The 61538-nt window shown below is 43.2% G+C and overlaps 1 protein-coding gene across 4 annotated transcripts; it reads right to left on the bottom strand.

The window, feature by feature from the left end:
• Positions 1-827: 827 nt before the first annotated feature.
• PCBP2 (poly(rC) binding protein 2) lies at positions 828-23112 on the bottom strand. Of its 4 annotated transcripts, XM_088469170.1 has the most exons (13): positions 22686-23112; positions 16420-16498; positions 14981-15037; positions 14349-14465; positions 13711-13842; positions 13430-13558; positions 12936-13010; positions 10208-10309; positions 8904-8945; positions 8515-8590; positions 6307-6362; positions 4700-4869; positions 828-3511 (listed from the first exon to the last, which is right to left on the bottom strand). In XM_088469170.1, the coding sequence occupies exons 2-13, from the start codon at positions 16486-16488 to the stop codon at positions 3154-3156; spliced, it is 1383 nt and encodes a 460-aa protein (XP_088325296.1). In that variant the 5' UTR covers positions 16489-16498; positions 22686-23112; the 3' UTR covers positions 828-3153. The 4 variants fall into 4 exon arrangements, with proteins under 4 accessions (XP_088325296.1, XP_088325293.1, XP_088325294.1 ...); XM_088469167.1 differs by lacking the exons at positions 8904-8945; positions 16420-16498; positions 22686-23112 and having other exon boundaries at positions 14981-15067; XM_088469168.1 differs by lacking the exons at positions 10208-10309; positions 16420-16498; positions 22686-23112 and having other exon boundaries at positions 14981-15067.
• Positions 23113-61538: the final 38426 nt, after the last annotated feature.

Genomic DNA, 61538 nt, shown 5'->3' with positions numbered 1-61538 from the left:
GGTTCTAGTATTCCAGTACCTTCAACTCTACATCACAGACCAGAGTGACCAGCACAGGCGTTTAATTGACAGGAAGCGCTCAGAATGTCCTTAAGCTACAGGACACTGTTCTGCCCTCCAGGGCAAAGGGACTGGATGCCTCCGTGACCACTATCATTTAGTAATAAGGGGGACAGGTCTGAGGCGACAAGTCCTTTTCATAGAGGAGGCCCACAGAAGGTTACTCTAATGGTAGAATTAGACCTTTTTATAAGGAATTTAATCACAAAAAAACAGTTCAAGCTTGTAGCAATAAAATTAGTGTAGTTCTACAAATGAAAGGCTGGTTTCTAGTGCCAATTTCATCAAGTCGTCGAAAAGAAAATCAAAACAACCTGGAAGTTTAAGTTAAAACAAATTCCCACACAAAATTTCAGTCCATCTTTAATTGTTTTCTGAAAAATTCCTGACATTACAGAACTAAATTGAAATGCCAATAATACCCCACTCTTTACATTGTGACTTAAATTATAAAAAAAAAAAAAAAAAGTAACAGGACAAACTTTTATAAAACTAAAATCTTTATCAGCAGGTTTTAACAGCAGGAGGGAAAAAAAAAAAAAAAAAAAAGTTAAAATGCTGACAATAAGGAAAAAAAAAGTTGACGAGTGCATGAGGCAAAGCACAATGTAACTGAAAATTTTGCAAACTAGTTAAAACCTGAAGAAAAAAAAAAAAAAAAAAAAATTCTGTTGCAGGGCTAAGTTGACTGACATGAGCTAAATAGGAAGATGCTGGATGATGTTTAGCTGCTTCCCATGCCACCAGCTTCTGAAGAAAGCCTAAATAAAAACAAAACACAGATTTAATGTAAAATAAAGCCACACTTTATTTCCAAACAGGTTTCATCCTCCATAATAACATCATAAAGTTCTACTACTTATAGCACATCAACAACTATGCTAGGATACAATGTTGGAGTAATGGTCACAAGCAAACGTTCCTAGACTGCATGGCAACTAGCAATTTGATCAGCCTAGCTTACGTTAGACTAATGAAAGCAAATACTTGTTTATAGGAGAGTGGCAGAGAGTGCGATTAAGAGGCCATTTAGTGTTTTAAGTCAGAGGCTAAAGCTGAGACTAGTTGACTAGCTATTGTGCAGAATGAATTAGGTTAAGCAAATAGAGATTAGTGTAGCAACAGAACATAGGCGAGCACAAAATGGCCACCCCTGCTGTGCCAAACAATGATGTATGTAAATAAACATACCTATTAGGTTATAGTTTCTCATGCATGAATGCCGAAAGCCAAAATAAATCAGCAACCACAAGAAACATATCCAGCGTGCATAGTAAACACGTCCTATAACTGCCTGAGTGTCCATGCATTACAGAGCACTTAAACGCATAGGTGGGTATGTACCTAAATAGGAGAACTTCCACGCCACACTCACAAAAGCCCTGTTCTACATATTTGATAAGTAAATATCCCCACCTCCTTTGCCAGGCACCTTCCTTCTGTGACCAATGCCCGTTTGCCTGCTGCCATTAACTTTACCCATGTTACCTCTGACACCCTTTGGCTGAAGTTCACCTTTAAACTACCAGTTCCTTCTATGTCGGTATGCAGAATACACAGCCTACAAAGTTCCTAAACTTTTTTAAATAAGTTTGTAGTCCAGTGATCTCAGTCAGGAGCTCTTTATAAAGTATTGAGTACTAATAAAAAAAAAAAAAAAAAAACCTAAACTAGGAGGTTCCCCAACAGTCCTGAAGGCTCCCCAACAGTTCAGGTTTTAGATAGATCCATTGAGCACAGGTGACTTAATTAGTGCCTCATTCAATTTGATTTAACCACCTGTGCTCAACTATAGATCTCAATAACCTGAACTGTTGGGGTGCCTTGAGGACAGAGTTTGGGTACCTCTGCCCTAAACAAAAGCAGCCTACACCTATGACTTATTTGGTATTAAACCTGGCTGCTCCTGCAGTAGGTTTATATTCTCATCATACTTAGCCAGTTTTGTCATGACCTAGCAGCAAAAAGACAAGACATTTCCTACCATGTCAGCTGCATGATCAGATGTTTTAGGCTGACAAGTTGTTCATTCGCTAAAGGGAACCGGTTCTAAATGAAACAATCGGAGCACACTAATATACAAGATGGAGAAGGTACTGCACCTACCCTAAAATACAAAGTGCCTATAGGTTCAAACATTTCTAAATGGAGGAGTTTCATATCACAACATAACTTCAAAATGTTCAGAAGTATAGTTACACTTCCTATACGTGTGTATAATCCATCAGGGCAGATGTAGTCAGTATACCGGTGTGCGAGATGCACTGTCAAAATACCAGCGCCGGAATCCCGACAGCATCGGGATCCCAGCTCCAGTATCCCGTCCGCCGGCATCCCAAAAAGTAATCGGGGGCTAGGCACTAGGGCAAAGGTTCCCAAAGTCCGCCATTACTGTCCACGTTTTAGGGATATCCATGCTTGAGCACAGGTGACTTAATTAGTACCTCAATCCATTTGATTTAACCATCTGGACTCAAGCTTGGATATCCCCAAAACGTGGGCTGTAATGGCATAAGTGTTGGCGTACTTATCTGGTAGCGTCGGGATTCCAACTGTTGGGATGCTGCTGTCGGTATGTTGACCGGCAGCATCCCAACCATCGTGATCCCATACCCAACCCATCACGGCTTTTAGCCATGTTCTGCAGCGAGAAGGATTGGAATGTTTTCCGTTGGAACCCCTAACTAGAAATGTGCAACCACAACTAGCTTAAATGTTTTATTTGTATCAGCCAATTAAACATTTTACACATTAACATTCAACATTACCTTATTTAAAAAGGAAAATTTGGAATTACTGTACCTCAAAACAATTTAAAAAGGAGTTTTAGAGCGCATACATATGTCAATAGATTTAAATAAGTTTTCAAACAATGTTTATAATGTACTTTCCACTCATAGAAAGAATCCAAAACTAGGAGGTTTTTTTTAGTTTTCAACAAATCAATGGCTGTTTTATTGAAACAATACTCACAGTGAACGCTGATCAAAGCGATAACTAACACTACTGGTAAATTTACAGATGCACAATAAAAAGGCAAATAAAATTATGCGTAGCTGTCCAATATCTAGGACAACTCAAACCACAGGCTACTCAGTAGGGAGAGAAGCGCTGCTTGTCCGATTTCACTTTAGAATATTGCTGGGCGGCAGATGCAGCAGTGGATGAGGTAGAGGATGCGGTGGACACATTTAGAGCCAGGAGCGGGACGGGTTTCATGTCAAGCAGATTGGAGACACAAGGGGCAGTCGAGGGATTAGGGAGGCTGGAAGGTGTTTCCGAGGAAGAGGAAGAGGAGGTGGAGGCTGAGGAAGGTTCGCAACACTCGACCGTGGAAGCGATCACCAGAGAGGGGGCAGCGTTGGAGGAGGAAGGGGTGGAGGGTTGAGAGATGCTGAGTAGGTCAGGGGTCGTGACGCTCTGGGAGGAGGAGGGTTTGGCAGTTTCTAGACTGTAACAGAGGAAAAGAAAGAAAAGGGAACAAAACAAAAAAAGGGTGGGTGGGAGGGCAGGAACAAAAACGGAGGAGTACAGGAGGATAACAATGGAGGCTGAGAGCAAGCAAAACTACACTGAGCACCCAAGTAATATTTAATTAGTGTGATGTACAATGTGGAGTACAACACACAATTAGCCAATAAATTGACAGCCAAATAGTGTCACTTCTAAGCTATAGCAGACTACAGATTAGAGAGTCTCTAAATCACCATCTACAGAATTGATAGCAGCTTAGGCTGTGTACACAAAAGGACGATGCGTCAGCAGACAAACGCAAACCGAACAGCCGAATGGCGAGCTACACACTTGCCAATCGGAAGTTTGAGGAGGCTGGGCTGACATCACAGCGTCGGCAGGTTGTCGCACTTTACACACAGCTGAATGCACAGATATATGTGCAAGATATCGGCTGTGCTGCAGGGCCGACCCGATGTCTGAATGACAGCTCACAGACACAGCCCTGCCGATGCATTCACTATATATCACTCAATTGAACAAGCGTTATATCGCCAATTGTGTACCCAGCATGAGCCTTAAATCGGATATGTAGAATCAAGTCAGATTAGTCAACTTTGTTTAAAGTAAAGCACTACATAGTGAAAGTATTTAATGTGATCCATTTACCTTTGTACTGCTAACTGGGCATCCCGCTGCTGTGTATTGTTAAAAGGCGCTAAGATCGCTAATCTAAGGATTCCCACATTGTTATACAATAGCTTCTAATTTACTAAATGGATAGGGAAAATATATATATATATACACACACACACACACACACACACAAGTACAGCTTCCTCAATTCAGTTCTCATAAGCACCAATTTGCCTTTATAGTCATTATATTAACTAGAAGGGCTAATAAGACTAACAGCTTTGCCTGCCTGACACAGGAGTCACATGTATTCTGCAAACCAAGCAGAGCAGCCAATACACTTGTGCTGGACACCATGGGTGTAAGTATAGACCCTCCCCCAACTACAGAGCATGTTTTACAGATATCACATGAACAGTTTTAAAATGTACAGCAGGGTAATTAACAATGAATTACTAATTAAAAACTGGAAACCATGCTGTCAGAACAAGCAAGCAATATTGAGACTTATTTCAGAAAATAAAAACATTTTTTGCACTCAAGATCTTACCTGACATTGATAAGATATTGGGCCAAACTAATGCTGGCTGTTGATCCAGTGATTGTAACCTGGCGATCAGTGGAACCTTCCACAGGGTTAGCAATCTTAATCTGTGCGCCAGACATCTGGCGAATCTCATTTATTTTAGCTCCCTGACGTCCAATGATGCAACCGATCAGCTGTGGAAAGTAAATAAAATTCCATTGGCACAGCTATAGTATTAATACAAGTCATGTTTTACCATTGACATTCAAGTTATACATTCAAAGGGTTGAAAAGTGGCCAAAGAAACTACGTGGCAATGACAAGTATTAAAGACTTCGTACACAGCAACACTAAGGCCTATTTATCATTAAATATTTCCGTCATTTTTCCCTACACCACCTGGTTTATGAAGGAGGGACCTCAGCAGATATCCCCAATATCTGCTGCTGCCCCTCTATTTCTAACAACAGCAGCAACTTCTATAGGTTTCTATGGCGGATGAGATACTGTTGACTTACCAAGCTCTGGAATGGTTTGGCCACTGCAGCCAACTTCATCTGAAGATGGCATTGTGCTGCTGTAGCTATGGGCAATCGCTGCTACGCATGAGTGGTTTTTGTAAACTACGCATGCACAGAAGTCCTGGCAGGTGCTTATCTATAATGGGTGCAGGGAACACGGGCCCCTGGGTCCAGGGGGCCCCGCACACCCTGCACCCATTAATATTACTTACCTCTCTGAAGTCCCACGTCGGCGCTGTAAAACTACTGGAAAATGGCCGCGGCGGCCATTTTCCCGTCGCATGCGCAGTACAGGAAAAATGTACGTTGCGGCCATATTCCCGGGGATTTGTGCATACACTATAGGCTCTGGGCACACTAGTGCCCTGAGTCTAACTCCGGCGCTGGCCACGCACAGCTCAGTGCACTGCCGGGCGGAGAGGAGGGGGCCTGTGTCGGAGATTGCACACGGGCCCCCTCCTCTCTATCCCTGGCACAGGTGTGGAAATGGGTGCCCTAACCAGGACTTTAGATGGTTTAGCCATTTTACACAGGCGCTCAATCAACACCCACACAACAATTGAAGAATCTCTAATGACTCAGTACAGGTAGTATAGGTTTCTGTTTTTCTCTTTACAGCACTAAGGTTCCTAAATATATCCATTTCATATAGCAATCACTCACACCATGGATATTTTGGATTTTGGAATAATTGCATACCATAATGAAGTATCTTGGGAATGGGACCAAATCTAAATACAGAATGCATTTATGTTTTACATACACCTTATGCACACAGTCTGCAGGTAATTGTATGCAATAATTTAAATCCATTATGTGGCTCAATGTTTGTGTACATAAATTAAATTTTTAGGTTTCATATACACCTTCTACACAAAAGCATGAAGGTAATCGTATACAATATTTTTAATAATGTTGTGCCTTAAACAATGTTTGTGTACAGTGAACCATCAGAAAGCAAAGGTTTTACTATCTATCATGTGAAAAAATCATATTTTGGAATATATGAATATGGGAGGATTTTATTTTAGTAACGTTGCTACAGATTACAGGAAAGGGCTGTATTAAGTATATATGGTCTACTGTAACATTTTATAACCCAATACGTACATCATTTGGAATGGTAAGTTCATGGGAGGTTGTCTGAGATGAAGCATCAATACCTCCTGTAAATACAAAACCACCATTAGCAAGAAGCCCCTTATTGATACACAAAAGGAACAAAATTAACATTTAATTTCTTATCAGGCAATACACCATTTAAAATGTAAACTTTAAAATTGAGTAAAAATCTAATAACTTAGGTGTCCATCTAATGCTGGGCATACACTATACATTTATCTGTCAGATCTCTATCCAATCTGACTAGTAGGAATGAAAATCTGGTAAAGTATGGGAGCAAATGACAATCAGCCATATGATCTTAAACACTGGAAAATGGACAAAAAAAAGTTTTGTTCAAATTAGCTTGATTTAACCAATTTTTCTGAGAACCACCATTTTTGTCTGCTTTCCCATGTTTGTCAGCAAATGGTAGATTACAGTTTGCTCCAGATTGGACAAATTGTATAGTGTATGCCCAACATTAGACATTCCTATTAAAAATCTATAGTGGGGATTCAATAAGCCATGGCAATTCACAGTAGGCTAGTTGATCTCCTAGGGCTATTCAATTAGCCCCAAAGGTAGCCCACAGGCTGCACTTAAGAGGACTTTTTTTTTTTTCCCCCTGGGTCTGATCAGACCAGAAAAAATTCCCCGATAACTAGCGTGTTAATGGGAGCTGCAGCCCTGTTAACGCTTCGGTCAGTGAACTCATCATGGATTCCATGTTAATTTAACGAGCGTTAAAAAGCCAATGCTACCACCCATCATCCCTGCTAAAGTAAATGGGCTAATTGACTTCCGCCCTGTGTTTTAAACAAATCAAATATTCCATGTGGCAGAGCAGGATCTATAGTCAGCTTACTTTAAACCCTACAAGATTCCTCTACAAGAGATCAACAGTAACTTTAGTCAGAATACTGCTATTAGTATATTTGTACTGAGAATTACAAAGCGTAGATATTGATGCAATAAGTCTATTGAACAATATCTTTAAGAATCAGAAGGTATGAACACTAAGGGGTCAATTCAATACATTGTGCCATAAAGCATCGCTGCAAAGCTCAGCTGCACACAGCCAATTACAGTAAGCTGTACATCACAGGTTTTCATGTACCCTTTTATGGGGTGCGAAGTAAAAACTTACAATGTTAATGGCCACCATGCTGTTCCAAGAAGGCACAGTGCAGCCATTAAGTGGAGTGGTCACCCACTAATAGGCATAATTGTAGAGAAGTATGGAATGAGTGGCAAACAAATGAATATTTCAAGATAATTTGGGGAGTAATACACTAAAAATGTAGTCGTGGAAACGTTTTTCTCTTTTAGGATTTTGCTATTCAAGGGATGTAATCCAGCACACTACCCAATGAGAGCCATTTGTGAAGTGCAAATTCAGTTGACAGTGCATATCTTCCCAAAGTAAGCTTGCAGCATTTGCACAGGGGAGAAATGTACCTTGCCAAGTATGGGATTTGGTGTATTGGTACCATTGTGCTACATGTTACAATCTAGTGGAGGAGCGCATTATGAGGCACTCTCCGATCTATGCTATACAGAAAGCTTGCATTGGCAGCAGCAGCTATACAATTCCCTGACCGGTTTTGTAAAGGGAAAAGACTAAGCTGGAAGCATGTCTGTTTCTGCAATCTCATCCAGAGGAAGGGTCACATTAAATGAAACATTTTAAGGGACTGTATCTTTAATTGAAAACCAGACACTAAACCAAACTATATTCTTGGAGAAAAATAAAGTACAAAGTAAGGAGTGATAGGAGATTGGACTTTGAGGTGACACTTGTATGATAAATCTCAATTCCTCCCTCTTCCCACCTCTAGGTGGCAATAGAGCCAGAGGGAAGAGCGGGGAATTCAGTTTTCCCATGTAAAAGGCTCGATTGCCACCCAGAAGTGGTAAGAGGGGGAGAATTGAGAATGACCATGTATGTCACAGCCAAAGTCTAATCTCTTAACTCCTTACCTTAAGCTTTGTCTGTGTAATATTGATCTTCCCTTCCTCTGCAAATGGAGCTTGTAGTACACGAGGGAAGGCTTTTGAAGAGACTAATTTTTGAACAGTTTCCAGTAGCACTACTTCATCAGCTTTAGTCATACTGTCTGCTGGCAAAAGTTGACAGATTGGTAGGAAACTGCAAAGCTAGCAAGTGAGCAGTGTGGCTTTGTACACAGAAAAATGCAAGCATAGATTCCTTACCACTGAATCCGGTATTGCCGCTATGGGACATGGGGAAGTGGGATTGCTGCATTGCCAGTTGGTGTAACTTGGTCAGCTAAGGGAAAAAAACAATGCAGTTCTACACGGATGCAAGGCATTTGAATTATTAAAAGGCTGGAAGAGTGAACAAGGTGCACAACATTGTGTCCAGACCATAGGCTGGAGAAACATTAGCATTATGGAAAATCGGACAGCACCGAGGAATTAGTGCAGATCTGTCCTGGCCAGAAGCAGTGTGCTTGGAAACACAATCTCAGTACATGAGCAAAGCAGGGAGAGGTGAAAAGTGCACCATTTACAGAGCTTCGAGTTAGGAATAAGATACAAAAGAGGCAAAGCACAAGATAAAAAGGCAAAAGCACACTTACATCAGGCTGGGGAATGGCATACTGTCCTTGAATGGTGTAGGCCTATAAAAGGAAGCAAAAGTAGTCCTATTAAAACTGCTGTGACAGCCAGCTAAACCAAAAGGTGTGAATGCAAGTGATAGCCAAGCAGGACAGTTGTAGACCCAACATAACCTGGGCCATGCCACACACAAGCCAGACAGACGTAAGATATTTGATTAGCATTGGTGAAATAATTTTCAGGAAACTGGTTTTAGAGTTGGGGGCTGGAGGACAGCAGATCTGTTATTTGATAGTGTACCTAAATCATATTTGACTATGGTTAACATTATAGATTCACATTTATGCCAATACAAGTGTATGTTAATTGTACAGAGTCCTATTTGTCCTCTGGATACGTGTGGTCGTCTAGTCAAAAGGAAGACGCCAACTATTTCCTGCCACCATCTCCAGTGTTATAGACAAGGCATCCAGCGTTTCATCATTATGGCCAAATGCAGTGTTACAGGAGTCTAGAGGACTCAAAACAATTTAAGAAGCGCATGGGATTTCTCTAGGATCCCCCTAGAGCACACGTTCTCAAACTCAGTCCTCAGGACGCCAAACACTGCATGTTTTCCATGTCTCCTCACAGAATCACAAGTGAAATAATTAGGTTCACTTGTGGATTTTTTTTTAAATGTGGCAGTGAGTAATGAATACACCTGTGCACCTGCTGTGTGACCTGGAAAACATGAACTCTGGAGTCCTAAGGACAGAGTTTGAGAACCACTGATCATTGGTAATGATATCACAAGTAGTGAATGCGCTGCTTCTGGTGTCTATGCAAGAGCAGGGGTGACAGGAGGATAACATGTGAAGCCAAAGGGGTGTGAAAGGTACCCAAACAATGCAGGTGGGGAGGGGGGGGGTGTTTACATCCTTAACAGTAACCATATCTGCCATTTCATTTTAAACACACCAAGTGGTGTTTACAATTGGAGGATTGCTGCAGCCACATGAAGCCAGAGGAGTAATCATAACACACAATCACCTCTAACCTTAAAAACTTGACCCAAGAGTGTCTACAAGACATTGTTCCCCAAAAAACTGGGTGAGGGCTCATTTAGCATGGTTACTAAAGAGCCCAGTGTGAATGCATTATATACTTCTGTACACTGGATATTGCACATGATCTGTGATAAATTAAGTCAGAAGTGGTTTAATGACCAGTTGGAGCAAAAAAGGAAAAAAAAAAAAAATATATATGTTTGATCAGAGAGGTGGGACAGAAACCACATACCAGGGAAGGATATTATATAGAGGATAAAAATATCAAAACCTACCCCATGGAGATCCACAGCATCTAGGGAGACTCCCCCTGTGTGGGACCTCCGCCCCTCCCACAGGTCAGTCTCACATGCGTGCCCTCCGGCCTGGCGCGACACCTGTTGAACAAAGCGAAAATTGGATTGTTATCTCTGATAAAAGTCACAGCCTCAGTCCTCAGACTTCACCCAACCACTACATCCACATTAACATGGGAAAGGAGAAAGTCTGCTCATGGATCCAAAATGAGGCCATAATTTAATGCTAATCCTTCCCAACAACTTCACTCATACACAACCTCCTCAGAGTTATAGTCTAAAATGCATTTCATGAGGGGGCTGTACAGTGAGATTTAGGCATTTAGTTGAGGATTGACTGCACTACAAGTAGGCTCCAGGCATTAGTGCTACAGCAATTATGCCAAACCTGTTTAGACTAGGATCTCTGTAAAATAAAAGCAAGTTATTCCACTAACAGAATAAAGCACCATATATGTTTTGAAAATTACTTGTCTTAATTTATTGAAAATGTTTAGTTTAAGGGGCCATAAATCTTCAATAATCCCAGTGTGCCAAGTGACAGTTACGAAATTGAAGTATAGGGATGCAAAAGCATGACCTTAAATCAGTTTGCTTGCACAATACTAGATTTGCAGGCGTGAAATGCCCCAGCACAAAGCTATTAATTTGCCCTCATGCCAAAGTGCATAATATTACCCATTAATAGAAAAAGTTTGACAGATTTATTTACAAGAGAGCAGCGCAAGAGTCTCTAGGTAATTTACAGCAAATATAATTCACTGAGTTGTGGCATGGAGAGATTACAAAGACAGCCATATACCGGACTATGTTTTAGGACAATCCTAACTGAAATCTGAAATCAGCTTCTGAAGAACACCCAGAAAGCACACAAGTCACCAAGTCATTTTGGATCCATGATTACAACCCATCATTGACAAAATATATATATCTAAAGACTGAAATAAAAAAATTGAAGACTTTTATAAGGCAGGCACTTCCATCAGAGAGACTTACACTTTGTTCAAATAGGTGACGCATCAGCTTGGTTCAATAGGAAGGAATTGTACAGGTACACTGCCTATCTCCTGAACTTTAATATAAGACTTCATCTTGTGTAATAAATGCATAGATCCAGATATTGGCAAAAAAAAATGTTTTCTTCTTTAAAAGCTACGCAAGACAATATGGAACTGTAGCCAGGAAAATTGAAGGCTGCATATGGAAACTATAATAGTTATACAAGCAACTACCTAAATGAAACAATTTCCAGAATAAACCCATTAATACGATTTTGTGCAAATACATTCCACCCAAATAGCACCTCACAATTCAAAGAGCTCACTCACCCACTGTTCAGGAGAAATGCCCTGTTCTCCATGCCTTGTATTAAAGCAGAGGTTTATAAACTACATCAGTTCAGTCCAGAATTTAAGGATATCCATGCTTGGGCACAGGTCACAATTAGTACCTAAAGCTATTGGATTTAGCCATATGGGCTCAAAATTTGGACTGTAATGGCGGAGTTTGGAACCTCTGGATTAAACCAGTTCAGATTTGGGTTACTGATATAGTTAAGTGGACAAGTATCTATATGATGCTTCTGCAGGTCACTGCCAAACTCCAAGTAGTGAATACTGGAGTGTCAGGCATTGGGAGCTTTGGTTAAATGCAAAATATAAGATTTCCAGTTTGTACAGACCCCAGGAAAGTAAAAACTTTTATTTTGTCACTAATTACAGTAATTTTCCCTTCGAGAGGTCATTTATAAAGCTACATTTCTGCAAATCGCCATAGGTATGTGCAACTTTGTTTTACTTTCAATTTGTGATTACATGACAAGTGTAGTTTTGTTTAGAAGAAATAAGGTCCTAGGCAGATCTTTCTCTATCCAAAGAGCTATAAACTAGATTAGGGGGTGATCAACAAGCAGCCCTTCAGGTGTTTGGAGCTACACATCCCAGCATGCCCTAGGACAGTTGCCATTAGGGAATGCTAAAATGGTGGCAGGGCATGCTGGGATGTGTAGTTCCACAACAGCTGGAGCGCCGCATGTTGCACACCCCTGAACCTGCTTGCACATTACCCCCTCACATCCCTCCAACCAAATCCGCACTTTGTAATGTTGAGTTGTCCAGTTTGCAAGTCATATGAGCACTGCAGAGAAAAGGTTAGTAAGCAAACAGGAGAACTGACATCCTAAAGAGCCAGGGGCTAGGTGGTAATATAATAGACATGCCCAGCAATATGAAGATTTGTCAGATCCAGTTTATAAATAAAACCCTACACCTTAATATTAAGAGATCAATGAACATCCAATGTGAACTACACACCTAGGGGTATATTTACTAAAGTGGGAGTTTTTAGAAGTGGAGATGTTGCCCATAGCAACCGATCAGATTCGAGCCATTATCTTCTAGAAGGTGCTAGTTAAATAGGTAGAATCTGATTGGTTGCTATGGACAACATCACCATTTCTAAAAACTCACTTTAGTAAATATACCCCCTAGTGTAAAATGAAGTGTTCCAAAGTTTCTGACTTGTTTTCAAAAGATTATTATTTTTTTTTTTTAAAGGAGTTTCCTTCACCTAGTATTACAGAACTCCTGAGAATAGTATTTGTCACAGATCATGTGCAAGACACTAGTGGGACACAACCCCATGGTATTATTTAGTGTGACCACTGTTTATAAAGGCTGAACATGGAAGGTACTAAATAAAGGCTTACCTGACCACCTGCAAAAATCACTGGAGAACTGGAGGGTTTTGGCCGATATGGGATGGTGACTCCCTTCGGAGGAGACTAAAATGCATCATAAATAGTGTTAGAATAGTACTCGTCGCTTTAACATCTCAATTTACAGAACTAGCAAAGAAGAAGGTTGTGAATTGAATGAGGGGTGCATGTGTAACAAAGTGACTTTTTGGAACAATTAACATTAATATGCAATCTGTATTGTTTACAGTGTTTGGACCAAATTCCTGAATCCAGATTTGCAGTGTGCATATGGCTCTCTAAGGTGCAATCAGCCCAATCGCTGCAGCTATTAACTTGATTAGTTTTTGCACTTAAAACATGTTACCTTAAAATGTGGTCTTTATAATGTTCTAAGATGTTTCTTTGACAGCTATATAAAAAATACCCACCCTTTTAGAATTATGCCTACAAATGCTAAATAGCCGACGCTCCCCCCTCACACAATGTTTTATGGGTATCCTCACCTCCAGCATTACCACACAGATCTGCTTGACACATTCTATGATGGACTGGGGAATACCAGCAATAGTGATTGCTCGCTCTGTGGAATTAGGCAACATATCCCCTGCCACTTGGACCTGAGCCCCTGTACTCTGAAAGACAAGTAGGTTGGAATAATTGCTCCATGTAATTCAGTATCAAACTTCAGAAACCCTTGCTACTACAAGATTACAATCTACTTAACCCTGACTCCAATAGCAGCTTTGCATGGTAGCCAAAATAAAAACACCCACACAACACTCACCTCTCTGATTTCCTTAATTTTACAGCCTCCTTTCCCAATGAGGGATCCGCACTGGCTCGCGGGCACCACCAAACGCAGAGTAACTGGTGGTTTACTAGATGCAGTACTGTTAGTCATGGAGCTGCTGATATCCTAAGCAGAATAAAAATTCTATGTAAATACATTTGCATATAAAAGTTATACCATAATAGTATACTGTATTAAGGTTCTGCACAGCATGGATTCATACATGATCATATAATCATGCCACAAGCGGGAGCTCCAATTGTTTTTGGGCAGCTGTAAGTAATGGGAGCCCAATGGGTGATATTCAATTGTTTTGTTGATGGATGCCAGTGCCCATTACTTAACCAAATACACAAGGATTAGCTGCCTAAAACGGCTAAACCAAGGCCAACTACTGGGAGCACCAAGTATGGGCGATGTGTGCTTGCCACCTCATGAGGGTGCGAGCAGAAATAATGGGCACTCGCTCCCATCGCCACAAACAACTGCATTGCCCCCTGTTACTCTAGACAGGAGCTTCGGCAGCGCTTAAACTACTGAATACTTTGCCCCCCCCAATGAATGTGTAAAGTCTAATAGAAAAAAATTCCTTCTGCAAACTAAGACAAGTTCTACCCACAACCCAATTTTACCTCTTCCAGTTTATCAATGATCATCGAGAATGCTTTGAAGATGGCATTTGTTGGACCTGCTAAGGTGATGATTCTTTCAGGACAATTGCCTTCAGATATATTTATCCGAGCCCCACTCTAAGAGGAAGGAACAGGAAGGTATACGGTTATACCACAAACTTTGAATACTATAATTTAACATCTGCATATTCAGTAAAATAAAATATCAGTTTGAGGGGGGACACTACATGGACAACTGAAGTATTCAGAAAGAAAAAAAGCACATTAAGCTTTGTCACAGATTATGCTACAAAAGCCTTAATATTCGATGCATGCAAATAAAGTAACATATGTACAGTCAGGTCTTACATGTCTTGTACATAAATTTACTCAGCAGTAACCCCCATGAAAAGCCAATTGTACATTTACCGCAAGGGAATAAAACAAATGCTTAAAAAAAAAGGCATAAACAAAAAGGATCTGGAAAGGAAACTGATCACTTACAATATATTTTATACATATTGCTTCAGCAACCCAACATTTATAAATTTCTGACTACCGTGAAAGCTGCATTTTACACTAGCGGCAGAAACATTTCTTGGCTAATCTAGAATTAGTCAGTTTATCAATTTTATAGGAATATTGAGACCCACCTCTTCACGCATCTTTTTAACAGATTCCCCTTTCTTTCCGATGATGCTGCCAACTTCCTGTAAATAAACCATGATAAAGTCACTCAACTTCTCATGAACTCCTAGTGCAAGGCTGTTTGGGCGGAATTCAATTGATTACACGGTCCGGATCTCCCGTCTAAAGGGACAAGAGATCGCGGGCCGCCATTCAATTGCTGCCGCTGATTGCGCCCATAGAGGTCAGGTTTAGCCGCGTAAAGCAGCTAAACCCGACCAAAGTGCTGGGCGCGATCGCGAAAAGTGATGTTTGGGCGCCCAAACATGTCACATTTCAGCTCTCATCCCCCAGGGGCTGCGAGCTGAAATGTAGCGCTTGGCAGCTGATCGCACCCGACAGGAGCAAGAATAGAATAGCTCCGTCGGGCGCGATAGGGGATGAAAACAATTAAATTCCGCCCTTTGTAGGAAGCGAAAAACCACTATACTATTTGAGGATTGATTGGAGCAGTTATAAATTAAATAGGATTGTATTACTGGCAAAGTCCAAAATTTATGAACATTGAACCAGAAGCACCTCAACTTGGAGATTATATAAAATGGTAATATAAATGGAGTTTTCTCCAAATGGAATGATCCATTCATAATTTACACTTCGCTCCATTGGAAGATTTAAAGCAGCATTGTCCCCTTATGCGGTCCATACATCTACAGCCATGATTTCCCATTCTGCTGATCCAATCATCAGTGATCAAAACCCCACTGGATCCACGGACATCGGTGACTGACAGTCAGCGGACTGGGGAAATACACTGTTAAACATTCACGACTGCCACAATTCCCGGTTCTGCCAGCGAATCAGTCATTGTAGCCAATATAAAAAGGCTACAGTGAGACCAACTGGACACCAGTATACAGAATCTTTGTTTCTAATTGCCCCTTTTATCTCACAACGCTTCCATATTAGAGTTCAAAACAGTAATGCAGCTTTAAAGTAGTTAAATAACATTCAAGATAATCACTTTAAGTCTCTTTTCACATGTTAAGTAAACATGTTTTGATAAAGAAAATCTAGCCAGCACAATTCATCCGACCATAGCAAATATCACTAATATATAGCTCTAATGTAGGATCATTGATTATGCTGTAAAAAGTTATCCTCCTTACTGCAATCTTTCAGATTAAGTTGCACTGCTCATTTGACAGTAAATGCATGTAAAGCTCGCATATCACATTGCTGAAGTCTTTTCTGCTTCGTCAACAAGGAAATGTGAAGCTTACACTGAAGTATGGGACTTGCAGAATGAGCAGTCAGGAACAAAACAAAAAGCACAGCTGCGCAAAGTGAGGATTTGTTTTCTATTCGGAACGCAAGAACATTTTTCATGTTACATCATTACAGTCCTTGAAAGGCTGGACGTAAATCTGTAGCATGTAAATCATAACAGGAATAGAATACATGCCTTGCCATGCATCAACAGTCTGATGGTGAGGGTGACATTCAGGCCTCCTTCAATAACACCGGTGTCCATGATAAGAAGCCTAGATGGGGAAGGAAGAGAGAAAGCCACACTAAGAAATGAGTAGATAAATTTAACAGTATCAAAAAGGGACAGGGCAGTGCTACAAGCAAATCCGAAATAAGTTTAGTGTCTGATTATTCCAACTATCACTTTGGAGGTTGTCAGGAAAAGCACTTCACCCTCTTTCTGTATGCTGAACAGTCAGTGATCTGCTCTGGTTCAGTAATGTCAATTAGCAGGATGAGGGGTTGTGCAATTCCATAGTGGTCCAGGGTAGAGGAATAAGCTAAAGACAAAACGCATGTGATAGGGAAGGGCCCCACCACTTTGGCCCAGGGCATACCTTTGACTAGATATGGTGTGGCAGTCTTGTCACAGAACTGCTCACTTTGACCCAAGAACTCTGAGGAAAGGTCTATTTTGTCAGCTAGTGAATCTACATGAACTCATGTAACATGCCAGGGTAAATCCACTTGCACAAGCACCATGCCAGCATAGATTTTGCTGCACATTAACCTGGCTCTTGTAGCTAGCTGCTCATACAGGTCAATCCATGAGGAGTGGTCCAGCCCTGGTTGCTTCCCCATTTTTTTATGTTGCGTGTGTGATGAGTTAGTAGTCAGAAACAACCATTACTTTATAACCATTTCCCTGCCTCACTTCCTTATGATTGAAATGTAAGCCCAAAGTGAATTGTCAAATTTAAAAATTATCTATTTTTTTTGTGGGGGGGGTACTTTTATTTCAGTGGTAAGGAATAAAAATTTTAGAGTTGTAATTTTTTTATTTGAGAATAGCTATATACTCAAAGATTGCCAAACAAATTTTGATTTATCCATCTGGTCTACTTTATTAGAGCACTTTGAAATTGTTCACTATTTTTCACCTAAACTGATTGCCAATATCTGATGGGGGACAGAATAAAAATGTCAAATTCACATTATACACAGTATTCTGAGGGGTAACTGTAAAAAAATAGATTTTGATAATCTCTTTGTGCAGCTTTGTTCCACATGGAATATCAAACTCCAAATGTATTTATTTTTTTACAGTTACCCCTCAGAGTACTGTATATGCTGTGAATTTGAAATTTTGGTTCTTGTATACTTTACGGACTCATTGCAGAGAGAACCCAATAAATGTTTTAAATGGTACTTGTGTACGTAAAAAGTACACAAGTACCGAAAGTTGTCCCCACCTACAGAAGAAAAGTTGCCCGCTCGCCATGATTCGGGCTCGGTGGCTCGCCACGTTATATTCCCCCACTATGCCCATTTGGATGGTAGGGAATGACGCTGTACACTGGCTGATCTGGACCATCAAACTGTACACTTACCAGAAAGTTTCCATGCCATTGTGTAGGGATGTGGCCACACAGGCATTGAAGGAAAGCATGGTTGTTCCACAGAATTAGACATACATGAGCACTACCTTCAGAATGCCTGGTTTCAAAGAGTAAGTGTTCAAGGCATCTATGTTGCACAGTACTTAGGCAGCAAACTCACTGCCATAGCCAGGCACAATGTACTTGGCCTGGCAGCCATGTCACTAACCCAATACTTAAGTTGGGAGAATTCAATTGTTTTGCAGGTCCAAAACTAATGTGCCCAACGGAGCCATTCAATTGTTGCTCCAATCAGGCACAAGTGCCGCTGGCGCTCATAACTTATTATGCAGTTTGGGCACCCCCAAACAGCTGACTTCTTGCACACTCCTGCTTACCACCTAGGGAGTGAGAGTAGATATACTGGGCAACCACAAAAAACCCACACCTGATTGGAGCAACAATTGAATAGCACTATCAGGCACCCAAAAACCAATTTAAACACCCCTAATGAGTCTGGTAACAGTGGTAAACAACACACTTTTGTTGATGTCCAGTCTTGTTTTACTACTATGTAAACTCACCACCTCAACTGTAAGAACTGCCACAGAACAGGCTGGCATAAACATAATAATGGAAGGCTTTTCTGTGCTCCGAATCCTTGATTATATACTCACCCCATCCCCCTTATTTGTTTCAATACATCATGTCTGATTAGTACGCTACTTTGCAAGCACTAATGTGCAGCAACTCTAGTAGCCATCTTTTAATTAGATCCAGATCACATAGGAAGGTGGAGCCTATTGTGTCTCATGCACTGTCCTCTGCAGTGTTTATTTGGCATGCTCTCTAGATCCCCAGCTGTCATTTAAAGGGCAGACTAGATGGGCGTGTGAGCCCTACCCTGCCATCAAGCTCTGTTTCTCAGAAGAGAAGTTACAGTGAACGTTACAACCAGATCTGGAAGAATGGGTCAGATGGATGTAGCTATATAACAGTAGACAGCAGCTGGAGTAGTAATACCTCAGCCACATGTATCCCAAGAACAGAGCCAACCATAGAATGTCTATAGAAAGGGTTGTCTGAAAGTGGACATTTCCTCTAAAGAACACATGTACTTTTAGGAATAACTGCACTTTTAAAGAGCATGTCAAGGCATTTTAGCAATGACTTATTTCCTGCTGTCAGAAAGGCTTTTAAACTTTTGGCAGTCTGCCCTGGCCTTCATCTTTCCTACTGTAAGATCTCTATTGGTTACCTTACAATGCAGTTTCAAGACTGCACTTCTAATATGCCTACTGTAAAACCTGTGTACTGTTGCCAGTATCTCTCCGTGTCACAGCTGGGCAGTCCCCATGTGAGAGATTGTGGGTGCTAAAAATCCCATACCAGGCACTAAACTACAGTTTACAGGATGTAGTAGAAGCACTAGGAACGCCTACATGTACAGGCTTTTTAGTGGTCAATTTAAACTTGGTAGCCCAAAAACAGGCAAAGCTGTATAACATTAAGTACTGTCTGCATGAATATCTATTTAATACTTCAATTAGCTAAAATATTCTGCAGAAGCAATTGCTGATGTTTTAGTAACAAGTTACTAAAAACTGAATTCTAGGGACAGAATGTTCAGATTTGCTACAAAGTAGCAGATTAAATTCTCTTCAAACACTGCTGACTAGGAAAGACAGTACAAGCCTTGTTTTCTGCAGCATAGCAGTATGATTACAGTGCACAATACACAAAAGCGCTAGAAATTCTGCATAATATACAAAGATGTATTGTTAACGGCAATGTCAACTGACAACTTACTTTATCTACCCACCAGCTTCCCCCAACCCAAGGTCCCATTCCGTTAGCAATGAAAAAATGCGAGTTACATTATATATACACGTCAGGATACGGTTAGGATTCAGAACTCTGATGCCAAACTAATGTATAAAAAAAAAAACCTTCCACTCAGAATGGCCTACATAACAGAACATGCGTAGTTATGGCTAACTATTATCCATCTTACCCATTGGAGTCAATGACCAATTTACAAGCAATTGTTTGGGCACGGTGTATAAACAGCACATTTGGGGGGGGGGGGGGGTTGAGAGTGTACAGAATGCAAGTGAATAGAGCTGGCAGCTCTTAATAGATGCAGCCACAGCGACCGAACGCAAGCACCTGGTGAATGGAACCAGTACGCTTTATCCACCAACCCAGTTAATATTCTTTAGCAATGGTCAACACTAGTGACAAAATTATTATTTGACACCAATGTGTAACAGGTCTTTTTGTGGTAGAGAGCAGGGCAGTGTAACTACATACAATCACTTGTCTTTAGAAGTAGTACTGCACCAGTCTCCAGGTACACAGCTGCTTATCCCTTGTTGACATCATGGGAGAAATATTAGTTGCTCTACTTGAATGAAAGGTGCATTAACAAGAACTTTTTATTTTAGATTGCCTTCATTACACACATATATATATATATACACATACATACACACAGGTCAATGATTTTAGAAAGTCAATGGTTTTCTTCAAACTAAGGCAAAATTACACCAGTGAACACTGAAAGGCCTCCCACAAATGCCATAATCCCAATACATTGATTTTTTTTTCCCCCAAGGCAAGCACTGATTTAGCAGACAATGGGCTTCCATGACACTGATGGAAAGATGCCAATGTTCCATGCCCAGTACTGTTAAAATCAATAAACAAGATGCAAAATAACCATTTTTAACTATAGTTTGTAACATTAAAATATATGTCCCATTTGGTTACTTTTGCCAGTACCTAATTTTAGCCTGCAGATGTCACCATTGTAAATGCTATGAATTTGGTTGTATACAGTAGGGAAGTATACAGTGAATTTCAGGCACAAGCCATGGATTACGTGCTTACTGGTGACTCTTGAATGACGGCAGAATACTTAATAGATGAGAATAAAAGGGGCACATCCACTAGCAGACTGAAAAGACTGCACAATTACAACATTGTAATCGTGCAGTTGTTCCACAGTCTGTGCTGTGCCTACACTCATCCCTGTTCAGGCGATGATACATGTCAAAACGACCAGCAGGAGCATGCATTGACAATTTCATGGCCGATTTGTGAACGATTAATCGATTACGATATAGTTCAATTGCTCATTTTAATCGGGTAGTGGCAATTTGAGAAAACTAAAAAAAATAAAAAAGTCTTCTTATTTAATTACTCTGCATCTGCAAGCTTTAGGAGCATGTGCACATACTGTAATTTATTAAAGACCTCCCGGTTGATGAGCAAAGACAGATTCTCCCAGTCCCCCATGAAGAGATGCCAGGGTCGATGACAGTCTTACCAAAGCAGATAACAGGAAAAGATCATCATGCTCTGCTCACCCATCCATCCTATTTGCCAAGATGGCAGCATGCATGGCCCTTGTATCTTTAAAGGGATATTTATCTTGTTTACAGGAGACTTAAGTAACCACAGTACACATATAGCTAATGTGTACATAGTAATATTTACTATACAATGCTTACAAATAGGATCCCATGGTATACAATAGAATAATGCCATTATAGAAACTAGTTACAGTATTAATTAAAATGTGGGAAAAATATTCAGATTCATCCCTTAAACAAAAAAGCCTCTTGGGGCAGCCAACAAATACAAACACCATAGGCAAGGAGTACACAACCGACAGAAGACTACTGAACACCTAACGAAAATAATCCTGAAAGTAGAAAGTGAAGTTGGCTTCATTACAGCCTACATCCACCAGACAACATACAGCCTGGAAGATTGAGGCCTCCAATAAAGCTATATCCTGAGTTGTTGTAGATCAATTGCCTAACCCCAAAGCCCTAATTATACAGCATAGCCTTATTTTATTTGGCTGCATAATCAGGGAGAACACTGACAAAGCACTAAATACAGTAGTCAGACAATGGAACAGAAGGTGAAAGGACCAGCTCTCTAAAGCATCTATTGATGACCTACAATGAATCGAAAGGAGTTTAGGATGCATAAAAATATTGCATGCCAAGTTAAGTTTCTTCCATTATGCAGCATTAAGTTACAACAAGCAAACTGCTATCCTAACTGCAATTACCATAAGATAAATATGAACAATTCTTTGTCAAAGTTTGTCTACCAGTTACCAAATAAACAAAAATGAGGAGACGCTGACCGATCCAGGCTACTAAACTAATCTACAACACTACAGTTTAAGGCTAATACAAATAGAAGGACATGTGCCAAATACATCATTTTACTACTGTGGTAATACAAAATGATAGGTTTATAGCATTGTACTTGTAATCCTAACTATATACACAAGGGACCCATAAATTAAGATATAGTTCACCAACTGACCGGTGCAACCTAGACCCTGCCTACATCAAGCCCCTTCCCAGCAATTAGCAGCAAGCTTGGCACAATCTTAAAATAAATATTGTAAAATGTGACAAGACAAAAAAATATGATATAATTCTTAGTGGTGGTGGGGGAAACACTAGTACGGGGTAAGGGCGCACACAAAGGTCATTCATAGAACGCATCCCTGCCATAGCCCCGTTACACAGCTGCCCATGCCTCAGCCATCACAATGACAGGGTATAACAGCTAGGCCCGGTGCGAGGGGCGTGTTGTGAGCATGATCCCGCATCCTGACTGTGGGTGCGATGCCTGCACCGGGCTCCTGCGGGCACCCAGGTGCTGAAAGAAACTTCACGTAGTGCACACACCCAGCCTGCACCGGGCACCCAGAGGTGCTGGGGCAACGGCGTCACGTGGTGCAGGCCCGGTAGCGGGGCCGCATCACATGGCGCATATACTACAATGAGCCGGGCCTTAAACAAAGCGTGAGCACCCCCCCATCCCCCGGGCACATGACACCGGAGCCTACCTTCCGAGCTGTTATACAGGACGAGATGTGGCCGCCAGGAGCAGGCTTTGTGGGACCGAGAACGGGGAAGGGAGGAGAGGGGGAGGAAAAACAAGGGAGGAATGGGGAGGAAGGAGCGATCCGGAGGCGAGAGGCCCCGGGGAGGGAGGGAAGGAGAGAGCCGGGCGGGCGAGGAGTGGCGACGGCGGGAGGGGCTGGCGGGAGCTGCGGCTTCTGCTGCTGCCTCTGCTGGTCTGGGAGGGGGAAGGGAGGCGCGGGATGCTTTGAACCCGCCCCCGCCGGAAGTCTTCGCTATTCAGCAATGGCTGCTGGGGGAAGGTGGCGGATGTTCGTGGAACGGGCACACGGCGAGGTGTGGCTGTGCTCGGTCTTGGGGTGCTAGAGGGGAGACGTGTGTGTGTGTGCGCGCGCACGACTCGGTCCTATGACCGGTCGCAGCACGGCGCGGCTTCTGTCATTGACAGAATGAAGGGCTCAGTGCCGCCATCTTGGTACACCTGTCTTGTTGCCGAGAGACCGGCCACACTGATACCGCGGGGCGTACTAATATGGAGGCGACGGCTTATGACGCGTTTTATTAATGTTGCTTTGCAACGAGACAGAACTTGAGTCAGAAGAAGTTTACGTCGAGAGCACGTGCGTGTGTTGCGTTTTATCGCCATTTACAGTAGGTTAAGCAGCTATTTTTGATGTTCCGATCGCCTAAAATGGCTGTTGGGAAGAGCCTGCTAGGGGATACATTGTGCGATACAAAATGGCGGCAGTAGCATTTCCGGCGTCCGCTGATAGAATGAAGGCGGGGCCTCACCGCTGCTCGCTCTCCCTCGTTGTGGGAGTATAAAGATAGCAACCTAGTTATGCTGCCCGCTGTCTATTCATCTAACTGTCTCTACTGCCAAAGATTGTGCTCATTGTCCTAGACTTTAGTACATCTGCAACGGGTGTCTACCCTCCAACATGACCCCTTCCACCAGGTACACAATGCTCTGCCCCTGGACTTCCCACCTAATGTATGATTGCAGTCACCTGTTTTGAGCTAAGTAATTGATGAGACAGGTGTTTCAACACTGGTGGCTGCAATCATACATTAGTTGGGAACTGGAAGTCCAGGAGCAGAGCATTGTGTACCTAAAGGCCCCTATACATCAGCAATTGATTGCAGCAATCGTGCAATTTGCAATCGATTGTGTATAAAAATCTCTCCCTTTTGTGGCAATTCTGCAATCGATTGAAAAAGGGAAAGATTTTAATACACAATTGATTGCAATTTGCACGATTGCTGCAATCAATTGCTGATGTATGGGGGCCTTAAGGGAACAGGTCATGTTGGAGGGTCTGCAGCTGGGTATGTCTTTTATATAAAGCTGGCCACACACTAGACCAACTTTCATCCAACCATCCAACTAGTTGATTGGTTGGAATGAAAATCTGGTAACGTATGGGAGTAAATGATGATCAGCAATTTGCTCCTAAATGCCAGAAAACAGATGAAAATGGTCGGTCAGACAAGTTTGTTAAATGTTTGATCTAAACTATTTGTTCAAACAACAGTTTTGGTCCATTTTCCGGCATTTGGGAGCAAATTGCTGAGTGTCATTTGCTTTCATTCCTTACCAGGTTTTCCTTCCAACCAATCAACTAGTTGGCTGATTGGACAGATAATCTTTAGATGTGTTGCCAGCTTAAGTCTTAAAATGGCCACACATCTAAAATTATTTGTCTAACCAGCCAACTAGTTGATTGGTTGGAATGAAAATCTGGTAATGTATGGGAGTAAATGATGATCAGCAATTTGCTCCTAAATGCCAGAAAACATGAAAATGGTCTTCAGACAAGATTGTTAAATGTTTGATTTAATGTTCAAGCAACAGTTTTTGTCCATTTTCTGGCGTTTGGGAGCAAATTGCTGATTGTCGGTTACTCCCATACGTTACCAGCTTTTCATTCCAACCAATCAATTAGTTGGCTGGTTGGACAGATAATCTTTAGATGTGTGGCCAGCTTTAAGGTGCGCACACAAGGTCATACCGCTGGACAATCAGATAACGATCGTTATCTGATCGTCCTGCATGTGTTGGATGATCGTTATCGAACATCCAACACATGCATGTTTGGCACCTACGACTATAACCCGCGAATTACATTCGCGGGTCCCTATAGTAAACAGGCTAACCTGGTTGATACCAACCAGGTATGCCTGCTTGCACGGACGATGGCGCATCGACCGTCGTTTGCAGGGGCCAGAAGCTGTCAGATTTTAACAATAGGACCGTTATCGTACAAATCTGACAGCTTATCTGACCGTGTGTACGCACCATTACTTTACGTGGTTTTGGCAAATTAACTGTTAAAAATAAGCTTTTTTTTTTTATTTTAGCATATTCTACTTCATTACCTAGTGAATCCTAAGGGGTCAGTTCAATTAGCCGTTTGGGGGGAAGTTGCTATTGTAACAAGAAGAGTGGCTAACAATGGCATCTCAACTCATGGCTTGATCTCGCTTCGGGCTTGTGAATTTATGCACGTAACCCTATGGGGCTGAGAAGAAAAATCAGCGTCCATAGGTACCAAAAGCGTGTTATATTGCCGCGCTTAATTGTGCCGCAATGGGATTCGTGGGTAATTGCTTTGACTCCTAATGGGGCTATTAAGTTGTTTTGGGTGATGTGATAATTAATGGATGCCAGATGTAGCAATTTACTTGTTTTTGGACGATTATTAATTATTAATTAACGGCCGTTTGGGTGCCCAAACTACAGACTTTTCTGCTTGCTTCCTCAGGAGGGGGCGAGCAGAACTGCCAGTGGCTGTTCACGCCCATGCGGACCAATAATTCAGTTGCTCCATTGGGCACCCGGCATTGACAGCTGCCGGGGCTAACAAATTAATCTCCCCCTAAGTGTCTCACTGGAGGATATTTCTGAAGTGCAAAATGTCCACTGTGCCCTGCTTGCCCCATTTTTCTTATTATCCTTTAGGGTGAATCATCAAGTGAATGAACGGTTAAGGAATTGGTGTATGCAGAAGATACAACATAAAAACTATTTTGAGACGTGTTATCATTATTACTATTAGTGGAGCCAAATCCGCCCCATCTTTGTAATACTGGGATTCGGGATTAAAACGACCTCTCTGGCACCCATAGTTTAAAAAAAAAAAAAACACACATATTGCTCTCACAGGATAAAAAAATATGATTCCACTGCTGTCAAACTCCCAGTCCTCCAGAATCTCTTATGTCTCATATGGGGAATGCAAGGCAACACATTGCAACACCCTGCCACCACCACGCTGACTGGCAGCAGCCATGCAAGGGTTCGCTATGTGCATGAATAACAGTTGATGCTGCATCCCACCCACAGTCTCCATACAAACCTAGATACCCACATCCAGCACTGTGGCACATCCCGTACGGCCATCTGTCTCTCAAGCACCCAGCCCCATCTTGCAGCACCTAGCAGGGAGCACACACCTTCCCCTGTAAAATTAATGGAGTTTTGTAGAGCGGTAGAGAGTCTCATAGGAAGAGGGAGAGAGTTTCAGAGGAAAGGAGCAGCACGGGCAAAATCTTTGAGGCGGGAGTGGGTAGAAGTAATCAGTTGGGAGGAGAGGTGGAATTCATTTTTGGAGTGAAATGGGTGGGAGTGCATGGAGATAATGTCAAAGGTTTAAATAGGAAAGTATTGTGTAGGGGCATTGTAAGTGAGTGTGAGGACTTTGTATTGGATTCTGAAGAGAAAGGAGAGCCAGTGTAGGGCTTGTAGGAGAAGGGAGGCAGAGGTAGTATGTTTGGAGAGGAAGATGAACCGGGCAGCAGCATTAAGGACAGATTTGAGTGAAGAGAGGTTAGAGTCAGGGAGGCCAGATAAGAGGAGGTTACAGTAGTCCAGTTGGAAGATGCCCAGTGAGTGGATGACGGTCTTAGTTGCCTCCAGGGTCAGAAAGGGAATAATCCTGGAGATATTTCTGAGATGGAAACAGCAGGACTGCGAAAGGTACTGAATGTCTGGTTTGAAGGAGAGCGCGAAGAGGCACTTGTGGACTAGAGGAGATGGTGGTGCTGTCAATACATAAAATTGTGGGAGGTGAGTTTATTTTGGAGGATGGGAAGATTATCAGCTCAGACTTAGATATCTAGGAGGAAATGGCAGAGAAACAGTTGGAGATACTATTGAGGAGAGAAGGGGAAAGGTCAGGGGAGGAGAAGTATTTCTGATTGTTGTCACCATAGGGATGATGTTGGAGACCACAATCGCTGATGTGGTTACCTAAAGAGGATGTATAAAGGGAGAATAGGAGTGGTCCAATAACAGAACCTTGGTGGAGTCCTACTGATAAAGTGTGGGGGAAGTGGAGTCATGAGAGGAGACAGAGAAATAATGGTCAGAGAGGTAGGAGGACAGCCAGGAGAGGGCAGTATCACCCAGACTGAGGGAATTAAGGAATTGCAGGAGAAGAGGGTAGTCCATGCAGTTGTAGACAATCCGCTCAAGGAGTTGCAGGCAAAGGGGAGGAGAGAGATGGTGAGGTAATTAGAGTGTCAGGATGAAGGGAGGGTTTTTTTTAAGAATGGGTGAGACAAGGGCATGCTTGAATGCAGAGGGTACAGTACCTGAAGAGATGGGCAAGATGGGAACAGGAAAAAGGGAGCGGAGGATGACAGGAGGGGATAGGGTCAAGGGGGGAGGACCAGACTAGGGCCATGGCTTCATCTCCAGATGCCGGGGAGAATAAAGTCAGAGTTGGTAAAATTAATGGTGAGAGGCAAGCTGGGAGTATGTTGAGGTTCTGGTAGGATGTTATGTCCTGACCTATGGATTCAATCTTAGATGTGAAGTGGGTGGTGAAGTCTAGGGCATAGAGTGAGGAGGGGGGCACTGGAGGGAGTTGAAAGTGGTAAAGGGAGGATGGGGGTCTTAAAATAAAATTGTTTAGAGAGGAAAGGAGCTGCACTGTAGGTCAACAGCATAAATTTGAAACGGAGGAAGTCTACATTGGAGCGCAATTTCCTCCACTGTCACGCAGCAGTTCATGGGCACTTTTGCAGGTATCTGGTGCATTTGGAATGCCAAGGTTGAGGTGTAAATCTGTAAAGGTGAATAGTGACTCCTCGAGCAACAGAGTCAAGAGCCAAAGTAACTGAGACATTGTATAGGCAAACTGCTTGGTCGAGGCAGGAAAGAGAGACAGTGAGGGAGAGGAGTAAGAGCAGGAAGAATAAGGATACAAAGTCAATAGCCTCAAGGTTTCGCTTAGCGATGGCAGCCTTGGGAGGGAGAGGTGGATAAGGAGTCGGGGATAAGTTAAAAGAGTGAAGAGGATGGTCAGAGATAGGGAATTGGCGAAATCAGAAATATCACAACGGTGAGTAAAGATCAGATCAAGTGAATGACCACTAACATGGGAGGGTAAGGAGGTCCATTGAGAGAGAACAAATAATAAAGTGAGGGTAAGGAGTTTAGAGGCAGCGGGATCAATGTGGACATTGATAGGCATATTGAAGTCACCTAAGATGAGGGAGGGAAGGTCCGAAGGCAGGTGAGATTGATTTGGAGAACAGAGATGAAGAGAGTGTAGGGATGGTGCAGGCTCCTCAGTGGGGAAAGGAAGCTGCAGGTGGTGGGCACAGAGGGAGTTTAGTGTGACACGAATAGCGTTCCCGCTAGGCTGTTATAGCGGGGCGCCGTGCCCTACCAGATTTCAAAAGGCCAGAATGTGCCCTGCCCTTTTGGCGACGCCCCACTAATACAACATGCCGGGTGCTGTCCCCACCCGTGGGCTGCAGTGTCCCGCGGGTGGGAAAAATTGTGGTGCAGCGATCACCATCAGTGAATAGATGGTGTGCATATGGCATCTATTCACAGAGAGGGGAGAGCTTGGGGGCAGCCCAACATTTCCGTAAGTGCTGGGCACGCCCCCAATAGTGATGAAAAGGGGGCGCATCTTAAAGACATGCCCAGTTTTCAGACGTACGCGCAAAACTGCCATTTCTACGATCCTGTGCCCTGCCTCGTACTTGACCTAGAGTGAACACTACATGAATGGAGGTGAGGAGTGGTGACAGGGAGAGATGGGGCAGGGCTTAGTAGTGGGGTAGTAGGACCATGGTGGGAGAGAGGTGAAAGAAAATGGATGAACGGAAGATGTGGGGGAGGAAACCAGAGACGGGTGTAATCGAGACAGAGGAGGGAAGAGAGAGGGAGGTAGAGAAGACTGGGTGGGGGGGATAGAGGTGGGAACGGGTGCTAAAATAAAGTATGTGGCCGCTAGGTGAGGGGGTTAGATGAAACAAAGAGGGACATGGTGTGAATGAGGGAAATAATCAGTGTGTGTAAATGTCTGAATTTCTGCATGAATAAAGAACCCGCAGATTATCATGATCTCTGATGCTTTATGTGTTTATTCCAACGGTTTAGGACACTTGATATCCCTTCATCAAAATAACACATTGAATAAACAAAAAATATTTGTTCAAATAATGATCTTTTGCTGGCTCTCTGATTATGTATTTCAGAGCTGTTGCAGTCATCATAATGGGCCGCGCTCCAACATAAGTATCTAACCTATATACTGTAGATTGCCTGCAAGGAGCAAGATGGTGACATTTGCTGAGCAGTAGAAGTTGGTTTAGGGGATGCTTGCACCTTTAATGCTGAGTAGTTCACATTTTTGAGAAGTGAGATTATCGAAATGAAATCAAAGGGTGTGGGAAGGGTGCAGGTTTATTGGTTGTTCATTGTTGTGCGGAGGGGTGCACAACTTTTCCACTACATTATCTTCGAGCCTGGTCCTGTATCTGGTATACTGCACACTTTACAGTCCAGGTTTTGCTTGAATCCAGATAGTTAAATCAAATTGACTGATGTTCTAATTACAAGCATAGATATCCTTAAAACCTTGGCCCTCATTCAGAGCCGTACGCTCTGAGCAGAGCGCACGCTCTGAATGAGGGCCGGGCTCCATTTTCATGGAGCGTTCTCCTGGACGCTCGTATAGCTGTGGGTCACCACCCACAGGCTATACGAGCGTGCTTTGTGATGGCCGCGATGGTCGAGACCATCGCGACCATCGAAATTGCGAGCCGGAGCCTGCGGTTGAGGTTTTCAACCGCAAGCTCCGGAGTGATTTTGGCTCTGTCAGAGCCAAAATCACTCCCACTGACATCACTAGTGATGTCAGCGGGGCCGGCTTCTGACGGGAGGCGTTCCCGTGGGAACGCCCCCGTCAGGGAGGCACGCCCCCGGCACGCCCACCAAAGGGGGCGTGCTGTCAATCAACATTGACAGCACGCCCCCTTTGATCGGACACAACGAGCGAAGGACTTTCCTTCGCTCGTCGCGTCTGGCGCATGCGCACGACGGAGCTCCCTCCGTCGTGCGCATGCTCAGTCCATAACATCGACCCACTTGCGAGCGGACAGCCGCTCGCGAGTGGGTCTGAATCAGGCCCCTTGTCTGTAGTGGCAGAATTTGGGAATTGACTTCAGCCTTCCATCTAGTGGATCCCATGTGCTCGTGATGACCTCCCCTTCCTCAATTCCCTTTTCATCCCCCTCCAAACAAACAAAAAAAAGAACTTCATGTTGGGTTAGCCTTTCTCACCAATTGTCATGGCTGTTTCATAACTGTATTATTTCATTCCTTCTGTGATTACTTATATTAACTATCTATGAAGATTTTTTCTTTCTTTCTTTGCCTGTAATCCTTACTTTCTTAATAAAAAAGTAAAAGAAAAACTGTGACGTGTACATGAAAAATAGCACATAGTAAATACACAAGGATACTTATATCTAAAACAATACAAATTGTAAAAATTAACAAAAAGATCTGTATTTATCTATTCTAAAAAGAGCTGGAATTCCAATCAAATTAGATGCATCATCATACAGATATTGCCAAATGTTTCTTCCAGTATAATAGACCAAATCTCTCTAGCACCTGAATCTCACCTGTCATAAGGAAACCTGCTGCAGTTTATTAAAGGGGAAAAAATTGCTAAGAGGAATACACAAAAATATATAAATACAAAATAACTGCGCTGGAAATAAAATCAGCCACAAATATACATAGTCTGTGTGATTTATTGCTTAAAAAGTATTAACATATCATGTACTAAGTAGCAGTAATAAAAAAAAAGCAATTGATACAGTAACAATGTTACTGGTTAGATAACATGTATCATAATATTAACCATATAAAAGAGATACACATAAATAACAATAAACATCAAATAGTTGTAGGCTTGTGTAGAAATTCTTTATAAAGAAGAAAGTAATATCTGTATAATTACTGTGTCCAGCTAGGAAGCGCATGAGGGAATATATAAACTCTCAGGGAATAGCCAATGTTAGAGGAAAGTTATTAGAACATTCCAGTTCCATAGTGAACCAGTTGGTAATTCCCATTCACAATGTCATAAATTTACCTACCTTTAGATGTACTGCAGGTTATGATAAGCCACAAAAGTTGTATCCGTAGGTGCTACAAGTCAGAGCCCTAGTCCACTGCTCAGGATCCCGACAAGGGTCCGGTAAGTATAGTAACCCTCTCCCCTTCTTTCCCTAACCCTCTATTCCTGCATCCTAACACTAACTCTTCCCCCCACCCTTACCCTACCCATTAGTGCCTAAACCTAACCCTCCCCCCTTGGTGCCTAAACCTAACCTTCCCCGCTTAGTGCCTAACCCTATAACCCTAACACCCCCCCAGCGGGGCCTAACCCCCCCACCCCCGAGGGTACCTAACCCCCTCGTGACGCCTAAACTTAACCCCACCCCTCCCACGGCTAAGACCTGACCAGCCCTGCTATACTTACTATCGGCATCCCAGCTGTCAGGATTCCGGCGTCAGCGTCCGGCGTCAGCGTCACTACTGACGATATTCTTCTGGCCGGGTAGTTGCCTTCCGGCGCCGGGATGCCGGCTGTAGGTATAATAACTGCATCCTCTTCTACAATTATTATATAGATTAGCATAATTATGTATGATAGGAATATATGTAAATCGGATATTGGTTATATTACCTCATGATTCCTAATATGTGTTTTTGAAAAATTTCATTGAATTTATACCTGCTTTGTGTATCCCTATTTTATAATGTTAAACATGCTTAGTTACTGTAGCTAACGCTTTCATGTTGGTAGGTGTTAGTTTGCTTATACAAATATGCAGTGTATCAAAAATAAGTTGCACAAGATTCTGTCCCTATATATTTTGGTGTAACATGTTCCATTACACAAATTAGTTTTCCTTTAGTCTGTTTCTTGGGGGAAGGGAGGTTGCCATATGGCAAGGACATTGAACGTAACCTAAACAACTACTGTTTCATTTAACAAGCTCAGCTGGCATGCTCAAATAACAAATACCACATTTATTTCTATTTTAAATTGAACAGTGGTTCTATCACGCATGCTGCCTGTTTGATCTCCCCACTTAGATATACTTTACCTGTCAGTCATCTTGTTGCATCATTGATATTGATTACACTACAGCCTAGCACTGTAACTGTATAATACACCATTTATAATAAGACTTATTTATTTAGAAAAAATGTTGAGTTCGATCTATGAAACATATAAAAAACTGAAGAAAACAATGTTTTGTTTTGATTCTATTGCTGTTTGGGCAGCGCCTCCAGCAGTTTGCATGGGTTTAGCCACTTTACACAGCTAATCCCCTTGCATTTGGGCATGGTATCTACGATAAGTAATGAGAATCCACGGCACAGACAATTGAATAGCTCCCATCACTTTAGACGGGAGCTGCGCACACTAAAAACAGTTGAATTCCCCCCAATGGCGACTGCCAATTTATAGTATGTGTCCTGTTACTCACACACATTTCATTATGCATATTGTTGCTACCTTCACTGACTGTCAGCTCTTTCCCTCAATAGGGGCGATTCAATTCAACGCGATGATGAATAGCCGTGGGAGGGAGCTCCCGAAGCTATTCAATACCCCCTGGGGATGCGAGAAGAAATCCGACCAAAGTGCCGGGCGCGCAGCTGTTTTTCTGCATAGCGTAGCGCTAACAGCCTCGTGCCCGGCACTTTGGTCAGAGAATGCCGGTTAACGCGCCTTAACACCCTTGTTAAGGCGCGATAAGCACGATAGCCGGCATTCTCCGACAACACAGCACACTGAATTGAATAGCTCCGGGAGCTCGCTCCCGGCGCTATTCTACTCGCGTTGAATTGAATCGCCCCCATTGTCTCAGGTGTGGAAGCAGGCTATTATTGATTGTTCAGCAGAATCACATTTTCACTCCTGTGTTTGAGATATTAAGAAAACCACGGTGAAGTTATTGTGAACTAGTATGAGCAGTTTTAAAGTGCATTTACCATAACACCTTTTTGTTCTCATTCTCAATCTTTTTACTTGTCCATATGTGTCTTGTTTTAATAGGCACAAATAAAATCACCATAGCCAATCAAATCATTGGAATGTTTAAAGGAGCACAGATTATTTCAGCAGATGAGTGTACTGATCTTGTGGGAGGCAGGGATCTGTTGACATGTGAGGACTTGGCTGCATGTGACGCTGCCATGTCGCATGCAGCTGTGTCTTGCCTGATGTGCGGAAGAGAATGAAAGCAGAGACTGAACGGTTGATAGAAGAAGGAACAGTGGCCCTCAACAGCGCAAAGTAGTGATCTGAACCTATCATGCTGAGGCAGGTAGATTGTGGTGCCACATGCACCTCCTGTATGAATAGAAGTCCACACATCCAACTTATTATTTTCCTGGAGAGATCTGCCCACTGAGAAATCTTAGACGGGCTGGCTTACCTTTGTTCGGGAAGCCATCTGTCGGGATCTAGACGGGCGTCAGGATTTCAACACCTATCTTTAGTACCGAGTTAGGATTTCGACGCCGGTATTTAGACAGACGGATTCCCGGCCGTCAGTGGCGAGATAGCTACTGTCAGGCCTGGACCACTGAGAAAATGACACAAAGGAATTAAAGAGAAAATGTACTGGCCCTACCTTCCTCCCAATAGGTCCATGCTATATAGCATCAAGTCCAGTTCTCAGTTCTCAAACCTGCAGCCCCCATACATACACACACTCTTATTTGATTTGTTTTATTATATTAATTATTTATTTGCAGACATGGATACATTTTTTGGTACCCTTCCACAAAAAAAGAAGAGCCCATATTTTTCTCTGAAATAACTTGAAACTGACAAAAGTATTTGGCATTCCATATGTAATAGAAATCAGACTTTGCATTTGATTTAGCAGAATATTTGAAATAATAAAATTAATTAAAATGGCACGGACAAAAATTATGACCCTGTATCCTAATATTTTGTTGCACAACCATTAGAGGCAATCGCTGCAATAAAGCAATTTTTGTAGCTCACAATGAGACTTCTCCATCTGTTAAGAGGTAGTTTCACCCACTCTTATTGAGCAAACTGCTCCAGCTGTCTCAGATTTAATGGGTGCCTTCTCCAGACTGCATGTTTCAGCTCTTTCCATAGTATTAAGATCAGGACTCATATAGAAAGCCACTTCAGAATAGTCCATTGTTTTGTTCTTATCCATTCTTGGATGCTTTTGAATGATTTGGGTCATTATCCTGTTGGAGGACACATGTCCTGCGACTGAGACAGAGCTTTCTGACACTGGGCAGTATGTTTCCTCCCAGAATTCCATGATAGTCTTGAGATTTCATTGTACCCAAAACAGCCTCAAAACAAAACCAAGCCTCCTCCATGTGTCACAATAGATATGGTGCACTTTCCTTTCAAAGCTTCATTTTTTCATGAACATGATGTGAATTGCCAAAAAGCTCCAGTTTTGACTCATCTGCCTAAAGGACATTCTCCCAGAAGCATTGTGGCTTGCTAATATGCAGTTTAGTAAATTCCAATCTGGCTTTTTTATGTTGTTTTTTTACAAATGTGCAGTCCTCCAGAGTCTTCTTCCATGGAGCCCACTGATGCTCAAAAAGCTTTGGATTGTGCAATCAGACACTTTTTTTTCTACTATTCTCACTATCCTTTCCTCTTGCGGCTGTGTCCAGGGAGGTTGATATAGCCCAAGGGACTTTACTCTTGATAATATTTGCAAATGTAATCACAGGGACATGTTGTTTGGAGATGATCTTATAGCCTTTATATTTCCCAATGCTTGACTATAATTTTCTTTCTGATCTCCTCAGACAACTTTCTCCTTTGCTTTCTCTGGTCCATGTTCAGTGTGCTGTGTCACGGCTTGGGTAATTGGGATCAGTGAACCCGAACTAGGTTGATGAACAGAGACAGCCTGGACCAGTGGGTAGTTGGAATTTAGATGGTTTAATGTAATTCTTGGTCATACAGCTGAATGAGGACTTTAACAAAAGATACTGAATAAAACTATAACACAAAAGTCTCTGGAGTACACGAAGTAACGTGTCGACAATAACTGTAGACTTGGAACTGTAGAATTAGACGAGGAATATTAAAACTTGAAATAGAGTCCGGGCTGAGGTTTGCTGAATAAGAATTGGATACTTGAATGTGACTCCAGGGTGGAGTATACTGGATTGGAGTGAGAACTTGAGTCTGACTCCGGGATGGAGTATGCTGGATTGGAGAGAGAAGTTGAGTCTGACTCCGGGATGGAGTATGCTACATTGGAGAGAGAACTTGAGTCTGCCTCCGGGATGGAGTATGATGGATTGGAGAGATCACTTGAATAGGACTCCGGGATGGAGTATGCTGGATTGGGTGAGCACTTTGAATAGGACTCCAGGATGGAGTGTGCTGGATTGGGTGAGCACTTTGAATAGGACTCCGGGATGGAGTGTGCTGGATTGGGTGAGCACTTCGAATAGGACTCTGGGATGGAGTGTGCTGGATTGGGTGAGCACTTTGAATAGGACTCCGGGATGGAGTGTGCAGGACTGGAAGCAGGAGTACTCCCGACTGGAGTACACAGGAACTTGAGGCAGGCAAACTGGAAAGGAAACCAGCGGAGCTCAGGAACAAAGGTCTTGCTGTAGCAAAGAGCACAATTGTACTGGCAATGAGACAGAGTCAGGAAAGGGCTTTTATATCCCTGGTCGGATGCTGATTGGCTGGAGCAACTGGGGAGTGCTGCTAACTGGATGGATCTGGACCATCTGACTTGATCCAAGATGGCCGCACCCATGATCCGGAGGTCTGACACACTGAAGTGCAGGGAGTGCATGGAAGTGTGGCTGGGACACCTAGGCAACAGCGGTGATGCAGGAAACCACCTTCAGGCATAGGCTCCACTCTGGATTCCACTGACAGGAGCGGCCGGCGACTCAGCAAGGCTTGATGACATAAGCGCATGGGGAGATGAAGGGGTCTTAGCCGGATGGTCTCTAGCACGGTTTGTGACATGGTGCACACGATGATACCAAACAGCACAGTTACTACTTCCCCAATGTAAATAGGCTGAATGACTGATTAGAAGATTGAAGTCATGTGATGCTAATTCAAGAAGACAACTAGTTTGAAATATCACTATAATCCAATTATTTATTATCTTTTCTAAGGCGTACCAACTAATCTATCCAGCCCATTTTAGAATATATTTGGAGAATAAGCAACAATTTATCTCTTTTCACAGTTTATTTGTTTTATTCTATTACATACCAAAGGCATGCAGGAATACATAAGACAATAATTTCTCATTTCATACATTGTCAGGAGGAATGAAGCATTGTTTCAAGGGTACCAACACATTTTTTTTTCAAAGGGGTTAATTCTTACTTATATAATAATTGTGTAAGTTCTGTTCTGGCTTCAACATGCACACACCCAAATGGCTCCCACTGCTGGGGAGACGGAACAGTCCTTTCCCTAGCAGGAGAGGACGAGGAAAGTGCCAAGGTGAACACTGTAAATGTGGGTGCCTTACAGAATGAAGGGATGGGCGGGCATTACAGAGCGGGGGGGGGGGGGGGTATGTCGATAGAGTGTGAGGGTTGGCAGCAGATCAGAGCAGCAGGTACTGATGTGACCCAGTGTCCAGGTCCCTTTACTAGTTTATAATCTTATTGTAAGAACCACAATTATTATTATTTATATAAATGAGACAGTCTATAAATTATTATTATTATTGCAATGGTACCCATACATCCTCCTTAAAACCCCAAAACAAAGATCAGGAGGCTCCACTTGATTTATACTAAAATCATGTAAGCTTTTGCACTTCTGCTGCACGATAGGCCCATACAATTCAGCATTGGGATGGTTATCACCAGGTATTGAGTGCCTCACTTCATTCCCCCTCCCCCTACCCTAAAGGACCAAACCTGATACACGAGCCTATTGGCCTATTGGTGGAAAGTGGCCCCACACTATTTTTGTTAACATTTGCAATCACAATGCACTTGATCAAGACACCAAGTGTATGTGTGCTTTAAACCAGCCGCATATCGGCAAAAGCTTGGTTTCTTGTTCTCCAAATCGCTGGATATTAGAGTCAGTTATATTTATTATTGGCAAAATCAATCCAAAAATCGCACTCCAATACATTCCGCCCCTAATCATCCTGTATGGGGAGCAAGCACTTTTTCCAACTTTAGATGGTCCTCAAAGTTAATGTATTGTTATTATTTTTACTGATGTCTATTGATGTTTCTGATGAATTTCTATTTTTACAATACACCATTATGAATTGCTAGAGATGCCTGGAAATTTAAATCGATGTAAAAATCAATAGAATGATGGCTATGTGCATGTTCTTGGCATAATCGCAAATTGTCCCGGATTCATAGTTGTGGTTCAATATTTGCAGATTGCATTCACAGTTCACAGTTTGTGTTCCAAGATCGCTGTTTGCATTTGAGGTTCACTTTTGAGATTTGCCGTTCTGATTTAAATATTTTTTAAAAAACTCTAAACTTTTTAAAGAGTAACAAAGAGTAGTTTAAAATGTATAGAGTAGAATTTAAACTGTAGACCTAAAAAAAAATGCATAACCCAAGATTCAAAATGTATAACCCAAGATCAATTAAAATAACCCTAACATACTGTATATGCACATTGTAATCTTGTATTATGAATGTTATGTTTTAGGTGCACCTTTAGCAATGTAATAAAAAGCTTCAAATGCAAAAACCTGACATATATAATAATAAAAGAGTCCAGATGCACCCTCCCTCTCTTGATTTAAGCCATGACTGAGGATAAACCAATCAGTATTTAGCAGAAGAATTGAAAGAGCTTATTTAATGAATATTAGTAGGAGGTGGGACTTTAATATGGCACACTATCTGCCTCTAGATTTTCCCAGCTGTACACATGTAAACCGACATCTAATTTGCATTTGTGTCTCCAGAGAATTTGCATTGGTGTCTGCGGAGAGCAGGCAGTAGGTGTGCACCTTGGTGTGTGCTGGTGTGGACCATCCGCATCATGCACCAATGCAAATCCAAGGTATTTCTCAATGTACTATGTAAATAGTGATTCCCAATCAGGTAACTAAAAACCTCTCCTAGGGCTCTATTTACTACAATCCGCATATTGAATGCAGATTGTAGTGTGATATTACCGAGTGAATTCGCATTGCGAATTCAGGCAATATCACAGGGATTTACTACAAATCCGTTACAGGGACAGAGCTTGCGATAAAGCTCTGTCCCTTGAAATCCCCTTCGGAGCCTTATCATGGTATTTTCGCAAAAAATACCATGATTAAGTCGCCGCTGCTACCCCCCGGCGCTAAGCCCAGCCCCCAGCGCTAAGCCCCGTCCCCTGCGATCACGGACTCCCCGCAAACCCCCCTCCCCCCTCTGCAACCCCCACTCCCTTAATTACACTTACCTGCATGTTCCGGGCCTCCGGTGATGTTCTCCATTCCTCCAGTCAGGTGATCTCCCATACTGCACTGGGGCCCGATCACCTGATGACCGGGCAGCAGTGCACTGTGGGAGACCAGCTGACCGGAGGGGAGTCATCACCGGAGGCTCGATCACCGGTCCCTGGAGTCAGGTAAGTAAATTTTTTTTTTTAGTATTTTTTTTTTCTTTTTTTTACAGTACTCAGCTTGCGGTCTGTTTAGACCACACAGCTGATTACTGGGACCGACTCCCGGCTCTGCTCTCCCCGTTAGAGCAGGGCAGGAGGCCGGTAACCCGGGGAGACCCTGGATAACGCCACCTTCAGGTGGCATTATTATTACAGGGCTTTCCCCTGTATTTTTTCACATTTTATTTTTAGTAACTCTGGTCGGATCACATTTCCCATTACAATTATGGGAAATGCGATCTGCTTTACTAAAAATAAGTGATACTTAGGGGTTGGAGTAGAATTTTATGAATTCTACTCCAGTAGAATTCATAAAATTATCTATCAGTTTCAGAAATTTGCTTCATTGTGTTTAAAATCTTGTTAAGAAATAATAGCGATATTTTATGTAGAGATGTGCGCTGGGCTACTTTTGCTGGTTTTGGTTTTGGTTCTAATTCGTTGTCCGGTTTTGGTTTTGCTAAAAAGCTAAAATCACATAATTTGGGCCTTTTTGTTAACCTCAATAACATTCATTTCCAGTCATTTCAACTAACGTTTGACCACCTCACAGCTCACAATATTGTTCACCAATATAAACCAAGGGCTGGCTGTCTAAACTAAGAAACAGAGCAGCGGCACAAATACACTGCAGTTTATTCTGTTTAAAATGTTTTGCAAATTAGTAATGTGATCAGCCTTTTTGTTGAGCAGTTCCCCAAAATCTGCCCAACCATAAAAACAGCGTTCTGTACCTGCGGGTTAGATACAGTGCAGGTTACAGTGCAGGTCGCATACAGTGCGGGATAGAGTGTGCGTTGGATACAGTGAGGGTCCGATTAAGTGCGGGTTGGATACAGTGCGGGTCACATACAGTCCTGATCGCATACAGTGCGTGATACAGTGCGGGTCGCATATAGTGCGTGATACAGTGTTGGTTGGATACAGTGCGGGTCGCATACAGTCCTGATTGCTTACAGTGTGGGCTGGACACAGTGTGGGTTGAATACAGTGCGGGTTACATTGCAGATCAATTATAGGGTCTCATTCAGACCCGGCCGCAAGCACCGCGGTGCTTGCAACCGGGTCGATAGTTAGCCCTGCGCATGCGCAGCAGCCGCATTGCGCGTGCACAAGCCCCGGAGCGAGAGAGAAACTCTGCCGCTCCGGAGCTCTCTACAAAAGAGGAGGCTGTCGATGTTGATCGACAGCTCACCCCGTTTTGTAGGCGGGCCAGGGGGGTGGTTTCCTTAAGGAACGCCTACCATTTTGTGGGCGGCCGCACTGACATCATCAGTGATGTCAGTGGGGAGTTTCCTGCTCGATCAGAGCAGGAAGCTCCCTGGGGCTTGCGGTTGCCGAGACCCAACCTTAGGGGATGACTGGTGTCGGTCGTGCGGGTGTGGAGGCAGTGTTTTCAGTGCGGGAGTGCTGGTGGTGTCGGCAGTTCGGGGGTACTGGTGGTGTCGGCAGTTCGGTAGTGGTGGCGGCATCCTCAGTGCTGGAGTGCTATTGTTGTCGGCATTGCGAGATTGCTGGCCGTGCCCAGTTCAGGAGTGTCAGCAGTGCTGGGGTGCAGCGTTGCCGGTACTGCGGGGGGTGCCGGCGGTGTCGGCACTGCGGGTGGTGGTGTCCTCGGTGCGGTGGGGGCCGCCTTCTTGCATCTGTTTGCCCAATTGAAGTCTATGGGGATGCGCTGATTGGCTGAGAGCCGTGACAGACAGCTCTCTCAGCCCATCAGTGGTCAGCCCATTGATTTCAATGGGACTTTTGAAATTGGCACCTGAGCTAAAACCGCGAGATCAGAAGCGGGATCTCAAGATTTTGGCTCGGGTAGGATTTCCAAGGCAGACAGGGAGCAGCTCGGATCGCCTCGGATCCTGGAAGTTAAGGCGTGTTCGTATTCCAAGGAATCTGAACCGTTCATCTCTAATTTTATGTGGTAAATGTCCATTCCCTCTAGCCATTATGCAATTTACATGAACGCTTGTAAATTTAAAGCACGAAACTGTGTTTCACAGCTCCATGTGTGAACATTTAATTATAAGGTGTCATATAACTGGGTTAGTTTTAGATAAATTAGGGAATTGTTTGTGGTAGTCTCTAAAAAAAAAAAATATAAGCTGTTTATACAGTGTGTTTTACGGAATTCATTAAAAAGTGCATTGGATTGAATAGTACATAAGGGCTTCTTTACTTTGGCATTTAAAAAAACCACACCATTAAAGAGGCCTTCCATTGGCTCCCATATCTAAGGGGACACTTACAGCAATGATGGTCAACCTTATATCGTCCACCTCATGCATCTGCTTTGCGCATGGCCATGACACCTCCTGCATCTGTTTATTGTTCAGCAAGGATACAACACAAACAATACAAATATATAAATATAATATAAAGCATCAAATCCTGACTGCTTACTATTTGTTGAAAAAAAAATAACTCAATCAGTTTGCAGACATTTTCAATCACATATAGGACAAATAAAATGGAAATAAACCAATTAAAGAAAAAAAAATAAATAAATCTAGATACATCACATATCAGCAACTAAAAATAGTTTCAGACCACTGAAGATCAGAAAGAAAGGTGCCAAGTCATACTTGCCTACTTTTGAAAACTAATTTCATGGAGATTTTAGGTGGCAGGATAATGTGTCGCACGAAGCGTGGCACGCCGATGAGGGGGCGTGTCATGTTCCAGCCAAAAGGCGTGTTTAGCTTCACCTAGGTGTCTATTGTCACTAAGGGGTGTGTCCTGCAGTGGCAGGTGAAAACTATAGTACTAAAAGCAGCATACCACCAGAGCCATGGCGGAGGAGCGGGTCCAGCAGCACTTCTGTTGAACTGCGAGAAGCCCCAGGCAGGAAAGGTAGGGGGCGGGGCCATGCGCTGCGGTCAGGATTGGATTGGGAATTTAAAGTGGCCCTGGAAAAAATCCTGAAAGTGACCCCATGTGGGCGCCAAAGGTGCGTACCTGAAAAAGTGGGTGTGGCCTTGCAGCAAGGGGTGTGGCCACTTGTGAAATGCTACATTCGCAAGCTACTCCTCTTTTATTATCATGCTGGGTCCATGCCCACTACTCCGGGAGCTGATGGATATGCCCCCAGCTCTTCTCTCCAGTGAATAAACACAGCATGTGAATAAGTATTTTCTTACCTATATGATTTCTCTGCAACAAGGAACCTCTGAAGAGATTGAACCTCCCTGGACAGGCAGTGTCTTCAGTCGGTTTTCACTATTCATGCAGGAGATCACATGGTCCGGACGCCGTCTGTTAGCTTAGGAATAAAGCCAATGTCATCAACATGCAACAGAGGTTCTCGCTGGTACCATCCCCCTGTATCTCACCAGCACCATCCCCCTGTCACTCTCCAAAACCATCCACCAATACATCTCACTGTCCAGCTCCTCTTTGCCCCCAAAGCCATCTCCTTTTTGCCCCAGCACCAACTCCTCTGTGCCCCCAGTGTCAACCATCTCCCCACATCACAACATCCTCCCACAGCACAGCAAAACCCTCACAGCACTCCTCACATCCCCCTTCAGCACAGCCCTTCACACCACAGCCCTCCTCATCACAGCCCCCATCATAGCACTGTCCTCCACAGCACAGCCCCTTCATCACAGCCCTTCACACCACAGCCCTCCTTAGGACAGTCGCCCACATATGACAGCCCCCTTCACAGCACAGCTCCTCATAGTACAGCCCCTCATAACACAGCCCTCCTCACCAAAGTTCCCCTCAGTGTATAGTCCCCAGCAGGCCCTTAGCACAAAATTACCCCGCCCTACAGACAGATCATGTCTCCCTAATTAAGAAGAACCCCCCTCCCACCACAGACAGATCATCTCTTTTCTCATCATTAATCAATCCCTCCAAGGGCCCCCACCCCAGACATCCCTCTCTCTAAACTCCATCTCCCAGCCCCATAGCCCTCATCTCATCATTATATAGAGAGAGAGAGATAGATTTGTAGCACTAAATAAATTCAATATATCCTAATAAAATATAGTATGCAGCCTGTACTACTAATATACCCCACCGTACAGAATACTACTGCACTAAACCAGTGTCGAAGCTGGATTATTGGCTGAGACAAAATCAGTTTAAAATTAGATTGGAATGATGCCATCTTGCGAATGGCCACAAGACACCGTCTTAAAAATGAGATCTGCACGACGCCATTTTGCGAATGGACACCCAGCGCCGTTTTAGAGAAACTCACACTTAAGTACATATGGCGATGCTATTATTAGCATCATGCAATCGCATATTTCACCATATCCCATACACACATTAAAATACGCACATTAGCGAATACATAATACCCCGCGTACGGATGCTGTTTAATAGCTTCATGCGTACGCATCTTCCATAAGTAAAAAGTCCTCACTACATAAAGCTAACTAGCGTCTTTTCCCAAACCCCTAATACTTACACACTGCACACTCACATAAAAGGTTCCATAGCTTCAAAGTGTAATATTCAAGGTTTATTCATTTATTACTAATGTTGTGAAATAAAGACTATTTTGATATCTAAGTTTTAGTACATGATAAGCAAACCGTGTTTGGTGTTGTACTGATCTACTCTGTCTCAACAGCTTTCCGGTGTCATCGGTGAGAAGATCGCAACATGCATTCGCAACTTATGGACTGTAGAGAGTTAAAACACTAAAATGTACTATGTAATGTTAGCAGCTTAGATTTGCATGCGGCGGGAAAAAGGAGACAAAAGGCTGTTGGAGGCTGACCTGTGTCCATTTGAATCGACCTGTTAAATGTCTTGTAACAAAAGCACCGTGACGGAGAACCAATGGAATCATGCCAAACTTGCCTATTGTATTGCTTATCCCTGTAAGGGTATATATGTGCGTTCAGACCCCAATCTGGAGTCTTCTTGCTGATGCTGTTGACGGAGGTTTCTTGTTGATGCCGGTAACTGGTCCCAGAGCGCGTGCGTATGTATAACTGTATGATTATGTATTATGTATGTATATCTGTATGATTTATTTGCGCTAAATTGTCTTTAGATCACAGCATGTAACCTACTGTTTTTATGTTGAAAAATAACCTTTGTGCGTTGGAAACACATTTCAAAGTCTGAAGGCATTTATTTACTGTTTGACTGTGTACGCAAATAGCGACAATTCTAGAAGGTATAGGCAGGATTTAGAAGGTATAGGCAGGAGCATATAGAGGTTTAAATCTAGTATCGTTACTTGAAGGCTCACAGTGTAATCACGCAACCGGTCTGTAACACTCAGTATCGAACTCCCAGCAAAAGGGTGGAGGCGCCTGGCAGGAGAACGCATTGTGCATTCGGAATCTGTTACCACCGTTGTTGCTGAGGGTGCGCTACCGGTTACTGTGACTTTAGGAGCGCTGATTAAGAATCCAGAAAAGTTTGTTTTCCTTCGTCGATAGGTAGTTTTTCCATTTTATTTTGTGGGTTAAAAAGGGGGTGTCGCATTTTTGCGTACACGGCTGGGTCGCATTTTTGCGTACGCAGCTGAGTCACATTTTTGCGTACGCAGCTAAGTGTAAGTCATAATACGGTTGTGTAATAGTCGCATTATTGTGTATGCGACTGGTCACACAATAGCGTATACGTATTTCCGGTCTTGCTGCCACATGCTAAACAAAGCCGTTGAGATTACATTATCAATTGTTGCCAATAACTGGGTTAACGTGTATTTTTCTGCGCAGGAAAAAAGTGTGTAACTGTGAGTATTTGTTTAGGGTGTAACACGGGTCCTAAATTTTAAGGGTATTGTATGATCCTTAAGGGCTAGGTGCAGGAGTTAGCCTAGCTGCTCGGTAGTAGCTACCGTTCTATACACATCAGCAGGTGTACATGTTGTCTTTGTTGTAGGGACCGGCTCTCAGTGAGATTGCAGTGAGCCATCCTTTGGTACTGCACTTACCTGTGTTGCTGCACCGTAGGAAGCTCTGTATTCCTGGACCCTCACCCACCGGAAGCTGTGTGTAGGGGTATATCTAGTGATCCAAGCGCCCCAGGCAATATAATGGACTAGCGCCCCCCCTATGCAGGGCCCCCAATAGTAATCCCCCCTATGCTGCATTGCCCCCAGTAGTAGCCCCCCCATACAGTGCCCCCAGTTCTAGTCCCCCCATACAGTGCCCCCCAGTAGTAGTCCCCCCCCTATACAGTGCCCCCAGTAGTAGTCCCCCCCTAAATTGCCCCCAGAATTGGCCACCCCCCCCCCTGTAGTGCCAGGCTTACACACACAAACACACACAAAGAACAAAAAAATTCAACTTCCCTGATCCCCACTCCTGACGCGACCGCCGCTGTCCGCTCTGAGTCCTGGCCCGCTCTGCTCCTGGATGGGACAGACGTCATGACGTATGACGTCTCTCCCATCACATGCTGCGGGGGGAGCCAGCACACGGAGCTCATTAGTGAGCTCCAGCCGGCTCCCTCCACGGACGACGCAGCAGCATATGAGAGTCTGTCTGACTCTCATTAGCTGGCTGCTATTACAAACACACAGCCGCCGCTGGCGGGTGTGTGTTTGTAAACTGTGTAGGTCAAACCGCTATCACTGTGGTCTGCCCTACATTTGTGGGGCCGGGGGACTTGTCCACCCCTTGGCTACTGGTGGCACTGCCGGGCGGCACTCCCCCTTTGGTCGGCACCCCTGGCAAGTGCCATCCTGGCCAATGGGTAGATACGCCCCTGGCTGTGTGCAAGGGAGGACAGTCCTTGCAGAGCAGAAGGGGGCGAGGGATGGAACCTCACAGTGCTGAGAATATTCCAGGCACAGCAGGAGGGGTCGGGGACTCGGGAGGGTACTGGAAGGGGGCAGGGAGATGGGACCTCAAGCTGTTTGCTTGTGTCATGAGTACATGCCAGCACAGCAGGATGGGCAGGGACTCGGGGAGGGGGTGGGGAGAGGAGACTTCTATCCCCGGCAGTGCAGAGTACACAGATAGGACTCGGAGGAAGTATATGGACACGGACAGTGAGTGACACATTGCGGTCATAGAAGCTGCGCTGCATGTTGCAGGGGCCAGCCTGTGCCCAGTCACCAGACTGACATCTCCGGCCCGCTTTCAGTGTTGTGACAGTGTGTGACAGCAGTTGCTGATCAGAGAGTGGGCCAACCTGTGTCGCTGATCAGTACAGCGGCGCTGATATGGCCACCGCCGCCGCCACCACCACAGTCTGCCCGAACACATACTGCTGGGCTGAATATCCAGCCACCGCTACCCACAACAACCCCGCGGTGGCTGGCCTTTAAGTATCATGGCGTCACACATAGTGACGTCATGACGTCCTTATACAGGCCCCGCCCCCAGACTCGCACATGCACAGTCCAAAGGATTTAAAAAAAAATATGTATATATAAAAAAAAATCGGGAGTTAATGTAAATTTTGCGGGGCAGCGGGAGTCTTCATTAAAAATCGTCAGCCTCCCGCTAAAATCGGGAGGGTAGGCAACCCTGTGCCAAGTATATAATACAGTGATACAGTATGATAGTACAATATTGATAATAATGATTATAATAACATCCATGTCGTAACAGGAAATGAAAAAAAAACAGACAAAATACTATAATATATGAAATATGGAGGATAATTGATATAGTGCAACATGTGGGAAAGAGAAGTAGGAAGTGAATAAGTCAAATGTCATACCAATAAGGGCCAAAAGAGTGACTCAGGGACATATGGCCACGTGGTCAATAAGAGACAAAGGGGTCTATTTACTAAGCTTTGTTATGAGATAAAGTGAACAGAGGTAAGGTACCAGCCAATCAGCTTCTAACTACCGTGTCACAGGCTGTGTTTGAAAAATGACAGGTAGGAGCTGATTGGCTGGTACCTTACCTTACCTCCGTTCACTTTAGCTTAGTAAATAGATCCAAAAGAAAGAAGGTTCGTTATGAGATTTGCCTTAACAAAAACCATTGAGTGTTTTCAAATACCTTCCATAAATTAGACTGAGTCTGAGTCGGTAAACACTCGATATACAGTAAGTACCACATTGTTTTGAAAATGCTAGGACTACTTTTCCTATATTAAAAATAGTCATTCTTCTTTCATGATGAAGTATTTTCAACACTAGGGTCTTCCAGATATCCAGAGCCGAAGAATTACTTGTTTAGCTACAGTGATCATAATTGTTAAAAGGGGTTTCCAAAGACCTAAGGAAGAATCTACTTCTCAGGATGAAAAATCGATAAAAAGGAGATTGCAGCACTCTTAGGGAGCCTCAGGGGTAAATTTACTAAGATTCGAGTTTGGTCAAGATTCTAATCTCGGGTTAGTTTAGGTTTAGGCATTTTTTTCAACTCGCAAATTTACTAAAGATAAACTCGGGAGAGATTTCTCTCTTTACACTGAAAACCTCGGGTGAGATTTCAAACTTGATTAAATTCACCATCGGCCAAACTCGAAAGTACTTTCAATGAAAAAGATACAACTCGGAAATTTGCTAAGAATCGTGATTACAATCACAGGTGTAATTGTAGCAAACTTGCAACTAATAAGAAGTTTCAAACAGACCACCTCCTGAGCTACGAGTTTGGCAGAAACATACACAGATCAGTGTGATTTGTGTATGTTTCTGCACGTAAACTACCTAAAGTGTTAATTTGTATTTAAAAAAAATGTAGAAAACATTAGTGACCGCCTTTTAATACACCAAGTGACCACCATACAATTCAAAGAGCATCGCAATGAGTGCCATATAATACAGACAACCTATGAACGCCTCTTCGGCACTTCTCCCTCCGCTGGTTTGTGGACTACCCCACCCTCCCTTCGGGACATAGACTACTCACCCGGCTAGGCAAGTGAGTAGCCTATGCCCCGGTGGGAGGGAGGGATGGGTGCATGCCTATGCATATATATCTAAATCTGTATATATATTATAGTCTACAGATGGTCTAGAGGTCAGTCTACAGATCAGGAATGTGGTGGCATTAGTGGAGCTACATCTGCATACAGGCCCCCTTTAGGGGTTACTACAAGAGCGAAAACAGATCCCCCTTTAGGCTCTTCATCAGATGAGGGGGGCAATGGCAGAGGCAAAAAAAATAAAATAATAATACAACTTGTCAACTAGAACCTTGACGACCAATGAATTAAGTGTGTTTAGCAAAGGTTTGAGTTTTGTGCCTACAGTACAACATGACACGCTACCTAGTATGATCGATTGACACAGATTAAATTGTCTGTTGTGTCTCAGAAAATTTTATGGTGACAAACCGTGTCATGTAACTAGCACTCCTAGGTTTCAGCCTAGTAAATCAAAATCCACTTTTGAACCGGTCTCTACTAAATCGGCGATTAAAGGATTCACTGATTTAATGAGTCCTGCATTACCGAGTGTAACAGAAATAACAAAGTCTATCCTAAACTGTCTAAAAAAGGGTATGCATTCGGGAAGCTGGCGGACCTAATCCCGACAGCCTTCTTCCCGACTGCTTAATCCCGGTGAGGGTTAAATGACAGGCGTTTAAATGTAGACGCCTGTCATTTTACCGACGCTGGGAGACTGGCGCCCGGCATCCCGATCGAAGGGCCGCCGGGCGCCAAGCGCGGATAGTGCGGGGGGGGAGGGTTAGGTTTAGGGTTCCCGGGGGGGACTTAGGGTTAGGCACCCCCCCCCAGGAGGTTAGGGTTAGGCTAGGGGAAGGGGGGGTTAGGCAACCCCAGGGGGAGGTTAGGGTTAGGCACCTCCCCGGGGGACTTAGGTTCAGGCGGCGGGGAAGGGGGGGTTAGGTTTAGGCACTTAGAGAGGGGATTAGGGTTAGACACTAGGGGGGAAGCTTAGGGTTAGGCACCACTAAGGGAGGGTTAGGGGGTAGAATTAGGTTAGAGAATACTTACCTTGGACGATCGGGATTTCCTCCTCTGCCGGGATGCCGCTGTCGGGATTCCAACTGTCGGGCATGGGTCCGGCGGTAAATCATACAGATTCCCTAAAAAAGAGATGGCAGCCCTTAAACATCTTGGTAGTGATACAGGACATCTCCGCATATCATACAGAAGCGGTGAGACTGTTATCAGATCCCACTGTATACTGCAGACTTGATGAAGACCCCACTCGGTGGTACCACAAAGAACTAACAACAGTGCTACAGTCAACAGTTGATGAACAGCTAATTTAAAAATTACCATGGATGCCTTGTTGCCCACTTCGCCTAAGGTGCCTGTTTTTTATACCCTGCCCAAACTCCATAAGGACCTTCTAAATCCCCCTGGTAGACCGATCATAGCAGCCAGGGATTCATTGTACTACAAGATATCGAGATACATTGACTTTCATTTACAGCCGGCTATTGAAGTCGAGGAGACGTATATGAAGGACACCTCCTCCTTCTTGCGGAAATAGAATGCTTTGGGTGCTCTCCCTAACGATTGCTGGCTATGTACTGTGTACATAGTAAGCCTGTATACAAGCATCCCCAATCAAAGGGGGTTGATTGCAGTTCAGCAGTTACTCACCAATAACCCACATTTTCAGGGTTCCAACCTATAATTTTTTTCTTCGTTACGTTTAACCTTGATTAGGAACTATTTTTTTTATGAGGTTTTCTATCTACAAAACCTGGGCTGCGCGATGGGTTCATGTGCAGCTCCGGCTTATGCCAATGGGTTTATATATCGTGTTGAGAAGGACCTCTTCTTCAGTCCACTTCACTTTAGCACAATGAAGTGGCAATTGCTCTTCACACAGGCGAGATGTTCTGGACACACTTTAGCACAATGAAGTGGCAATTGCTGTGCACACAGGCGAGATGTTCATGACGCACTGCTGCACTGGAGTCGACACTGGAAAGCAAAGGAATACACAAAGAAGGACCTGGAACAAGATCTTCAGTAGACACTGGATAACGACAGCATTGCTCAGGCAACTTCCTTTGGTCCGCAGTCTGGCTTTATCCCTTGCAGTAGCAGATCATTGGTGGACAGCGTCAGCTGACCACCACCATGCTACCATTGGGTATGGAGTCATCAGGTGATACAAACTGTCATGGCCGCGTCCATGATGGCAACCGCAGAAACCTAGCATGGCGCAGTCCAAGGCAGTTCACATGGCACTAAGTAGAATACTCGTTACGCGTTACCCTCTGCCGCACCTGATGTCTGACCCCATGGGAGATCAGGGGAAGCTGGCGCAAAGGTGAGCAAACAGCATATCCTAGGCCGTAACCTGACAGTCTTTCTCACCTGACAGTTCCCTTAACCTATGGTAGCGTAGTCTCGATCAGCTGACACTGCCATCTAACGAAATGCTACTGTGGGGTATATAACTGGGCTCTGGACACCAGGAAGTTGCCTGTGCAACGTCGTCACTTCCAGTGTATGCTGTTTGTTATTCTGTTCCAGGTTCCTGTTCCTCGTTCCCTAAAGTTATTACTATTGCTTTTTGTTACCATCTTCAAGTGAGTCTGGAGTTGCACATTGTGTACACAGTACACACGACGGTGTACAACTACCAACCATCTCCCGGTGCATCTGGAGTCGCACATTGTGTACACAGTATACACCACCGTGTACAATTACCAACCTCCTCCTGGTGCATCTGGAGTCGAACATTTTGTATACAGTACACACCACGGTGTGCAACTACCAACCATCTTCTGGTGCATCTGGAGTCGCACATTATTTGCACAAAACCCACATCTGTGTACAAATTCACCCAACCATCTTCCCGTGCATCTGGAGTCGCACTTTGTGTACACCCACAGCTATCCGAGCGGCCAAGAGGCCGCTCCAAAAAAATAAGCCCGGCCCTGATTCAGAGCAAGAGCTCTGTCAGAGCGAGCGGCTCTGAGTCAGACCCATTGTGTACACAATACCCATCAATCTGTACAATCATCGAACCATCCTCTGGTGCGTCTGGAGTTGCACCTCATGAACTCGGTACTCACCATGGAGTACAATCACTGAACCACCTTCTGTACCAAAGGGAATACAGTAGTATACACACATTAGTACTTCTCCCAAGTACTTCTCTCTTGGCCATAGTGGTGTATTTCTCTCTGTTTCCCACTTGTATTGGGTACCTGACTAAAGGGCCGCGACCTGATTGTCGGGAGCAGCTAAACCCATATCCCACTTGGAGGGGTCACAGGGGAACACCTTCCAGCAGGTTAGACTCCGCGCCTTTGGTCAGGTCTCGTCAACACCCAATACTTGTGCATGAGGAGAACTTATATTCCCCTCGCCTCCGATTCCTTCCTCAACCCAGGACCGCAGCTTTCAACCCCTCAGAAGGGGATTCCTCAGAGCCGAGTGTGACAGTTTGCACAGGCCCAATGGAATCTACTGGATCCCAGGGTTCTGGGGCACTGCAAGACCTTGACTCATGCATGGACAATCAGGAGGCTGCACTACGTCAGGTGGTATCATACCTTCAAAAACTTTTGGGGCAGTTGTCTATACAGGCGACCTTGGCCACATTACTTATTCCCCCCGCTATGGTAGCCCCTTCCAATTCTTCAGTTCCTCCTCCGGCTTATGGTAACCGAAAACCTCGTCTTCAGCTGGCATCCCCTGAGCGCTTCGATGGTAACCCTAAGCACTGTCGAGGTTTCGTTAACCAGTGCGAAATTCAGTTTGAGTGGCTGCCACAAAACTTCCCTACATCAAGATCTAAGGGGGCCTATATTATCTCGCTCCTGACGGTTACTGCATTGAATTGGGTTTCCCCATTATTTCTACCTTCAAAAGAATCTTTGATGAGCCGGGTCGTACTGCCTCGGCCTCCTCTGATCTAATTCGAATCCGACAAGGTACCCGTATGTAGGACAGTACATGGTCCAATTCCAAACTATTTCCTCCGAACTGAAATGGAATGAAAATGACCTCATGGCTGCCTTCCTTCATGGTCTTTGTGAGATAATGAAAGATGAATTAGCCACTCGGGATCTTCCTGAATCTTTTGCAGAAATAATGTCCTTTGTGTATCAAGATTGATTTACACCATACAGAGCGGTTGGCAAGTAGTGGTCGAGAGGACTGCTTCCGGGACCGTTTTTTTCCAGAAGCACATCCATCTTCCCCTGCTACAAGTAAAGAAGAGCCCATGCAGGTCAACAAGTCTTGGTTAACGGTGGCTGAACGTACCCATTGGTTTCAGAACAAGCTCTGTCTTTACCGTGCAGCCCTGGATCATATCCTCAAGACTTGTCATCTTCTTCTTGCGGGAAACGCCAGACCCTAACTGGTACTACAGGCATCCAGTTGGGGGTGATAGTCAAGCCATCCTATTTGATGGATAGTCTCTTATCAGTGATCATTTCCCATAAGTCAAGAACAAAGGAGGTGAAAACCTTCATTGATTCAGGTGCTGCTGGAAATGTAATTTCCAAGTCTCTGGCTGAGACCTTTGGTATACCGCACACTCCTTTACCAAACAAAGTTGATATCTCTGGTGTAGATGGCAATATTATTTCTGGAGACGCTATCTCGTCAATTACACTATCGGTTTCTCTTCAAATTGGATGTCTTCACCATGAAGAACTGGAACTTCTAGTGCTTCCAAAAACCTCCTACCAGTTAGTCTTAGGTCTGCCGTGGATTAAAAAACATAATGTACAAAAAACCCACAGATTGTAATCACCTACTGCTAGCCTCTAGTTTCCATCCCAGAAGCCTGACGAGGGGTTTACCCTATTCACAGTTCCTAAGGATACACAGGATCTGCAGTGACCCTGTGGATGAATTGAGACAACTGGATATTATGATGGACAGTTTTTTCAATAGAGGTTACACTCTTGAATTTCTTAAAGATGCTAGACAAAGAGCACTTGCAGCTCCTAGAAGTGGTACTAACCCATCATCCAATAGCAGGAAAGTCAGACAGGAGGACAGGTTGGTGTGGGTCAATAGCTTTAGTACAGCTAGTGGACCTATAGTCAATACTGCTAAACGTTTCTGGCCCATGGTTAGCACAGACAAAAGCCTCAAAATCTTAAAGAATACCATCCTTCTTCCATGTTATGAACGAGGCAAAAATATTCGTGATTGGCTGGTACATAATGACAGCACTGGTTTTGGCAATATCCCTAAGACCCATTTCCTTACCAAGAAGCCCGGTAATTATAAATGTTTGGGGTGTACCACATGTGGTTTTTTGGAAATTGGTGACAGCTTTGTACACTCTGGGCACAGATACAAAATCAATCAGGTGTTAACCTGTACCAGCCAATATGTTGTCTACTATATTAGGTGCCTTTGCGAGCTACTATATATTGGCAAGACCACGAGGCAATTTCGTGAAAGGATGCCCCTTCATAGATCTGCCATCTGACTGGCCATATCTGGCAAAGAAAACTAACAGCCCTTAGCTCGCTACTTCAGGGCATGTAGACACAACTTGTCCACTAGTGTAACTACAAAATGATTGACCAGGTTCCGGATAGTCATAGAGCTGGTGACAGGTCTAGAAGGTTATTGCAGATAGAGGCACGATGGATACATTGTCTTAATACATTACAGCCACATGGCCTTAATGAGACATTACCTTTGTGTTGTTTTGATTAAGTAGAGTTTATATATCCTGAGTGCCATGTAGTACTTATCCGTCTTTTCACCCATGTATCTTTTATGTTATGCATTGTACATCGTAGTTTATGATCCTGCTTACATGCTGTGTTTCATCATCTGATTTATCTCAGTCTTATCTTATTGTTTTTAGTCCTGCCCGCTGTATGTCTTTTGTTAGCTTTTTGTATATTCTTTTTGATTTGGTGTAGGTGCTGTTCACTCATTTTCTGTTTACCCTGGTTTCCATAGTGAGCGCTGTGTGAGATGTCGCGCCCGCTATGCAGAGTATATATAAAGAGAGTTCCAGTCAAAAGTTTGGAAGACATTGGTTAGAGAGGTGTGGGCTACTCAGTAAGCTGCATCTTGTTCCGTGTGATATTTTTTCATATATCTCCTCGGATGAGGAGAAAGATAATTTTGCCGGGAAGCGCCACTGGGAGTGGGACCCTAAAAGAAATTTCTGTAATTCTATCCAAACTGGGGGCGTGATCTGAGATAGATATGGGTTCAATATTGAAATCCAAAACCATAGGTGACAGTGCATTAGAGAGGTAAAAATAATCCATTCTGGAAAATGTGTTATGGATGGCAGAAAAATATGTATATTCTAGGTCTTTTCAATATTTTTGATTTACGTTTTTACAAATTTTCTAATACATGAATTATTAAGGGCATTTAGCGTACTCTTTCTGCACTTTATATAATTATTTGGAATCGTGGCACATTAATTATATATTTTTTACTAGTTAGCAGCTCGTCAAAATGATGAGGCATTTTTGCGCCCGCGAAAAGTTTCATTTGAGTGCTGAAAGGGGTCACTTTTCGTTCATTACTGCTCGGCAGCTCGGGGGGCTGAGAGTACAAATGTGAGCGCCGGTAGTTGTACGCGCCCGAACGGAGCAACAATTGAATTGTGCTGTCCCCTGTATGGTGCTGCCCCCTGTATGGTGCTGTCCACCTAATAGACGTATCTTCTGTATAGTGCTGCCTCCCTGTATAGTGTTGCCTCCTTGTATGGTGCTGTCCACATAATAGACCGGTCTTCTGTATAGTGATGTCCCTTGATTAGTATTGCCTCCCTTATAAAGTGTTGCCTCCCTGTATAGTGCTGTCCCCTGTATTGTGCTGTCCACCTAATAGACCAGTCCTTGTGCGCCCGAACGGAGCAACAATTGAATTGCTCCTTCGGACACGATGTAGTGGCCGCTGGCACGCAACACACTTGAATTCCCCCCATAGAGGTGAGGAGCAGCGTTAGCCTGAACACTGTTGCGGCCAAGAAAAGTCCTGTTTGAGCGATCAAACGGGTTCACTTTTTCGGTCATTTCTGCTCACCGGCTAAGAGGACTGCAAGCAGAAATTGTCAGCGTCGGCAGGGGTTCGCAGCCGAATGGAGCAACAATTGAATTGCTCCATCAGGCGCCGTTATTATAAGCCTGGCAGCAAGCAGGGCTGGGACCGGTGCAGAGTAAGCTGGTCTGTTTGGGAATGTAATGGAAGTAGTAAAAACTATTGCACTTTAGGGCTTTGTAAGTCTAAACACATAAGAAGAAGCTGTTTGTTGATAAGTCATTAGCCCCCAAACCAGAGGTTAGAATTGCTGCAATTGGCTCTGAAAACAGCATCAGATGTGTGACAGTTTGCAAACTCTAAACAAAACAGTTGTGTATAGATCCCTTTCAGTTGAAGTACCTGGATGTGACGCTTCGCTCGCCACGCTTCTGGTATGGTTACTATTCCCAATAGTTGTCCACGTGGATAGTAAATGATGACATCAGGGTAAATTTACTGAAGGTATCAATCCCCAACCTACACAAGCCCACCCATTAGTATGCTCTAGAACAATACAGTACAGGATTTGGCTAGACAGTATATTATCTCCTGTTGGCAGGGGCATATCTATGATTGGTGCAGGGTGCATACGGCACACGGGTCCCTGGGTCCAGGGGGGCCCACACCGCACATCCTGCACACATATTTTTAATACTTACCTCTCCAGAGTCCCACGTCGGCTGTAAAAATCACCATATTCCTGGGATTTTGCACATGCGGTAGGGAAATCGCCGGGAAAATGGCTGCTGCGCCATTTTCCCTGTGACCTGCACATGCCCAGTACTCTGGGCACAGACTAGTGCCCAGATTCTACTAATGCGGCGCTGCACTCAGTGCACTGCTGGCCACCGGAGAGAGAGGAGGGGACCCCTCCTCTCTTAATATGCCTCTGCCTGTTGGACTATTACAGTGTCATGACCCAATCCAGGAAAAAAGATATCCATGCATGAGCACAGGTGACTTAATTATTACCTCAGTCAGTTGATTTACCCACCTGTGCTGAACCAGGAATATTCCTAATTGATTTTCCCACCTGTGCTGAAGCAGGGCTATCCCTAATGTCTGTACCAGAGATTCCCAAACTCTGCCATTGCAATCCAGGTTGTAAGGATATCCATGCTTGAGCAAGTGGCTTAATTAGTACCTGAGTCAATTTGATTTAACCATCTGGACACAAGCATGGATATTCTTAAAAGCTGGACTGTAATGTTGGAGTTTGGGAAACACTGGTCTGGACAGTAGGCCTAGTACGCAAACCCGATGGCTTGCGTACTATTCCAATTGTGAGAGATCTGTTATTGCACGGGATCTGTACTGCACATGTGCAGGTCTCCCTCTGAGAGATTACTCACAGTTCCCCCAAGCTGCAGCATGATAGACATGCTGTGGCAATTGGGGGGGCAGAGCAGTGAGCTTCACTGCAGCTGTGTAATACTGTACAACTCTGAATCGGGCCCTGTGAATGGTCTGAGGACAGGGTTTGGGAAACACTGGACTATGGGCCTGATTCAGAGCCGTTCGCTATTTGTGGTCGCTCGTTTAAAAACAAGGGGTGGCTATTCAAATGATCCGTACGCACATTGCAGTCTGTTCACACCTCTAAGTCTGAACGAGCGAGCAAAACATACGCTCGTTTATTTGTTAAAAACGCCCCCTGGCCGCTCGCATCCTACGTCATGTCCGCTATTTATTAGATTAATCGAGTACATCGACCAGCGTATGAACTGCTCGCTATTCTTGTGGTTGGTGTTTGCTACCACAAATTTGCGAGCAGTTCTGGCTATAAAATAACCCAGTGACGTGGTCAATGACGCTGCTGTTTTAAATATGCACACCCATAAAACGCCCGTTTTGACCTTTAAGCACGCCTGCGTTCGGATCTCCACTCCCCATTTTCAAACACCTTCTCCTGTTACCACCCACATACGCCTCATTCTGTCACTCAAAATAGCAGGCCCTCGCTATATTGCGTACCAACGATTTTCGGCCGCACTGACTGGTTCGCGCATGCGTACTAAAAACCGTACGCATGCGCAGATGTGCAAACATCGCTCGGAACGAGCGTACTGCCGCTAACGAGCGGCTCTGAATGAGGGCCTATGACCACCAAAGTCTGTGTGTGGTTACTAGATGATTGTGATGTCATTAGTAATGTCACCCATTGTGGTGTCACAGACCCATTGTTGTCGCCCACTGTGATGTATTCAGTAATGTTACCCATTGTGATGTCAGTTATGTCTCTCATTGTTATGCTACACATTTTGGTGTCTCAAAGTGTGCTATAATTTTAATAGCCATTGGTACTAACACTTTAAAATGGGTGATATCACAAAGGGTGACATAACTGTCATTTTGATACCACCTATTATGATGGCTTCTTGCATTGTGAAAAGTGATGTAATCTATTGTGATATCACCCAATTTTAGGTAATTCATGATGCTATTGTGGTGCCATCCATTGTTATGCCAGTCATGCCACCTATTCTGATATCACTCATTGTTATATTAACTCATTGTGATTTCACCAGGTTTATGTCACAAATTGTGATCTCACCACTGACGTCGCCAAATGTAATGTCAGCCATTATGTCAGTTTCTACAACTATCGCTATCACAGTATATCTGTGGTAATACAGTACACATTGTACTGTCATCGGTGAAGCTACCCATTATGGTATCACTCATTGTTTTATCTTCATCTATTGTGAAATTACCCATGATCAGGTCACCCATTATCTGAATATCGCTCATGTCACCCATTGTGAGCTCATCCATGATGTCAATAGTGTCATTCATTGTGAGGTTATCAGTGATATCACTTATTGTGATATCATCTATTGCAATGTGTTATATCACTTATTATGATGTCACCCAAGTGTAATGTCACTCATTGTGATGTCATGTATTTGGATGTCACCCATAGTGATGCCACTGCTAGGTTTGTTAGCCAGTACGATATTATGTCACCCAGTGTGACATCACCCATAGTAATTATATCTGTAAAGTCGCTCACAGCATTTAATCCATTGTGGTCACCCATTCTGATGTCTGTTATATCGCCCATTGCTATATACTGTATTAAAATGTCATCATTGATATCCCATTTGAATGTCATCCATTTTGATGTAATCAGAGATGTCACTTATTATATCATCCATTGTAAGGTAATCTGTGATGTGACCCACTGCCAGGCTATCAGTGTTTTCTCTTAGTCTGGGACCCTGTGTCAGTGTTCCATTTTTCTGGAGTATCAAGTGTTCGTTTCATTGTCCTGGGATATATAGTGTCAGTCTTTCATTGGTTTGGGACCCAATTGTCAGTGTTTTATTGTTTCAGGACCCAAGCTGTCCGTGTTCTGTTGTTCTCTGAACGCAATTATTAGTGTTTCATTGTTCTGAAACCGCAAGTGTCTATATTTGATTATCCAGTGTTCCATTGTTCTGGGAAAAGTGTCAGTATTCCATTGTTCTGGTACCGCACATGTCATATTTCCATGGTTATGAGACCTCAAATGTCAGTGTTCCATTGTTCTGGGACCTCAAGTGTCAGTGTTGTTGTTTTTTTTCAGTTGTCAGTGCTGTATTGTTTTAGGAACCAATTTATCAGTGTTCCATCATTCTGGGACCTGAAATGTCAGTGTTCCATTGTTCCTGGGCTCCACGTGTCAGTGTTCCATTGTTCTCGAACCTCAAATGTTAATTTTCCATTTTTCTGGGACCTCAAGTGTCAGCGTTCCATTACTCTGTGACCTTAAGTGTCAGTGTTTTATTGGTCTGGGACACTAGGGGGGAAATATAATATAGCCTGCGAAATGCAGTCATCAGTGAGATCCCGGTGAGTCTGCCTTATGTTTCATTTTGCCTATGATCTCATCTCGCCGATGCCTACAAATTGCAGACTATTACAATTCCCCCTAGGTGTCAATGTTCTAGAACTAAGAGTGTCATTGTTCTATTGTTTTTGACAATAGGTTTTATGTGATCATGCTTCTCAGTTGTTCTAAACCTTACACATTCTACCAATCCATTTTGATTTAAAAAAAAAAAGCCACTTATTGTGATGGCACCCATTATGATTTCAAATATGTCATACATTCTGGCATCACCCATTGTGATGTCATCTATTGTAATGTTACTACTATGTTATATTCAGATGTCATTGTGAAGTCATGATGTCACCCATTTTTAGGTCACTATTTATGTCACCTATTTTGATCTCAACAGTGATGTCATCTATTGTGGTAACCCATTGTGATCACAATGGGTGACACCAATGACATCACAGATATAATTCAAATAGGTGACATCACTAATAATGATGATGATGGCATTTATTTGGATATCACCCATTAGGATGCAAGTACTGTATGAGACCCAATGTGCTGTTACCCATTGGGAAGTAATCAGTTATTGCGGTCATCCATTCTGTTGTCAGTTATGCACCCTATATGTTATATGACCCAATGTGAGGCCATCTTTATACCACAGATTGTCAGGCCATCTGTTTATTGTTCTTGGACACTTTGTCGGTGTTACATTGTTATGGTACCCAAAGTTCTACTGTTCATGGCCCCAAACTATCAGGGATAAATTTACTAAAGTGAGTGTTTAGAAGTGAGTTTTAGAAGAGATGTTGCCCATAGCAACCAATCAGATTCTGCTTAACATTTAACTAGCACCTTCTAGAAGATAATAGCTAGAATCTGATTGGTTGCTATGGGCAATGTCTAATCTAAAACTAACTTCTAAAAACTCCCAGTTTAGTAAATTTACCCCTCAGTGTTTTACTGTTCTGGTACCACAAGTATCAGTGTTCTAATGTTATAGAATCCCATTTTCAGTGTTCTATTGATCTGGAAACTGAAGTGTCAGTATTCTATTGTTCAAGATTAGAACCTCAAGTATCAGTGTCCCATTGTTCTGGAAACACAAATGTCAGTATGAGCACAGCTCTGGAACCCTGTGTCAGTGTTCCATTTCTATGGACAATTTTTTTTTTGTAACAACATTTTTATTAGGTTTTCAAGTAAATAGCCACTCCAACCATTTCTATAAAGCCTTCAGGATCCATTATTTTCACTTCTGGTACGGGATCTGCATCTTTCCAGTATCCTTCATAATGATTTCCATTTTCTAAGAGTAGTAGCCTTTGCTCACATTATTTATTTTTCAGCCCTTCTCCTTCATATATACCTCTATTGGCAAAGCACAATCTACTCCAGCAACTTCCTTGTCGGACCTTCCAATCTCCTTCTTAATACTCTTTATCCATGTCTTTGCCATTATACCAATACCCAGAATAAACCTTCACATAGCTACCAGTGGTCTTATGTCGCATTCTATATGCCCCCATATATATTACTGCCCCAAAGATAGATTACCATTGATCTTGGAATTTGTGTTTTTGCACATGTACATTCCTCTGTAAACTGTGTGCCTCAGGCCTACCTTCTGTGCTTTTCTGACTAATTTCCTCCATGGGAGTTTTATCCACCTGCTGTGTTTTATAAAAAGACATGTCCTAAACACCTGCTTACGTTCATTAGCCATAAAGTGTTATTGTAGTCGATGCCAAATTATTATTCAAAGAGTTATCTCAGTTAACGCCAAGGGTTCGTTATCAGAAGTAATCAGTTAATAGTCATCACAGATGTCATATATGATGTCATCATTTTTGATGACATCACAGTGGGTTAAGTCACAATCATAACAATTCAGTGTATGTCATTGCAGACATCATTACAATGGATGAACTCACATTAAATCACAAGGAATAATATCACTATGGTTGACATCACAGGTGTCATCAATATTGAGGATGACATCATAAATATCACAATGGAGGATGGCTTAATATTGTGGAAGATGAGGAATTATTACTGTGCTGCAAAATAAAACCATATTTTCTGACATTATTTAACAAACTGAAATATAGACAAAAAACAAAAGACCAATCAAACTGCAGTATTAATCAACCACAAAATCCAATAATGTTACAGGTTGAAAGATAAGTATGCTCCTCCCCAATGTAGATATTCTACAGTTTTAAATGCTATGTGTTGTCAGAATGGATAGGAAGGCAGTGTAATGGATTAGCTCAGAGGTTCCCAAACTTGGTCCTCAGGGCTCCCCAACAGTTCAGGTTTTAGAGATATCCATTGCTGAGCACAGGTGGTTAAATCAAATTGACTGAGGTACTAATTAAGTCACATGTGCCCAACCATGGATATCTCTAAAACCTGAACTGTTGGGGAGCCTTGAGGACCGCGTTTGGGAACCTCTGGTTTAGCTGATGTACCACCTGACTGGACAGGAGCCTGGCCAATCCACTCAGATACTGCATGCAATGCACAACTAGCTAAATTGAAAAGTTAGACTGAGTTTAGTCCAAAGCACCATTAACTTCTCCACCTGGCAGCATATTTGCATAGGGCCTTCATTCAGCTAATGGAGGAAGTATGAGGAAGGGGGCTAGTTAACTAATGGGATATATAAAGGATGCCACATCTCACAAGACAAAAGCAAACATCACCTTTATCCCCAAGGCAAAAAAAACAAGTGTGAAGAAGTCGGGTGCACATCCAATTGTGCATCTCTCATGTATAATAATAATGTCCAGATGCTTTCGAAAATCTTAATAGGAAAAAAAAAGTCCACCAACCAAAGAGTTAAATTATATGACCACATTTTTCATTAGCATAAATTCTGCATTTATGTACGAAGGACTAATCATTTAGTAAATTAAAACTTTATTATTTTAAGCAGGTTAAATAAAGAAAAAAAAAAAAAAAAAAAAAAAAAAAAAGATTGCTTCTGGATTCACAAATGGTCATCAGTTATTGAAAGTGCTTTATGAGAACATATACTTTTGAACATATACTTTTGTAGAAAATGATTATATAAAATCATATAAGCTATCATCACTTTTGGATAAAATAAAATAGGATCTGTAGCGATTGGGTCTTTCTACAGTTGCCCATGGCACTGCCCTCATTACAGTTTATTTAACAGATGT

Source organism: Taudactylus pleione, unplaced genomic scaffold (assembly GCF_031769625.1).
Source record: "Taudactylus pleione unplaced genomic scaffold, aTauple2 ptg000089l, whole genome shotgun sequence".
NCBI lineage: Eukaryota > Metazoa > Chordata > Amphibia > Anura > Myobatrachidae > Taudactylus > Taudactylus pleione.
The sequence above is the reverse complement of the archived record's forward strand: the minus strand, read 5'-3'. Positions and strand labels throughout refer to the sequence as shown.

Excerpts from the sequence above, each read along its gene's own strand:
- PCBP2 (XM_088469170.1), bottom strand. The coding sequence starts at position 16,488 with ATGGACACCGGTGTTATTGAAGGAGGCCTGAATGTCACCCTCACCATC. Across the intron at positions 15,038-16,419 it reads GACTGTTGATGCATGGCAAG|GAAGTTGGCAGCATCATCGG; the intron begins GCATGTATTCTA and ends GTTTATTTACAG. Across the intron at positions 13,011-13,429 it reads TCTGTGTGGTAATGCTGGAG|TCTCCTCCGAAGGGAGTCAC; the intron begins GTGAGGATACCC and ends GATGCATTTTAG.